Here is a 70,421-nt window from a genome sequence, read left to right as displayed (position 1 = left end):
TGAATACAAACAGTGTAGCTATTCCGGCGCAACGGCTAATCAAACAAGCTAAGCGTCAGTATAGAGACAAATAAGAGTTCTAATTCAACGGCTCAGACACGAGACGTATGTGGCAGGGTCTACAGACAATCACGGATTACAAAAAAGAAAACAGCCCCGTCGCAGACACCGATGTCTTTGTTCCCAGAGAAAACTATACAACTTTCTCACTTCCGTCATCATGAAGTGCTTTGAGAGACTTGTCAAGGATCATATCACTCCACCTACCTGACACCCTAGACCCACTCCAATTTGCTTACCACCCAATAGGTCCACAGACGACGCAATCAGTCATGTTTCCGGTCGCCTTGCCATGATTAAAAGCAGTGGTTCGCGCTTTCAGTTTTGCGCGAATGCTGCCATCAATCCACGGTTTCTGGTTGGGGAAGGTTTTAAATGTCACAGTGGGTACAACATCACCGATGCACTTGCTAATAAACTCGCTCACCGAATCAGCGTATACATCAATGTTGTTGTCCGATGCTATCCGGAACATATCCCAGTCCACGTGATCGAAACAATCTTGAAGCGTGGAATCAGATTGGTTGGACCAGCATTGAACYGACTTGAGCACGGGRGTTTCATGTTTTAGTTTCTGTCTYTAGACTGGGAGCAACAACATGGAGTCGTGGTCAGATTTGCCGAAAGGAGGGAGAGGGAGGGCTTTGTATGCGTCGCGGAAGTTAGAGTAGCAATGATCCAGAATTTTGCCAGCCTAGGTCGCGCATTCGATATGCTGATAACATTTTGTGAGCCTTGTTTTCAGATTAGCCTTCTTAAAATCCCCAGCTACAATAAAGGCAGCCTCAGGATATGTGGTTTCCAGTTTACATAAAGTCCAATTAAGTTKTTTCAGGGCCGTCGAGGTGTKTGCTTGGGGAGGGATATACACGGCTGTGCATACAGTTTCATACTGGTCTCCCGTGGGAAACAAGCTCATAACCCTAGCATTGGAAGCACCATGCTCTACCAACTGAGCCACATAGGACCATTGTTACGTAAGCATAGAAKGTGTGCATGTTCAAGACAGCATGCAGGTCGCAGGTCTGTGCTGCCCTACCAAGCAAAAGAGCAGTAACTGCACATTTGGTCAAAAATGTGTTATTCACATTTTTTATACATTAAATACATGCTTTATTATGTGGACACATATCCRGCCTCAATTGTGTTATATTATGGAGAAAATTGGGGATCATATTTGCAGTAACTGAAAAAAGTTAACGTGAATGCAAGGAAAAAGGCAGTAACTGCCATCACTTACGTCAGTTACTGCCTTTTACCTTGGTTTCACTGAGCTTTGGGCTGCAGTGTCTACGGTAAACCTTGGTATTATTTATTGTTKTTTGCTGATACAAGTATCAAACTATATGACACTGACAGCCACATGCCAATAAATATACTAACACAAGATTGTATTAAAATAAAATCATCATGGAAACATTCCAGMGGGTMTTCCAAGCAAGAAGGCAGAAACTGCCATCTAGGGTCAAAGGTCAGAGGTCAGGGTCAATATGAATAAAAAATAACCTCATAGGAATACAACAGATAACCACATTTCCAATGATCTGCCTACAATTCATTTGGCTGGYCAWTAAAAAAACTTTTTTCAGTTTCACTCTATGAGCAGTTACTGCTCTTTGGCTTGGTAGGGCAGTGTGGAGATCTTCACAATTGCTATTATAATCTGCACGGAATCTCGAACAGCATTGATCACTTGCACTATGTACTTTCAATGTAATCACAACTTCAATCCAGGTCTTTTGGTTGTGCTATTATACTGAACAAAAATATAAACGCAACATGCAACAATTTCAAAGATTTTGCTGAGTTAGAGTACATATAAGGAAATCAGTCAATTGAAATAAATTCATTAGGCCGTAATCTATGGGCGCAGCCATGGGTGGGCCGGGGATGGCATAGGCCCACCCACTGGGGAACCAGYCCCAGCCAATCAGAATGAGTTGTTCCCCACAAAAGGGCTTTATTACAGACAGAAATGCTCACTAACAGGGATGTTAACAAATTTGTACACAACATTTGAGAGAAATAAGCTTTTTGTGCATATAGAAAATGCGTGCGATCTTTTATTTCAGCTTATGWAACTTTACATGTTGCTTTTACATTTGAGTTCAGTGTAGATGAAGCACCGTGATAACACATTAAGTTGTTGTATAAATACTAAATATCTGACATTGCATTCCCATTTGACCTTTGTTGTGCTTTTAAATGATTGAAAGCGCCGTGTAGATGACAACTGAACCAATAATCAGACATTGTTTTTCCATTGTAATTTGGTTGTGCTTTTAGATGGTTGAATGCATAGTGATAACACATTAGGAATTCAACAAACTTCTGGCTGTCTTTTTGAGTGGGTGAATAAAGGTTGAAATGTCATTGATCATCGTCTCAACCAAATATTACCCAAATTTCCATGTATAAATTACGTGGTGTGCCTTCTCTCCGATCCGAGCGGCTATTCCTCATGCACGGCTATTCCTCGTGACTATTCCTTGTGACAATCGGTCACAATGTTTTAGTAGATTTTGTTGCTTCAAAKGTCTCATGTAGGCTACCTGAGCACGTTTGTCCAAATTATAATTCCAGCATCCAAACTGTGCAAAGGCCATTTAATTGCCAAGCCTTCGATACTGAGTAGGCCTACAAGGTAGGYAGGGATGTCCCACTGGMCAAAATCTGGTTGAATCAATGTTGTTTCACCGTCATTTCAACCCAAGAAATATGTTCTYATGTGGAATCAACATGGGAAACTGATTGAATTTGCAAAAAGTCATCAACATAAGGGCATTTTGTATTTTTTTCACCCAACTTTTAACCTAAATACAATAGCATGGTGAATTCTTTTATTGATTTCACATTAGCTGACAACTCCTCCAAATGCAAATTCAAACCAGACATTGAACTGACATCTGTGCCCAGTGGGATTGGCTATTTTCAGTTTGTTGAGATTGACATAGTCTATCTGATTGAGGTGTATCAAACGCAAACCATGATGTTGAAGCGCCCGAAGTCTGTATGCTTTGCTTATTGATTGTGTGTTGTATTGTCACAGAAACCTGTTGATCAAAAATGTGTTGCATATATTTMATAAATTCATAAATATAAATATGAAAATCTGATTTCTACCTAGCTGATCATTATCTGCAGCCGTAGTGTAATGAAACAGGCCGAGAGAGTTAGCTCGTCAATGGTGGTCAGCGAATCCTCAACCTTCTGGCCCGTAGCCCTGTGTGGAATCGACTGTGCCACAAGAGCATGCTGAAGTGACAAAGTCAATATCCACGTTTATAAACACAGGGTCACTACAGATCTTGTTATATGTGGTCGTAAACATTATTTTGAGTTGATTCTGAGTAGTACATTTCAAACTATCCCTAATAACTATTTGGCTTTCCCCGATCTAGAAATTCAGGCAAAACTCATTTAGATTCAGTCAAAAGTAAAGCCAAGGAAGTTTTCCAGTGTTAGTAATTGTAGAGAAGTGGTTTGTTACAACTGGCAAGTCAATGATGAAAAATATCTGTCAATGCTATTTATGCCATGTTCTCAGGAAGATAAGCATTCTATTTTGTGACCAATGGTTCACCATTTATTCAAACAGCTAAGGGCATTACATTATCATTAGAATGATTAGCATGCAAATCTTGTATAGCCCTTGGCATTGGCAAAGGAACCTCTCCCCTTAAATTGCTCATTCAGTAAATCAGTATTTTTTAGTTGCATTTGATTGCCAAACCAATAATCTACATGAATTATGTCTATACGGGTATATACGGGTATATACTGCCTATATTCCTATTTATTTCTGTATGGCAGGATGTGACCGACAACAGTAAATGTGTGCATGTTCTCTCCGGACTATACTGATTGGAAGACAGCAAACATMACTATTTACCGATGTCCAAAATATGCACAGGGTGAAAGTCACAACTAATGACCCAGATCTTCCTTAAAGGTGACCCTCAATCAAAACAAAGGTAAATGACCCAGTACTCTTCTTGACCCCCCCCCCCCTGCGCCCTTTGTGGGAAATGTTCTCTASTTTAATGAGAAATGTAATATGCATATTAAACCTGGGTGACAGGGCTTATGCTAGACTTGTATATGAATATGTCATTCCCCAAAATGTGAAATCTCTATCTTATCCCCTGAAATGTGCTACCATTAGCTGCTATCACTCAGAATGATTCCATTTTAATTACTTACGTGACAACTTGATGGAGAAAGAAACAGGGTGAACTTTGAAGGTAAATGAGTGACCCACAACGTCAGGGTGAATACGCATTTAACAATACGGTGGCATTAGAAGCTTGCATAATTTTTTTTATTGATTACCAGACTTTGTGTTCTATTTCACAGTTGAATTATTGTCTCTCTGAGCTCTCTCTCTCTCATTGGCATGTGCTCCAGWCCATTATTTCTGTCATTTCTTGGTAATTTGGAGTTGGCTGTTTAAAACTTGGAGCCTCTTATTAAGTTTTGGCCATGGTGGATAAGAGGCAGCAGTACTGTAAGTGCAGAGAGATAAACTAATCATCTTAAACCCCTAATTATTAGTATCTTAGTGTGACAGACTGTTTTTGCGAGCTCGCCAAATTGAGCCTCAAATGAGGAAAGGCATATCTGTGGAAGTGGTAATAATTTTAAGTCATCTCGATCTAGCTTGGGGTGGCAGAATTCATTAGTGCAGATTAGCACTGTGTGTACAAAGTAAATTAGATATCTAATAGCAAACGTGGAGGTCCAGGGATTCTTAATTTCCTGCCGAAGATGAGGGATGACGTTAACAGGCGATTATATATATTTTAACTATATGGATGTGTGTGCTGTTAGCCAGTCCGTTATACGTTATCACCGAACCATTGACCCTCCATCCATTGCAGTCAGCCACTTTGGGTTGTATCTAAAAAGACTGCAAGGAAGGGGAAAATATGAAGTCCAAATCAGATTATGCAGTGTTACCTGACAGGGTAGCAAGAATATTTGTTTTCCGCAAGGATACAGAGGAAGCTAATTATATGTGTAAGGAGAAGGTTGGGGGGAAATAATATGATTACAAAGAATAATTTGCTGATATAATTACACCAAAATTGGGTACACACAATCSTCAAATACATGTATTGCTTGACCTGGGTTAGCCAGTGAAATAAATCCTCCTTCTATAGCCTTTGTTAATTTGTTTTTATCATCTCCAAGTGGTGTTTGTGCAGGCAGTTCAATTTGCATGTGTAATTCCACTGTGCAAATTGACAACAAGTAGATAATTCTAGGAAATAGGCTGGTTGCAGGCCCCAGCTATCTTCCCAAGCCTATTCATTTTGAGGAACCGCTGAGGCATGAAACTCAACTATTTCCTGACAACGCTCAGGCTTATTGTCCCCTAAAATGTCATTACAGCCATTATTTATGAAGCTAATTCATTTATTAAACCATATTTACTCTGACGGAATTTGTCACATTCTATCCATATCCCAAGCATAGCTTTTGAACAATTTTGTTTTTATGAGTCAAGTAAAATCTCGCCAAGTGGTGAATTAATCTTATTAGGTTTCTGGCATTGGAATTGTTAAAATATATAAACATGTAAATGGATCACGTTTTTGAAAATCTGTTGATAAAAACTAWGCGCAATCTAATGTCATCCACAGAAAATATAATTGTTATGGTTTTCTGTTACTGTAGCCTGGTCTCAGATTAGCAAACTCCCCTGACTATCATTAACAAGGATATAGTCGAACATACACTACCGGTCAAAAGTTTAGACACTCCTACTCATTCAAGGGTTTTTCTTTATTTTCACTATTTTCTATATTGTAGAATAATAGTGAAGACATAATAACTATGAAATAACACATATGGAATCATGCAGTAACCAAAAAAGTTTTAAACAAATCAAAATGTATTTTATATTTGAGATTCTTCAAATAGCCACCCTTTGCCTTGATGACAGCTTTGCACACTCTTGGCATTCTCTCAACCAACTTCACCTGGAATGCTTTTCCAACAGTCTTGAAGGCGTTCCCATATATGCTGAGCATCCCATATTGTTTGCTGCTTTTCTCCTAGAGAACTCAATTTTTATGGAATGATCTGCCAATCCATGTGAGAGATGCAGACTCGGTCTCAACCTTTAATTAAGTCTTGACTGAAGACTTCAGTAGTTCCTAAAATTGAGTGTAGTCTYGCCTAGGGGTGCGAAGGTGAATGGCAGGGCACTGGAGTGATGAACCACCCTTGCTGTCTCTGCCTGGCCGGCTCCCCTCTCTCCACTGGGATTCTCTGCGTCCGACCCTATTATGGGGGCTGAGTCACTGGCTTGGTCGCACTCTCCCATCCTTCCTGTCCTCGGCACTCGTGCGGTGGGGGAATTCTTCATGGGCTATACTCAGGGTAGTAAGTTAGTGGTCTATTGATATCCCTTTAGTGGTGTGGGGGCTGAGCTTTGGCAAAGTAGTTGTGGTTATATCCTGCCCGGTTGGCCCGGTTTGGGGGCAAAGTTGGACGGGCCACAATGTCTCCCAAACCCCCTGTCTCAGTCTCCAGCATTTATGCCGCAATAGTCTATGTGCCGAGGAGCTAAGGTCAGTCTGTCAAATCTGGTGTAATTCTCCTGTGTGGTCTTAGGTATGCTGGCTATTTGACCCTGATTTACTAGAAGACCCTGCTATGAACGTTTGAACATCTTGAAGAACGATCTAGCCTTAATGGCAATGTACTCTTATAATCTCCACTCGCCACAGTCAGAAGAGGACTGGCCACCCCTCAGAGCCTGTTTCCTATCCWGGTTTCTTCCTAGGTTCCTGCTTTTCTAGGAAGTTTTTTCCTAGCCTCGTGCTTCTACATCTGCATTGCTTGCTCTCTTGGGTTTTAGGCTCGACTTCTGTATAACTGCTGATGTAAAAAGGGTTTTAWAAATATATTTGAATGATTGATTAAGGCTATCTCCATTTTAATGTAGTACATTTTCATCTTCTTTTGTATTTGACAAAAGTGTAAAGCTAATATTTGAGATTTACTGCCACCTGCAGTGCTGGAGTCCTGAACCAAATCTTGTGTGTCATTCATTTATTGTGGCCACTAGATGGCGGTGACATAGCTTAAAGCTATTTACAAACCATAGCACCCAATTTGAAGAAGACAATGCTCTGATCAGCGGCTGATTGCTCCCAATAGGAATCCCTACCCATTTGACAACTTTACCCAGTCGACATTGTCCATGCTAAAACGGGTTATATTAAAGTTGAATCCTCTAACTATCTCAATGACCTCCACCTGTTTCATACAAAATGGTGGTGCATTTCCTTGAGCCAGAGGCGGAAGGACAGGAGAAACACTGACATGGTGAGGGTTGACCTTGGCATATGGGAACTATTGGTGCCGTGTGTTTTTTAATTCTCATGGTTTAGAGGTAAAAATGTCTAATGTCATAAACCCAGGAGAAGGCGGCGTACTACTGTAGCCTTTGCACTGACACAAATAACACATGTATAAACACACATGACTAAATGGGTAAATCCAATTTTAAGGACTCTGATCTATTCCGCTCCGACAGCCACCTTTCCAAATAAGTGTCTAGTCAATGTTACACACAGACAGCAGTTAAATAAGTGAAGCTAAACGTTTCTTGCACCGAGCTCCCTGGCCTGTTACGGATATGTCAGTTGAGCACAGCAGAGTACATGGCAGTGTGAATAATTTGCAATTGTGAGAGATGAAGTAACACATAGGGGGTCATAAAACATGTACTCTCTGGATAATTCCATCATGCCATTCTCCTATACTTCTTTCTTTCAACTCGCCTGTCACCCAAAAGCACTTATCACAGGAGTTATGTTGAGTTGTGTTTGAACTGTTTTAGAATATTGATTTGGAGGCATGACATTTTAAGTAATACCGGGTGTTAGCTATCGTAGGCAATGCCTTTGGTTTGCATATGAGGGAGATGAGGGGAGCAAAGGAAATCAGAATAAAGCACTTAGTGTGAACAACTAGTAAAAGGGGATAATGCGGATGTGAAAGAACCAATGATGAACTGTATTTAAGGTGTAAAAAATAGCAAAATACAGTACCAATCAAAAGTTTGCCAAGAGTGTGCAAAGCTGTCATCAAGGCAAAAGGTGGCTACTTTGAAGAATCTAAAATAAAAAATACATTTGGATTTGTTTAAGACTTTTTTGGTTACTACATGATTCCATGTGTTATTTCACAGTTGTGATGTCTTCACTATTATTCTACAATGTAGAAAATAGTAAAAATAAAGAAAAGTAGGTGTGTCCAAACTTTTCACTGGTACTGTATATTTTTTTWAATAGCTTATTTACATAAGTATTCAGACCCTAAGTATTCAATCTCGAAATTGAGCTCAGGTGCATCCTGTTTCCATTGATCATCCTTAAGATGTTTCTACAACTTGATTGGAGTCCACCTGTGGTAAATTCAATTGATTAGGTGTGTCCAAACTTTTGACTGGTACTGTATGTCTGTCCGTATGTCTGTCAGTCAAAGTGTATTCTGTTATGTACAAAAGTCATTCAGACTTAACCAATCGATCTGTGTTTTCTCCCCACAGGTTGCAGTTAATGTCTGTTTAAGCAGGGAACTTGGCTTGCCAAGAGAGGGAGAGGAGTGAGAGTAACTTTGATGAGATGAGGTAACTTTGCAGCACTCCATTGAACAGCAATAAGCTTTGAGGGCTTAGCCAGCATAAARATATTAAACAGATGAGATTCATCAACACTCTAGTGTCAAATCCATAATGCCCACAGGCAAATCTCAGCCAACTGCAGATACAGGGCTCTCCTCAACACACAGGCAAGCCGCCYTCAATTCTGCAGAAGGCAAGGGGGAGAAACTGAAATCATAAGTAAAGATAGGCCTAAGATATTTGGTCTTCAATTGACAGCCTTTCTGAATAAAGACATCATAAGCTAGTCTAGACATTCCTTCAAATGCATGTGAAGTTACAATTGTCACAGGAATATTACCTGCTGAGACTAAAGTCTGGTTAAATTACAAAGCAATGAAAAGCAATCTTTTAGCAGATCTAAATACTTAGTCTGAGACAAGGGCTGGTTCCAATTCAAACGAAACTAGGAATAGTGATGTTTATGCAGTATCTTTACTTACAGTTKATTCGGAAAGTATTCAGACCCCTTGACTTTTTCCACATTTTGTTATGCTACAGCGTTTTCTAAAATGGTTTCAATAAAACATGTTCCTGAATTGCGCATTTCTTCAAAATAAAAAACAAATATCTTYTTTACATAAGTATTCAGACCCTTTTCTATGAGACTCTAAATTGAAGTGCATCCTGTTTCCATTGATCATCCTTGAGATGTTTCTACAACTTAATTGGAGTCCACCTGTGGTAAATTCAATTGATTGGACATGATTTGGAAAGACACACACCTGTCTATATACGGTCCCACAGTTGAGAGTGCATGTCAGAGCAAAAACCAAGCCATGAGGTCGAAGGAGTTGACCAAAGAGCTCCGAGACAGGATTGTGTCAAAGCACAGATCTAGGGAAGGGAACTAAAACAATTCTGCAGCATTGAAGGTCCCCAAGAACACAGTGACCTCCATCATTCTTAAATGGAAMAAGTTTGGAAACACCAAAACTCTTCCTAGAGCTGMCCGCCCTGCCAAACTGAGCAATCGGGGGAGAAGGGGCTTGGTCAGGGAGGTGACCAAGAACCCGATGGTCACTCTGACAGAGTTCCAGAGTTCCTCTGTGGAGATGGGAGAAACTTCCAGAAGGAAAGCATCTCTGCAGCACTCCACCAATCAGGCCTTTATGGTAGAGTGGGCAGACGGAAGCCACTCCTCAGTAAAAGGCACATGACAGCCCGCTTGGAGTTTGCCAAAAGACACCTAAAGGACTCTCGAACCATGAGAAACAAGATTCTCTGGTCTGATGAAACCAATATTGAACTCTTTGGCCTGAATGCCAAGCGTCACGTTGGAAGAAACCTGGCACCATCCCTACAGTGAAGCATGGTGGTGGCAGCTTCATGATGTGGGGATGTTTTTCAGTGGCAGCGACTGGGAAACTAGTCAGGATTGAGGGACAGATGAACGGAGAAAAGTACAGGGAGATCGTTGATGAAAACCTGTTCCAGAGTGCTCAGGTCCTCAGACTGGGTTGAAGGTTCACCTTCCAACAGGATAACGACCCTAAGCACACAGCCAAGACAACACGGTCGTGGCTTCGGGAGAAGTCTCTGAATGTCCTTGAGTGGCCCAGCCAGAGCCCGGACTTGAACCCGATTGAACATCTCTGGAGAGACCTGAAAATAGCTGTGCAGCGACGCTCCCCATCCAATCTGACAGAGCTTGAGAGGATCTTCAGAGAATAATGGGAGAAACTCCTCAAATACAAGTGTGCCAAACTTGTAGGGTCATACCCAAGACTGGAGGCTGTAATCACTGCCAAAGGTGCCTCAACATAGTACTGAATAATAAAGGGTCTGAATACTTATGTAAATGTGATAGTTCAGTTTTTAACTTGTTATAAATTTGCAAATGTTTCTAAAAAAACAATTTTTGCTTTGTTATTATGGGGTATTGTATGTAAGGGTCTGTATGTAGATTGATGAGGGGGGAAATGATTTAATACATTTTAGAATAAGGCTGTAGCGTAACACAGTGTGGAAAAGGTGAAGGMTCTGAATACTTTCTGAATGCGCTGTACCAAATACATTACCTACACTTATGACATTTAAGTGCGATAGGTTAGGCATGCGTACTAGCAAGTGGTTAGGGTTAAGGTTACGTTTAGGCATGCTAGAGAGGGGTAAGGGTTAGGTTTCGAGGTTAAACCACGTCAAAACGAAAACCCAATTGGATTCAAACTGCTGCCACTTGCAGATTGCAATACGTTACATCCTCCGCCACCCCCAACTGGCTTAAAAATGCAAGCCATTTACAGTAAAACACATGTCGATTTGCAAAAACTTTCACACAGTTCATCTTTAATTAGTTTAATCTCCAAGCTGCACAGCTGGACCAGTATATCATACCCTGATAAAATGATACATTTAAATTGAAATATTTATCCTCTGAGGTACCGTAAGGGSGGCCCTTTAACTTTATTTCACCATTTATCTGTTGTCTCATTTCTTTCCAAATCATTATAGCCTTTGCCTTTTGGATAGTTTCACTGGATGTTGCCAGATCAGCATGAAATTAAGCTCAGTTTGAATCTTTACATGTTCCAATCAGATGAGCTGAGATTTAATCATCAGCTGCCTACCCTACCGGAATGAGTCCCCTCTGATGAAATGGACTACATATTCATAGGTTCACTTACATGGTTGATTATAACAGCGGAGAAATGTATACATTTTTCTATTTCCTGTGAAAATGAAGATGGATATTGGCCCTCATTGATTGAGTCTGGAAGTATGGGAACAAATGGGAGGAGAACCCATCTCACATGGAGGAGAYATATGATGCTGGGCTGGATATGAACAAAGCATCTGATCTTCGGTTAGTTTACTCTTCTCAGATGTGTTAAATGCATAAAACAGTCCTATTCATTCATTTCCAGCTGCTTAATGTATCATTTACAGCAGAGAGAACGTTGCGTTTTGCTGCTAATTTGTGTGCATGGCCTTGTAATCATTCCATTACCTTGCCTGACATAAAATAATGCCTTTGAATAATGGGAAATAATACCTGATGAATTAATTTACGCGATAGCATCTAGGGTAAGTAGCTTAAATGCCATCTTAAATTACATGCAGGCATTGGGAAAACTTTCAACTTGTCTCATTTGCATAAGAGGAGCACTGAGTGTAGCCTTGCTTCTCAGAGAGGCCGGCACAATCCCAGAGAAGGCTAATTGATGAAATATTTTTAATAAATTATAAATCACATAATTAGTGAGCAGAAAACATTATCCACAATCTTTTTTTCTCCATGACAGACTGTATCCCTCTCTATTGTTTGGTCATACTTAAATGTACTGCCAACAATTAAGCGATTGCTCATTAGCACCCAGKTGTGGCACTGGTCCACATACTGTATCACAAGGAGTGCATCATTGTGTGCCAATCATCATAAATGGTTCTGTTTGTCACCTCTTTTGCTGTGTGACCTCTGGCAGGTGAAAATAKTCCTTTCAAAAGTGGTTTATACAGTATGCGCAACAAATCACWTTTWAAAAAAYWAATAGACTTCATAAAAGCATACCAGTGTAKAAAGAGTTGCGTTATTGTGTTTGGACAGTGTTTCAGACATATACGCAGGATAAATTGGTCCCTAAGGTAATAATAGCAAAATATAATATGGCTAGTATGGCTAKAATCTTTTCAAACAATCGAGTCAAACCATTTAACTATGGCACAGCTTGATTGTGTGAAAAGACTACAAGTTGATACCATTCTTGATAGGGATTGTCATACTAGGTCACCAAATCCCAATGTAAAGCACACTGCACAAAATTTGTATTCCTGAAATAGATTACTAATAACTTCCTTGTTTTCAGTTAACACATTTACAGTGTTCTACTAAATAGCATTAGTGTTGTAATGAAATAACCCATGCAAAGTTTACACAAAATAATACATCAAAGGCTTCACCTTTAAAACCTCATTTATTTTCCCAATAAAATTATTAGCGCAACAACTTGTTCCATTTTCATTCAATTTTTTATGTGAGAGATTACATTGTCAGAAAATTACTCCCTACAGTCATTTTAATTGGCTAAATTGAGGGAATGTCAATTTAAATTGGAAATAAAACATGTTCGGCTGACTGATATCATCTCTTTAATTTTGGTCATTGAAAATGTTGTCATTAAAATGCGTTATTGATAGAAAAAACACCTATGGCAACAATGTTTCTGAACATTCATTCAACTAGGAAATCACTGTAACGGGGTTAGCAACAGGAATGTCACTCAGGTGTCCATCTTGAAATGACAAAACCTGCTACAGTGTATTGATGCCCAAAAGTATTGTCCCACTCGCCGAAGACGTCAGTTCAACGTCTAGTTTGGATTTAGATGTTATTGAGTTGTCAACTTACATGAATTGAATGTGAAATTCACAAACAMTTCAGCAATGTCATTGGTTTAGGTTTTAAGTTGGGTGAAAAAAAGACAAATTCCCCAAATTTCTTTACATTGAGGACTTTTGCAAATCCAATCAGTTTCCATGTTGATTCAAAATCACGACATTGAATTTTTGATGATGTGGATACAATGTACTGCATATCTTTATCTTTCAGGGATCCCCAGCATTGTCAGCGACATCCTTTGTTCAGCATAACATTCATTCTTTCTCAACTGGGGATTCGTATAGTAGCTGTTAGTTAGATCCCTTGTTGTCGTTTGAATGGAGACAGAACCTCAGAACCAGCATCATCATTTTCTTATTAGGTGTTTAGTTTTCTTGAGCCTGAGGTTTGCTTTTGATTCTTTGACGGATTTTATTTTATTTTTGTTTAAAAGTTCCCTCTGTTAATTTTGCTCATCTGCAGCAAAGTGCTCAGGTAAACTCCACCATAGCTCAGGGAGAGAGAACCCCCCCNGCGATTGCTCATTAGCACCCAGCTGTGGCACTGGTCCACATACTGTATCACAAGGAGTGCATCATTGTGTGCCAATCATCATAAATGGTTCTGTTCGTCACCTCTTTTGCTGTGTGACCTCTGGCAGGTGAAAATACTCCTTTCAAAAGTGGATTATACAGTATGTGCAACAAGTCACTTTAAGACTTCATAGAGGCATACGAGTGTAAAAAGAGTTGGGTAGTTGTTTGGAAAGTGGTTCAGAAATATATCCAGAATCAATTGGGCCTTGTCGTAATACTAACAAAACAAAACAAAACATGTCTAGTATGGCTGGAATCTTTTCACACAATCAAGTTGAACCTTACCAAACGGGCTGATTTTACAGCTTGGCTAGGCTTCATAGTGTGAAAAGAGTAGAAGTTGGTACCAGTCTTGATAGTGATTATCATACATCGGTCACCAAATCACAATGTAAAGCACACAGCACTGAAATTGTATTCCTGCAATAGATAACTGGAAACAAGGTAATTATTAGTAAACACATTTACAATGTTCTACTAAATAGCATAAGTGTTATAATGAAATAACTCCTGCCCAGTTTACACCAAATATAACATCGAAGGCTTCACCCTATTCCTTTAAACCTAATTTATTTTCCCAATGAAAGTATTGGTACAATAACTTGTTCCATTTTCATGTCATTTTAATGTCTGAGGTGACATTCTGTTTGAAAATTACTCTCTACAGTCATTTTAATTGACTAAAATGAGGGAGGGAATGTCAATTTAGAGAGTGGAAATAAAAAATGCTCAGCTGACTGATATCCTCTTTTTAATTTTGGTCAGTGGAAATGTTCATGTCATTCAAATGCCTTACTGATGGAAGAAGCAGCTGTGACAACAATGCTTCTGAGTCTAGGCGTCCTCTTCGTTTTAAACTAGGAAATCACAAACAGTTTATGGGGTTGGGAGCCAGAATGTCACTCAGGTGTGTCCATCTTGAAAATGGCAAAACCTGCTGAAGTGTATTGATGTTCAAAAGTATTGTTCCACTGGGAAAATATTTCAGTGATACGTTTAGTTTTGATTTACATTTGATTGAGTTGTCAACTAACATTAATTCAATGTGAAATCAACAGAAATTTGAGCCACGTCATTGGATTTAGGTTTAAATTACTTTATGTTGACTTTTGCAAATCCAATCAGTTTCCACGTTAATTCAATGTCATGACATTATTTATGATTTCGAAATGGATTCAACCAGTTTGTGCCCAGTGGGGTACCAATTGTTACTGTATTATCCCTATGGTATGGTATAATAGCAGCATCCTCAAATGCCTTTCCCTGAGCATTTCCTATTTATAAATTCAAGTTTTCTATTTGCCATTTGCTATTCTCAAGTTTTTCTTTTGAAGTCCATCCACAAAAGGCAGCCATTCATTCTGTACTCAGAGATGGCCAGTTTGGTCAGAGTTTAGGGATCCTACATTTCCCCATTACAACTCGTATGTGTAACAAATGTTAAACATGTACTATATGTCTTTAGTGATCAACAACAGATCCACAATTGATCCCCGACATTGTTATAGCAACATCCTTTGTTCAGAAAAATGAATTATTTCTCTACTGGGGATTCATATTGTAGCTGTTAGATCCATTGTTGTCGTTTTGAATGGAAACAGAACCTCAGAAGTAGTATCATAGTTTTCAAATGTTTTGTCGTTGGGGACACTTTCAGGTGTTTTTTTGTTTTTTTGTTGCTTGTGATCCATTGAAGGATTATTTTGCTTGTGATCCCTCTGCAAATTTTTTTCACCTGTAGCAAAGTGCTCAGGTAAGCTCTCCATCATAGCACAGGGAGACAGAGGGGGAAAAAGCCCCCCAGATTGTGAAAATCTTCTGCCTTTAGAGGAAGAGAGGGAGAGGAATGCCTTGCCTTCCTCATTACACTGCTGTCATTTACTCTTCATCCCCCGTACTCTTTAGTGGCATTAAGACGGGATGTAAATTTGACAGTTAACGCTGTTAGAAAATGGCTGGTTCAAGAAGGGCAGGAATTAGAGATGGGCATTAGGCACTGATAAGCTCTTTTCCTCTGCCGCGGCGGCGGCTGCTTAACATTCATGGGAAAGTCATCATCAAACAACGTTATCGCAGCTCTGTTGACGGCTGAGGAACATCATCACTATGATAATTTTTTTTTATAGCTGTGAGCCAAAAAAAAGCACTCTTTTATTTCAGCGGTTTGTTAATGAGATAGGAGCTTGTTGGTATGGGCGATGCAAACTTGCCACTCTCCAGTGTTTGTTTGAGTCCCCCCACCCCTTGTCCCCCATCCCCACTCTCCCAAATTCCCCCTCTTCCCCCTCTGTGCTGTTTAATGTTGCAGGGGGACATTTTTTATGTACTCCAATAGAAGTGTTCTGTGTACGTTGCTGAAGGAGGGCCTTTATGTGTACCTTACAGATAAGTTGCTCAAAGAACGAAAACATAGTGATATCAACAAACACTCTCTCTAAGCAGCAAGGTGCCTTGGCGTGTGGCACCTGTCAATCACTTARTAGCATACGGTCACGGGTGCAAGGAGGGGTTGAACTATAAGATATCATTGGTTGACCTATAGATATTTTAGTTGTGGTATATTTCTGGTATGACCATCATAAAGCTTCATTCCCATGTCCTTCAGCAACAAAAGGTTATTATGATCTCTCTTTAAATGGTAAAATTGTATTTTTGATCGTTTAGTGCCTACTTAATTTGACTGATGGTGGAATTGAGGAGTATGGTTTAAGTTGTCTGAAATGCATCTAAGAGATATAGGAAAGCATCAAGGACAAAAATAAAGGTTAAATGTGTAACCCTAGTTCCAGAAAAGCCTATTAACTTTCATACATTTGTACCGCCCGGTACCAGGTTAASTTCTGAGGAGTTTTGTGAAGCTTGKTCAAACCATTCAGACTGTACAGAAATTTATTCCAAAAAAAAGGTCACACGACGAGGGAACCAATATCAGACTAGTCCAGTGAAAATTGTGGGCATCTTAGAGCAGGACGGACGACGCGTTCMTGAGAGTCTCAGCTTTTTAGAACGGGGTCCAAATAGTTTCTAGCAGTTTGGACATTACATACATTTTCATGAGAACAACTGTTTCCGGGATGTGTCCTGGTCTCCCAAACAGCATTGTCCCTCTGCCGCATTCCACCGCACAGCCGAACAGCCGACACCGGCGGATGCAGTGGATTGAGACGCAGCCAATGCAAACATTGGAAGTCTCTAGGTTTAACTGACGGATTTTGATGAATAAAACAGTGATTAATTATGCTAACTCCACGTGGGTGRGGACATCAACTCCAGGGGGTTGGACCCTGCATTGGGTTGGACCTTGCATTGGACCTTGTATTTTGCACTATAATGGCCCGGAGTAGAGATTTCTACAGCTTTGGAAACCATTACAAGTTGAGCAATGTATGAAGTGTGGTCGCTGCCAGCACAAAGCAGCTCTGTTTTGGATGGGGATGCATACACTGTGGACTGTAGATACCCAAAATCAGATATTGGATTTATTACTTAGCTTTTGTTTGTTGAWTGGCTTAGCAGATATTTTATKTTTTGAGATCCCTACCAAGGGAGCCTACCAAYGATATCTAACTTGCATTAATTTGTTTTAAAACTTGTGTGGACTGGACTGAAAATTGTGATATGCCATCCATTCATTGTCGTTTCAGACATAACAGCAAATCGCCCTAGTATATATTATATATTTCACTGTTTGGAACTTTGCAACATCTCTTGCTTTGAACTCAGACTAACAGAGCTGTTATAGCCTAACTGAATATCCTGCTGGGTAGAGTTGTTTGTTTTTATATCCATCCCCATGAGCTGTTAATTTCCCAGCATAAGGTCCTTCTTTGCTTTCAAAGTAAATGTAGTTCCTCATGGCCTCGAAGTCCTAGGGCACAAACAGGTGCGTTTGTGAATTCTCTGTTGTTTTTTTGCGCTTCTCCGCTTATACCTTTATTGAACAGAGAAAAGGCAACTTTGTAAATAAATTGGTGTTTATTTCTTACCAGTTTGTACCCTAGGCATATTTCATAAGGYTAACCTTGAATGCACCCATGACAAAAGTAGGCTYCAATACATATAAATATTGCCATTCATTTTCTGAGAATTAAATGTGATACATGGTGTTTATGTCTCATTGCGTGCCTGGCAGACATCATAATCACAACACACGGTGTCCCCCTCCAGAGTGTAAAGAACCTTGACGTGATCRTGGACAACACCCCTGTCTTTCTCTGCAAACATCAAAGCAGTGACMCGACCCTGCAGGTTCATGCTCTAAAACAGGCGTAGAGTACGACCTTTCCTCACACAGGAAGCGGCGCAGGTCCTAATCCAGGCACTTGTCAGCTCCCGTCTAGACTACTGCAACTCTCTGTTGGCTGGGCTCCCCGCTTGTGCCATCTAACCCCTGCAACTTATCCAGAATGCTGCAGACGTCCTGGAGTTCAACCTTCCTAAGTTTCCCATGTCARCCCGCTCCTCCGCACACTCCACTGGCTTCCAGTCGAAGCTCGCATCATCTTCAAGACCCTAGTGCTTGCCTACGGAGCAGAAAAGGGAACTGCCCTTCCTTAGCTTCAGGCTATGTTCGAACCCGACATCCCAACCCGAGCACTCCTTTCCGCCATCTCTGGTCTTTTGGCCCTCCTACCCTTACGGGAGGGCAGCTCCCACTCAACCCAGTCAAAGCTCTTCTCTGTCCTGGCACCCCAATGGRTGTACAAGCTTCCCCTAAAGCCTGGAGAGCGGAGTCACTCCCTGCCCATTTTTCAAAACGTCCAAAACTGTTCAAAGAGGTAGGTTACAGTATCTTAAATACTGTAACTCTGCCCCACCCCCCACCACCAAACATTTTAAATAAATAACTACAAGCACTGACTTTGCTGAAAAATACTTTGTGGAGGGAAAATGTACTTACYATACGATTGTTATGTGAAGTCTAAGCCTTATAAGTTGTTTGTTTAAAGTGGGTCTAGTTGACCTTTTCTGAGTACATTTATTACATTGAATTACTGTTATTCTACAGTACCAGTATGCTTCAGTAGAATTTTGAGCCCATTACTTAGTAATCACATTGTAAAATCCTCTGTGCCTTTCATCCATCCCACACCCTGCTGCTGTATTTGTGATCCCTCCTTCTCGCTCTCTCCCCTGTTCACTCTCTCGGTTTCCCTTGCGTTGGTGTTTCAATTCTGAGGGAATGAATGGATTACTCTTACTGAAATAGCTGTAACTATGATTTGAGGTCAACAGCAAATCCATTTAGAAAAAAACATACAAGTAACCCCACTTTTCTCTCCCATCCACGGTGACCTGTTTTTCAACAGTTCCTCATCATGTGGAGCTGAGCCAAGAGCTTAGTGCCCCCATTGTTGGGAGGTAATCTGTAACACTATTTCTTCCCTAATATATTTACATTATTGTATTAAACTAAAATAAGCACCCTATGCGAGTGAGAGCTGGAGTGTTGTTGAATGATTACCTAGAGGACTGACAACAAACAGATGTCAAATGGAAGGGGAAGCGATGGGTCATGGCGGAAACATACTGTGATGCGATTCCTCACATTCTGGATTCTAGTAAAAGGCTTAGTTTTGTGACTGCACAATAATGTGTCTCAACCTTTTCATCAAAAGCATGCTAGAATGCTTTAATTAACTTATAACAAAGCTACAACTTTTTCTTGGGAGGAGAGGCTATTATCTTATGCTAATTATGGGTACCTAATGAGTAAATGTAGAAAGCATGTGATATTATGACCTAATCGCATGTGTTCTTGAAAATGGTTGACCATAGATCAATAACAGATGAGGTCAATAGGACAGAATGGGGTATTTATGGATTTATTCCCATTTTACATTTTAAATAATAATTTGAAATAAGCAGATAAGGGATAGAAATGTTTGTGAAAATGTCCTTAGTTTAGGATTGGATTCTAGAAATTGTCTCCCTGCATACTGAATATGATGAGGGGTGCCTACATTAAGACTTCATAACTCATTCATAACACATTCCCAAGCAGTGGATCATTCTTATCTCAACAACTAATATATTGGTCATGTCACAGTAATGGCCCTTATCAACTAGCTACAATTATGAGCTGCTGCTTATGAATGTGTTATGGATGTATTATGAAGTCCTTATGTAGGCTACCATTCAAAGTGTTACCATTTTTTCTAGGTTATTTATTTGTCATGGCTGAATTATGATCATTTACAAGCACTACTTTCTAAATAAAAGGCTCTGAATTTGCGGCAGTTCTTGTGATGCACGGGTTCACAACTTATTAATTTGTAATTAGCAGGTAATACTACTTAATTGAAACTGATACTGTTTTAATAGTTTTTAAGAGTACAGTTTCAACAGAAACAAATCCACTCATTCAACACAATAAAACTGGTTGCATGAAAGAAATAAAGTGAAAAAGGAAAGAGCATTGAAGCTAACGAAGTGCATTACACACATATTAAAGTCATTTTCTCTCTGCCTCCCAGAATTGGCCAAAACACTTTTAAGTTTCCATTGTACTCCCAGGTATGTAGGTTTTTTTGCTAGTTAACTTTGAAGTAGCTCAAAAACGCATATAGGTAGAGAGGGGATGGCATCAAATAATCAGCAACTTCAAAAAGCATGCTGCCACTTAGCTCTCCCTAAGCTAATGTCCTCGAGACATTCCCGAATGGAAATGATTCAAACTCATTTAGTGGCAGCAAATTGGTCTAAGTTCAATCAGAAAACAGACTGGCGCTGAACAAGAAGTACAGCGTAATTACACTTGTTTGTCAAATGAAAATTTCATTTGGGCAGAAATGAAACCTTCCAGCAACTTATTTTAAGGTGAGCTTCTAGTTGTTTTATCAGCTAAATGCAGTAAAATCCATAATCATATGGTGATAATGAAAATGGAGCCAATGTTAACATTCAGGCTTCCATTACCCCGGGCACATGGCGATAAAAATTAAGTACCATAGTCCTCTGCCAGGCACGTTGACACCCAGGCTGGTCTTTAGCCTCTTAGATGCGTTTTTGCATTTTAAAAACGTTATCAAAGCACTGTTTCCATGTGGAAAATGTCAACGTAAAATGCACTGAAGGCAAATTGGGATTTCATTAATTGCAAAATTATTGCTTTCGACTGATGTATTACTATGCTTGTTAAGAGCTCGAGACTGGAACGCTCTTCGTCTGTCTGCTGTGCAGTCTCACCTCCTCTTGTTCATTGTCATTTTCTGAAAGTTACATCTACTTTCTGACCAAAATGGAAAGTAGTAGTTGTACTAAAGGGTAAGTGAAGGCAATATCTGAATATCTAAAACATTCATTTCCAACATAATAGCATTATCTGTGTCTTATGTGGATCTAAATGATGCCATACAGAGTACAGAGACAAATGATGGACGAAAGAGGAAAGACGATGGACACATGATCAGACACTATTCTCCGTTTGTTTTGAATGTCGTTAGCAACCTACTGTTGGAGTGTATTGGTCGAAACCAGTCACTTACAGCCTGAGCTACAACACACCATAATGGTTGGTCCTAGATTAACCAATGTTATCATACAAAGAGGTGACCTCCCATGGTCTAGTTGGTAATGATCCATATGTTTCACTAGAAACATAGACTGTATACAGAGAGCGCCTATCAGTCAGACCAAGAGTATTGAGCTGCAACTACAACACAGCTTTAGAGAGGCCCCTGTGTGCAGGTATCAGAGAGTCCAGAGTGTAGGTATCAGCTGACTGATACACCTTCCCTTACAGAGCTTGTGTTTATTGATTTACCTCTTAATCCTCCGTATCTCAATGTTGTCAGTGATATAGGAGTGAAGGAATCAATGGGTTGACTGATCAAATCCGACAGATTTATCAACAGAAAATAAAGACTAAAATTAAGTAAAWTTTTTTTCACTTACTTGGTTTGAATGACACACTGACTCTTGGGGGATTCAAACCACGACCCAGGCTTGGAAGCCGCATTTATATTTGATTTGTTCTTCTCTTCTCACCTCAGGTGTGCTATTTACCATACACGAAGCACAATTGCAAAAGTCATATGCTGCATAGAATATCAACTAAAGGGAACTACTGTCCCTGTACTTCGCCATGCAGGAAAGGGGCACATTACGTACAAACAGACGCACAAGTGTTACACCATACAGGCCAGAGTATTAGTCTTACTACTATATACCTTTCATAACAGTTTAATATGTAAAGACAAATAATGCCGTTTTTTTATTTAGTAATTATTTGATCATTTCCAAACCTAGGTAGTGGAATGCGTTCAAATAATTTGTGCAATGACGGTCTGCAATAAAGCTTTTGGAGGTGGTTATCAATTAAAATGTCTCCATTTAGACATCGCTTTAATATCAAGGCAGATTGTTGCCTGGTAACCTGTGTCAGTCATACTGACATTATTCAAATTAAACTAAACCTACAGTATTGTCACACGGCTCATCTCGATTAATCACATCATGACTTGGATTTGTAATGACGTTTTATGCTAACCTATTTCAATATACATTGGCCTTGAATCGCAGCAGAGCTGCATACGGGTATACACATATGTCTTGCATAGATGAGATTGAGAGCAACTGCAAATGTATTTGCAGTGGAGCTCTGACCTCTTGTGAACCATCCAGGTAGTGCACTAGTGACTAGTATGCTACTTAATCGAGAAATGCAGAACAAATTATGAATCATCTTTGCCACGGAAAATAATCCAAATGTAGGCACATTTTTCTGTATATAGAGTTTCTGTGAATGCAAAGTATGATAGACTACATTTCACTCTACTTGGCAAGATTATTTAATGCATGTTTAACCCACTACCCATGTAAAACATTGAAGTCACTGTTGGACTTAATATTATGTGCAATTGGACAGTATGAGTTTGCTGTTTGAGTTTGCTGTTTGGTCATATTTGATCAAATGTATGTAAAATGTAAAATGTTACATTTTCTATTTATAATCCAGCATTGAGAGCTGAGATTCTGTTTCATGAGAGCTCTACAGTAGGACTACACACAATACCATTATTCAAAAACCATTACATGTTGCAGACAACTACAGTATATTCTGTATGGGGATAATCAATGATTGAAAAGTATACTGCATGCCGTAGACGGTTTTAATATCTCACCTCTGTGGTGCCGTTGGCTAGTTATACATAGTCACTTGTCAATCTATTACTCCTTGACATCATTGAATTAGATACTGGATTAAGTAAAAAATAAGGCCAAGTATAGTTCAGCTTCATGGCCACGAGTACAAACTCCTTAAGAATGAGCAGAGTAATACATTGAACCATACTCCTGCCACAGGTGGCACCTTGCTAAACCTCTTCATTATTTACCCTATCAATAAAAATATACTGTACCTCCGATATACCACATTGTCAAGGATTGCACAAAATGTCAGTATCTATACGGAATATAGCACTAATTTGTGTTGCCGTGAACTTAGTACCTTTTGGGGATCTGTACATAGGATACTGACATCTTTCTATATTTAGATGTGCTCTAAGAACAATATAAACGCTCTTACATTGACGATGAGGCCACTCTGCAAACGTTCTATTCAAAATAAAACATCTAGACATCTCTAACTAGACATGCACGCGGCTCAATATAAGTAAATGAAGCAAGAAGGATCTGCTGGACAGCATGATTACTGTAGGCCAAAGCTGACATCCAAATGGAATGTCTTATCATGTCCAAGTGATTCCAGCAGAGCAGAAATGGTAGATGACAGCAAAATGATCTTTAAATAGTATTTTAAGATGGTGATCAATATCATCAATATTGCCTATTTAGATCATCCAGATTAGGCTAACTGGTCCTTTAAATGTTTCATAAATTATACACTGAACAGAAATATAAGTGTTGGTCCCATATTTCACGAGCTGAAATAAAAAGATCCCTGAAATGTTCCATACGCACAAAAAAACATCTTTCTCAACTTTAAAAAAATCCTTGTTAGTGAGCATTTCTCCTTTGGCAAGATAATCCATCCACCTGACAGGCATGACATATAAAGAAGGTGATTAAACAGCAAGATCATTGCACAGGTGCACCTTGTGCTGGGGAGCAATAAAAGGCCACTTGAAAATGTGCAGTTTTGTCACACAACACAACGCAACAAATATCTCAAGTTTTGAGGGAGCATGCAACTGGCATGCTAACTGCAGGAATTTGTTTCCAGAGAATTTCATGTTAATTTCTCTACCAATGTCGTTTTAGAAAATTTGGCAGTACGTCCAACCGGCCTCACAACGTGTATGGCGTCGGGTGGCAGAGTGGTTTGCTGATGTCGACATTGTGAACAGAGTGACCCATGGTGGCGGTGGGGTTATGGTATGGGCAGGCATAAGCTATGGACAATAAACACAATAGCATTTTATCGATGGCAATTTGAATGCATAGAGATACCATGATTAGATCCTGAGGCCCATCGTCATACCATTCTTCCACTGCCATCACCTCATGTTTCAGCATGATAATGCACAGCCCCATATTGCAAGGATCTGTACACAATTCCTGGAAGCTGAAAATGTCCCAGTTCTTCCATGTCCTGCTTACTCACCAGACATGTCACCTATTGAGCATGTTTTGGGATGCTCTGGATCGACGTGTATGATAGCGTGTTCCAGTTCCCGCCACTATCCAGCAACTTTGCACAGCCATTGAAGAGGAGTGGGACAACATTCCCTAGACCACAATCAACAGCCTAATCAACTCTATGCGAAAGAGATGTGTCGCGCTGCGTTACGAAAATGCTGTTCCCACCAGATACTGACTGGTTTTCTGATCCACGTCGCTACCTTTTTTTTCAGATATCTGTGAGTGTGACCAACAGATGCATATCTTTATTCCCAGTCATGTGAAATCCATAGACTAGGGCCTAACAAATGTATTTCAGTTGACTGATTTCCTTATATGAACTGTAACTCAGTCAAATATTTTAAATTATTACATGTTGCGTTTATATTTTTGTTCAGTATATTTCCTCAGCGATAATCTCTTTAAAACGTCATTGTATTATCAATGTTACTGACTTGCAGCTTGTAGCAGCTCTAACCTGTAGAAAGTGGAGGAAACTGCAAAAGAAAGCAATACAAAAAAAAAAAAAAAGAATGTAGACATTGGTTTTCATTATTTTTCTGCTGTTTATAAAACTAAAATATACAATATAAGAAGTAACAATCTGTCATAAGTTTGGCTACTGGCAATAACAGACCATCTCAGTGCCCTTGTTAGTGTCCGCCCTCAGATTTGAAGGTTGGGGGTTCAATCCCCAGTCAAGTCATACCAAAGACTAAAAAGGGACCCGATGCCTCTCTGCTTGGCACTCAGCATTAAGGAAATGGATTGGGAGTAAGGCTCTGCGATAAACTAGTATCCTGTTCAGTGGGTGTACTTGTATATCAAACTGTCTCACACTACAGAAACAGGAGACAGGCTCCTGGGCTGTTCTGGATTGGACAAGATTACTTACTGTCAATGGCACCACTCATTCTTTCTAGTAAAACAGGTCGTTTTTAGAAGGACGACTTAAAGGGATGGTTCACTTTTTCTTTAGGTTTTAGTTTATTTTCATAGGGGTGTTGTCATTTCCTACAAACTGGTTTTCAACAGGCTAGGTAATGCACGGATAAGCTAATGCGTGAACTATCCCTTTATGACATCAAATCTAGCTAATTATAACATTGCAAAGTGGCTTGTCTAAAACGTAAGATTACAACAACAGTCAAACGATAGCAGTTTAGGAACCACCCCCGTATAATTTGACAATGGCCAATTGAAATAGGACCCTTCAATGGCACACTTATCTTTGTATTGTTCTGCCAATGACGACCTCAACCTAATATCTAAAAACCCATGAATAGGATTTGTTGTTGTCTCTTCTGAGTAAGCCTGCATCGAACGTCCTTGTTGAGGGAAATGTCAATCCTATTTTCCTCCTTGCTAGTCAATGCAACGCTTGTTTAAATGATAATTGGAATCTTATCCTGCTGTTTGCTCATCATTTCCCTTGTGTGGGCTTTCTCGACCTGAACTCCATTTAAGTTGTTAATAACATTTTAGAATAGTTCCAATTCAGGTAAGCAGAATCTGATTACCTTGATGGATTGGAAAATGTATGTCTGACATAGGTTTATTTGATTTATTTCTGAGCTACAAATGGAGCAGTTTTATCAAGGGAAACAAACATTGCTCAGGTACTCAGGCACAACATACGATATATTCTACCTCAAAGTATGAAAACACTGGGGGAATATTGGAGTGACATACAGTACTTATACTTGTTTTGTCATTTGTGCCACTGTGTTGTATCTAATGATTTCTGGAAATCCAGACAATACAGTATATAAGTAATATGTCGCTGCATATGACATATTGCTAATGTGTCAGTTTTGGTGACATATACATGTAGGTTACAATGATAAAATGTCACAACTTTGAAATGTTCTAATGAGACCATATTGGGAAATCCTCAGTCCCAAGTGCAGTACTGATGCTCAAACTTGAAAAACTTGTTGAAGAGTGTATTATTAATGGGCACAAAAAACATGCAGTGTGATGATCCAAATGTAAGTACCAATTAAAATAATTGCAAATATGTTCTCATATTTTGTACAGTAACCTCTGAGGGCAAAACAGAGCTCAAGCACAGAAGTACATTTCCCGAAGATGTATTTGTGTGGCCTAATGTGAGTGTGGAAATAAAATCACCTGAATATATTTTCATTAGGTACAAGACTCCATGTGCAGGGTCTAAAACTATTCTCAAACTGTTTTAGATTTCCTTCCATAAGCATCTCATTCTGTCTGAGGGACATCTTGCCACAACTGCTGGCCAGCTGTTTACCAAATGAGGTTATAGTGTTTCCCCTACCAACTATACATTTCAATAATTTGTTGGAGGGGCCTCTCACTATCACTTGTTATCATATTATCAATGAGGACTCAATTTCGCTTCGGCCACTCCAACTGGAGAGCTGAACCCGGCCCTATTACAGTCCTGTAATGAAGTGCAATGGAGTGGTAATTGGTCCACATTATACCAGATCAGGTAACGTTAGACCTATTTCCTTATCACAATGAGCCCTGCTGCTGATTCATAGTCCCTTTTTTATGCAGGCTATCATCCAAATAACATTTCAGCTACCACCCCCTATTTCAGTTTTCCATTTCAAGATTTCGCTCCACATCCTTAGGTTGTAAGTGCAACTTATTTCTGGTTTCTCTCCACTTAAAACTCCCCAAAAACTCCCTTATTACTAATGCAGATATGTGGGTGGATCCAGATATGTCTCCTAGGATGAGGAAGTACAGTAAGTGAGCAGGTTACATGAGCGTCTTCCTGTAATGTGAGATGTACACAGTACAGTTCTGGTCTGGCCCATTGTGCTCTTGTGGCTCCGTTCATGCCGTGCATTGCAATATTGTTCTCTTTTGTCCTGGTGTGAGTCAAATGAATAGGTAAAATCATACTCCACCTTTTTGAAATGATACCTCACTCTACTCTAAGAAGTGTTTTTCTGACTGAAATCCCCAACACATTATGTCCCATTTCTGATAAAGTTAATTCATTTAAGAACATTTCAAGATATCACTTCAAATCCCAATCATATCTTTGAGATGAGAGGTTAAACATATCCCAGGGAAATGATGGTAAGATTTTCAGACAGAGAAGCTGCCCTATATTCATGGCGGTTGAATATTTCCACTGTTTATGAACATGCACAAGTGTAACTTTTGTTGAGAATGACAGTGGCCAGGGTTATAATTATATGGGTCACACTTTTTCTATAATTTTGTCAAATTATAAATTATGTCATATCCAAGCATTCAACTGAGCTGAACAACAGATTTCCCTATAGTAGACTAGGCATGATTCCCAACTCTCAAATATTCCACCTTTAAATTATTTCTTCTCTCAATAGAAATGTGACACTGCAAGGTCAACTTACTAGATATCATGTACTACAGGGTTGAGGTCAATACAGTGGAAGCTAACAGTGTGGAAGGGAAAAGACAAATGGGAAGTATTGACAATGGCTGGTATTGTTTCATTGACTGTTACACAGTACATGCAGAGGTGTACATAGTCAAGGATACTATTTACTGACACTTCACAAAGATTCATCATGCACTTGACAATTGGGTTCAAATCAGAGAATGCACGAATTCTCAGCTAGAGATTTAGAATTTTGGTAGTTTTTTTTGTTTTCTTGACAGAACAATGGTCCAGAAGTATACTTTAAAAAAAAGTCTAGATTTAAAAAACAATGAACTTTTGTTTTGACATACTGCAGTGTAGGCCCAGCCTCCTGCTCTGAACGGAGTCTGGCTCTCTGGTCAGGTCAAACCCATGTGCTGAACACTCACTGAGGAATAAAAGACAGGATATTGGATAACAAGGTTAAAATATAGGAGCAAAATATACTCTTATTAAACTTAGGCTGCTGGGATTTGACTTGAGCCACTTAATAGACAGTAGTTTTGAGGGAATCCAAACAAAAGGTAAAGGTACGGTCATGCTTATGGTAGCTAATGGCCGAGTTAAAAGAAATTAGGGGACGTTTTCCACAGGAAATTGTACTTAGAGACAGGTCATGGATCACCAGACTCTTCAGAGGCAGTTTCAGAAGTGAGCGTTTATTAGAACTATTAAAAAGACAACATACTTTCAGGGAAGGAGATAAAAAAATATTATATATACAGTCCCAGTCAAAAGCTTGGACACACCTACTCATTCAAGTGTTTTTCTTTATTTTTACTATTTTCTACATTGTAGAATAATAGAGACGACATCACAACTATGATGGAGTGATGGAGTGCTGCATCAGATGACCTGTCCTCCACAATCACCAGACCTCAACCCAATTGAGATGGTTTGGGATGAGTTGGACCGCAGAATGAAGGAAAAGCAGCCAACAAGTGCTCAGCATATGTGGGAACTCCTTCAGCATTCAGCAAAAGCATTCCTCATGAAGCTAGTTGAGAATGCCAAGAATGTGCAAAAGGTGGCTACTTTGAAGAATCTCAAATGTAAAATATATTTTGATTTGTTTAACCATTGTTTTATTACTACATGATTCCATATGTGTTATTTCATAGTTTTGATGTCTTCACTATTATTCTACAATGTTGAAAATAGTCAAAATAAAGAAAAACCCTTGAATGAGTAGCTGTGTCCAAACTTTTAACTGGTACTGTATACACACACACACACACACACACACACACACACACACACGCACACGCACACGCACACGCACACGCACACGCACACGCACACGCACACGCACACACACACACACGCACACAATCTGTTATTAAACAGAAAAGAGAAGTGCAGTATGATTTCATGGCTGGAGCACCAACTGATTTCATTTTTAGATAAGTGCAAAAACTAGTGGAAGTATCAGTCTCATATAACTCTCGAATTGGATTTTGATCAATGATAGGTATGAGTGTGTGTGGAGTTGGAGCTGGAGTTAGTGTTTGTATTCAGTAATGACGTGCTGCCCTCTGGTGGCCTCACTAGCCCTATTCGGGGCATGTGTCAATGTATGCACTATAAAGTTCTGGAAATCAAATCAAAATCAATTCAAATTTTATTTGTCACATGCGCCGATTACAACAGGTGTAGACCTTACAGTGAAATGCTTACTTACAAGCCCTTAACCAACAATGCAATTTTAAGGAAAATACCTTAAATAAGAAATAAAAGTAAAAAATAATTAAAGAGCAGCAGTAAAATAACAATAGCGAGGCTATAAACAGGGGGTACCGGTACAGAGTCATTGTGCGGGGGCACTGGTTAGTCGAGGTAATATGTACTTGTAGGTGGAGTTATTAAAGTGACTATGCATAGATAATAACAGAGAGTAGCAGCAGTGTAGTCTGTATAGTCTGGGTAGCCATTTGATTAGATGTTCAGGTGTCTTATGGCTTGGGGGTTGAAGCTGTTTAGAAGCCTCTTGGACCTAGACTTGGCGCTCCGGTACCGCTTGCTGTGGGGTAGCAGAGAGAACAGTCTATGACTAGGGTGGCTGGAGTCTGACAATTTGTAGGGGCTTTCTCTGACACCGCCTGGTACAGAGGTCCTGGATGGCAGGAAGCTTGGACCCAGTGATGTACTGGGCAGTACACACTACCCTCTGTAGTGCCTTGCGGTCAGAGGCCGAGCAGTTGCCATACCAGGCAGTGATGCAACCCGTCAATATGCTCTTCGATGCTGCAACTGTAGAACCTTTTGAGGATCTGAAGACCCATGCCAAATCTTTTCAGTCTCCTGAGGGGGGATAGGTTTTGTAGTGCCCTCTTCACGACTGTCTTGGTGTGCTTGGACCATGTTAGTTTGTTGGTGATGTGGACGCCAAGGATCTTGAAGCTCTCAACCTGCTCCACTACAACCCCATCGATAAGAATGGGGGCGTGCTCGGTCTTCCTTTTCCTGTAGTCCACAATCTCCTTTGTCTTGATTACATTGAGGGAGAGGTTCCTCTTAGAGGTGCTTATGAGTGTTGTGATGTGGTTTTGCCGTGAATACTTTATGCATGACGATATAGTCACATAACTATAGAAATACAAACTTTTTTCATTTTTTATAAATGCTTACTGAATAGGCTGTTTGATGAGGCCATCTTTTGGTCTAATATGTAAATGATGTGGAACCACAAGACATGCCTATACCGTCAACTTGCATGAGCCCTCAGTCTCTGACATGCTTTTTGTTGTATTTTCAGGTTGACATTGAAAAGCACTCATTTTAATCTGTGAGGAAGTGAAAAAAGGAACATGAGACAACTATCAGGTGTGTGTGTGTGTGTGTGTGTGTGTGTGTGTGTGTGTGTGTGTGTGTGGGTGTGTGTGTGTGTGGTGTGTGTGTGGTGTGTGTGTTATTGGTGGTGTCAAATACAATGACTGTTTTGTGGTCTTCGTATGTTTGCTCTATCGTTATTGTTTTGACCTGAGGTTTGTTTTAGTTTTTGTTGGTACAAACCAAACTTTGTGAGAAGAGACGACTCATGTCGCAAGCACTAGTTCATATCTACACAAATTACTAAAGGATACCGTCTGCATTTCTTTCACACTCCTCTCAGGGGAATGTCTCACTGCTGTAACTGTTTTAGGAAGTGACGCCGTGCCACTCAACATCAGGAAACTGTTTCTATTAATATGACAGCGCAGGGGTGTTAGTTTGTGAAAGTTGTTCACGCGAAGAGCCTAAATTCAGCAGGGAAGAAAGAAGGGCTTAACTCCAAAAAGTAAGGACAGCCATTGACAAGGACAGATGTTTTGTGCTGCGGGGTGAGTTGATGCAACTGTTCTCAAACTTCACAATGGATAGAGTTGTCTCGTCTTCAGAAACGGGTAAGAAGTGAACTTGTCTTAAATGTCTTTTTTTTTTGTCCGATGTTAGCCTGACAACAATATACAAATGTTTCTAATTGTACAAATCAATACTATAAGCACTCACTGCACACTGTAGAACCTATTGTTGGTCTATCAACAATTCGGCGGGGAAGAAAGACAGGGTTTGGTTTTAATGAATGTTTTCATTGAGAAACTTAAATATGACATATACCTAAAAATGTTTCAAGAATCTGTTAAAATGGCTTTTTTTGTAGTTTGACTGAATGTAAAAACCATTTACAGATTTGCTTTCAAAATAAGGAAGTTAGTGTTTTACTCTTCCTGTAGGTAGTTAGCATTGGTGACATGTTTTTGCATGTCATCTCAGCAAATGTTTTGCAAAATAATTTCTGTACATTATGATTGAAGCACATTTATGATTGTAGATAATAATGTTGGTTCAGACAAATGACGCGTGTTTCTCAATTCTACGAATGTAGTGGTTTCTGACAATAAAGAAGCTATACTATATGCTGTTTCTTTAACTTTTAGGTTTACAGGGATGAACTTGGCTTGATACTCGGATCAATGTTTGTTCAGCTCCCTATTGACTGTACTCATCTCAAACAGCACGCCTATTGATTCTTCTAACCACATTAACCTTGAAATCTCATAGCTCAGGCTGTTTTGGAAACTTGGCATTGTCTACAGTTTTAGTGCAACGTTTAGCATAACCCCAGCTTTAATACCCTGACTTTTCTTTTTCTCAAGAGAAAAAAAGAACTATAAAGATAATTTGATATAAATGTAGGCATATTAAGTACAGTTATGTTTATAAAAGTTATAGATCTTTTAATAATTAATTGATCAAATAGATCCCATGATTTGTCTTCCAGCAATGTCTGGATTCCACTCCACGTGCGAGCTGTTGATTGTCCATTCTAGCGAGGCTCAGGAATGGGCAACGTATCTGCAAAAAATCTTGAAGTCTTCACGGAAGTTCCCTAAGAGGTCTATCGTATTGTATGCAGTTGACTGTGCTGATCAGCTACATGGATGTGACTTCAACATTTTCCATAATAGTAAATGCATTGTGCTGCTACTGACAACCGCATTCCTAGACATTCTAGATGACCCTGAAGTCCTGGGTACTTTTCAGAGACTCCTACACCCTCCACACAGAGTGGTGGCGCTGTTGTGTGGAATGTCAGAGGATGACATATCGACTGAATGGTTTGAGGACTGGCAGAGCTGGAGAAAACTTTATCCTGAAGATGAGCCTGCTCTCTACATCTCCACCATTCTACAATCCATTGCTGACAGTATGTTCACTATAATACCCTTATAAAGTTTGGGGAAAGTATATTACATTTTATATATTTTTTTTACCTATATTTAACAAGGCAAGTCAGTTGAGAACAAATTATTATTTACAATGACGCCAGACAACGCTGGGACAATTATGCACTGCCCTATGGGACTCCCAATCACAGCCGGTTGTGAAACAGCCTGTATTCGAACTAGGGTGTCCGTAGTGACACCTCTAGCGCTGAGCTGCAGTGCCTTAGACCGCTGCTGCACTCGGGAGCCAGATATAACCAGATTCTCATAACATTCAGACATAAGTTTCTGCTTGGGTTTTTGTTTCTCTGTTTAAAGTGCATGTAACCATTATTGAATTATACTCAGAGAATTACATACCATCTAGTTGTGAACTTACAGGCTAAACTTTCAGTTCACTAAACTCACCCATTCCCCAATTTTCAACCTATACCTACCGATAGGTTTTTATTTTGACTTTGTATTCAAAAGGTAATACAGAAGAGGCTGAACATGATGTGGAAGCTATGGCAACAACAGAAGCAAAAATCCCTGTGGTCAAGAACCGCAAAGCTGAGGGGACAGAGGACGAGTCAGTGACAGAACCAGAGTGTGTCCAGGATGACAGTGACAACGTGAGAACAGAGGTCCACCCAAACCAGGCAACGAGCCCCACACATCCCGCCTGCCTCACTGTACAACCAAACAGAGTTCTATGTGGGGTAAGAATTGCTTAACATACTTTATAGACAACGCTGTAATGGCACTGAACAACGTTCAAAGATTGATTCTGGACAGCACAGCTTAAGGAAAGATTAATGGTACATTGTACAGTGCCTTCAGAAAGTGTTCAGACCTCTTGATTTTTCCCACATTTGTTGTTTTGATTGACTTGTAGAAGAAAAAGAGGAGGAAGGGAAGCGCTGCTGAGGTACACAATAGTAGATTTTGGTAGACAGAAGGTGCTCTTTGGTAAAAGGGGTTAATTGGTCATCAAAAAGAACAGAGGACCAAGGCACTCTTCATATAATTAACTAAAATGACATTATTTGTATGGCATGTTCAATAGAAACAAAGTTTAAAAAATCTGCATGGCCTTCATCAGGGAGTACAAAGAAATGATAATGCAATGTCCTCTTTTAAACAGCTTTTTCCAATCAGCCCTAATTAGAAGAGTGAGTGGTTACAACATGGATTGGACAACACCTAGTAAGCAATACTATACACATTAAAAAGTGTAATACTGTAGATATCTTATCAACATTGTTTACTCCAAGCTAGAAGCATCAGAATGCCTAGAAAGGTAGTTCTAACCTTAAATATGACTGGGCAAAGTGCCAAGAAAAGGAAAGTAATCTATTCCATAGTACACAGCAAACATGGACAACAACAGTCTAATTTTTATGAACATAACAAGATCCAACAAATGAGACACAAACTGAACAAGTTTCACAGACATGTGACTAACAGAAATTGAATAATGTGTCCCTGAACAAAGGGGGGGTCAAAATCAAAAGTAACAGTCAGTGTCTGGTGTGGCCACCAGCTGCATTAAGTACTGCAGTGCATCTCCTCATGGACTGCACCAGATTTGCCAGTTCTTGCTGTAAGATGTTACCCTACTCTTCCACCAAGGCACCTGCAAGTTCCGGGACATTTCTGGGGGGAATGGCCCTAGCCCTCGCCCTCCGATCCCAGAAGTGCTCAATGGGATTGAGATCCGGACGCTTCGCTGGCCATGGCAGAACACTGACATTCCTGTCTTGCAAGAAATCATGCACAGAACGAGCAGTATGGCTGGTGGCATTGTCATGCTGGAGGGTCATGTCAGGATGAGCCTGCAGGAAGGGTACCACATGAGGCAGGAGGCTGTTTTCCCTGTAACGCACAGCGTTGAGATTGCCTGCAATGACAACAAGCTTAGTCCGATGATGCTGTGACACACCACCCCAGACCATGACGGACCCTCCACCTCCAAATCAATCCCGCTCCAGGGTACAGGCCGCGGTGTAACGCTCATTCCTTCGACGATAAACGCGAATCCGACCATCACCTCTGGTGAGACAAAACCGCGACTCGTCAGTGAAGAGCACTTTTTGCCAGTCCTGTCTGGTCCAGCAACGGTGGGTTTGTGCCCGTAGGCGACGTTGTTGTCTGATGTCTGGTGAGGACCTGCCTTACAACAGGCCTACAAGCCCTCAGTCCAGCCACTCTCAGCTTATTGCGGACAGTCTGAGCACTAATGGAGGGATTATGCATTCCCGGTGTAACTCGGGCAGTTGTTGTTGCCATCCTGTACCTGTCCCGCAGGTGTGATGTTCAGATGTACTGATCCTGTACAAGTGTTGTTACACGTGGTCTGCCACTGCGAGGACGATCAGCTGTCCGTCCTGTCTCCCTGTAGCGCTGTCTTAGGCGTCTCACAGTACGGACATTGCAATTTATTGCCCTGGCCACATCTGCAGTCCTCATGCCTCCTTGTAGCTTGCCTTGTAGTTCACGCAAATGAGCAGGGACCCTGGGCATCTTTCTTTTGGTGTTTTTCAGAGTCAGTAGAAAGGCCTCTTTAGTGTCCTAAGTTTTCATAACTGTGGCCTTAATTGCCTACTGTCTGTAAGCTCTTAGTGTCTTAATGACCGTTTCACAGGTGCATGTTCATGAATTGTTTACGATTCATTGAACAAGCATGGGGAACAGTGTTTAAACCCTTTACAATGAAGATCTGTGAAGTTATTTGGATTTTTATTAATTATCTTTGAAAGACAGGGTCCTGAAAAAGGGACGTTTCTTTTTTTGCTGAGTTTAGCTGAGGGCAATAGAGCAAAATGTCCACCAGATGACAGCAAACCCTACTATCACGACCCTACAGAAAAGGTGAAAAATCCATATCTTAATTTAACCAGGGTACTTAGTGGCCTGTAATTTGTAAATCCAAAAACTTTCCCTTTGGGTTAGCCGTTTAAGACAGTCCCCTTTTCTAATTGAGGCCGGAACATGATCAATACCCATAGCTTGTAGGGAGGCAGGGTTGCCATGGTGTAAGGACTTGTAGTGCCTTGCCATGGGGTAGTCTTCGTTGCCTACCTGTATGGCATACTTGTGTTCCGCTAAGCGGTCTTGAGGTCTTCTCATTGTCCGTCCTATGTAGAACATCTTGCACTGTGGACATTCCAATCTGTAGATGACATGAGTGGTTTTGCAGTTAATGAAATGCTTGACGTGATACTCCATTTTAGAAGCTGTGTCAACAAAATACTTTTCCTGTGCAATATTTCTGCGATGGTTGCACTGGCTGCATTTAAAAGAGCCCTTGGGTTTGTGGTCTAACCAAGTTTTTTGAGCATCACCAGGAAGATAGCTGTGGACTAATTTGTCATTTAGGGTAGGACATCTCTTAAAGCTTATTATTGGTGGCTCTGGGAAGACTTGGCGTAGTAGCGTATAATTTTGGACGATTCCCCAATTATTTTTAATTATACTTTTAATGTTCTCTGCTTCAGTGCTGTATTTTGTAACACAATACACTCTCTCTGATGTATCACGAGGCACTCCCCTTCGCAACAAGTTCTCTCTGTCAAGTCATCCGGCCCTTATACCTGCATCTTTCAGGACCTGAGCGCTGTAGCCCCGATTCAAGAAGCGGTTCTCCAATTCAGCAGATTTGACACTGTAGTCTGTTTCCTGATCACAACTTCTGCGGACTCTTTGGAGTTGGCCATATGGAATGTTCTCTTTTAGCCTTTTGGGGTGAAAGCTGTCTGCCCTCAGAATGGTATTCCCGTCTTTAGGCTTCCTATAACAACCTTTGTCATTTTTACTGATGTCAAGGTCCAAAAAATGAATGTTTTCCTTGCTGTACTCCATAGTTAGTTTGATGTTAGGGTTAATGCTGTTAAGGTATTGGTGGAATGAAATAAGTTCATCTTCTGAGCCGGACCAAAACAGGCAAACATCATCAATATAGCGTCCCCACCATATGATCCGGTCAAATGAAATCATTTCCCCATTTCCCCAAGTACAAACCGCGTAGGAAGGGCTGTAGCAAGCTCCCATGGCACATCCTTTGACCTGTTTAGTAATACGGTCCTGAAAGACAAAGATGTTATTATTAAGAGTCCATTGAGTCAGTGAGACAATGAATTCTGTAGGAGGCATCTCAGTCGCAGGCCGGGTACTCAAGAAATGGTGCATAGCTGCCAATCCTTGTTCATGTTCAATGGTGGTGTATAGAGACTCCACATCCATGGTGACTAAAAAGGAAGCTGTACCTATATTGTTCAATTCCTTAATTTTGTTCAACACATCTGTGGTATCTTGAAGATAGGCTGGGAGTGACGGCAGAAAAGGCTTAATAAAGTAATCAATGTACTTAGAGATGGGTTCTAATGGATTACATTGAGATTTTTTGGTCACTGGCCTACACACACACACACACACACACACACACACACACACACACACACACACACACACACACACACACACACACACACACACACACACACACACACACACACACACACACACACACACACACACACACACACACTGTAACGTCCTGACCAGAGTTATTATGTGTTTTGCTTGTTTAGTGTTGGTCAGGACGTGAGCTGGGTGGGAATTCTATGTTGTGTGTCTAGTTGTCTGTTTCTATGTCCAGCCTAATATGGTTCTCAATCAGAGGCAGATGGTAATCGTTGTCCCTGATTGAGAATCATATATAGGAGGCTTGTTTTGTGTTGGATTTTGTGGGGTGTTTGTTTCCTGTCTCTGTGATTGTCTGCACCAGATAGGTCTGTCTCGGTTTTTGCACATTTGTATTTTTATATTGTTTGTAGTGTTTCACTGTTCTTTATTAAACATGTTAACACTAGCCGCGCTGCACTTTGGTCCTCTCCTTCACCCCTGGAAGAAAACCGTTACAGAAACACCCACCAAACCCGGACCAAGCAGCGTGGCAACGGGCAGCGACAGCAGCAGAGACAGACAGAGGAATGGACATGGGAAGATGTCTTAAACGGCAAGGGTTGCTACACATGGAGGAGATCCTGGCTGAAAGGATCGCCTCCCATGGGAACAGCTGGAGGCAGCGAGGAGAGCAGAGGCAACCGGAGAGAGGAACCGGAGGTATGAGGGTACGCGACTAGCACGGAAGCCCGAGAGGCTCACCCAAAAATTTCTTGGGGGGGGGGGGGATAAAGGGGAGTGTGGCGAAGCCGGGTTGGATACCTGAGCCAACTCCCCGGGCTTACCGTGGAGTGAGAGGGCGTTGTACTGGTCAGACACCGTGTTATGCGGTGGAGCGCACGGTGTCCCCAGTACGCGTGCTTAGCCCAGTGCGGGCTATTCCACCTTGCCGCACTGGTAGGGCTAGGTTGGGCATCGAGCGGGTGCCATGAAGCCGGCCTAACATATCTGGCCTCCAGTACGTCTCCTCGGGCCGGCGTACATGGCACCAGCCTTACAGGTGGTGTCCCCGGTTCGCCTGCATAGCCCAGTGCGGGCTATTCCACCTCGCCGCACTGGCAGGGCTACGGGGACCATTCAACCTGGTAAGGTTGGAGAGGCTCGGTGCTCAAGAGCGCGTGCCCTCCTTCACGGTCCGGTATATCCGGCGCCACCTTCCCGCCCCAGCCCAGTACCACCAGTGCCTACACCATGCACCAGGCTTCCAGTGCATCTCCAGAGCCCTGTTCCTCCTCCCCGCACTCACCCTGAGGTGCGTGCCCTCAGGCCCGGTACCTCCAGTTCCGGCACCACGCATCAGGCCTATAGTGCGTCTCAGCCGGCCAGAGTCTTCCGTCTGCCCAGCGGTGCCTGAACTGCCCGTCTGCCCAGCGGCGCCTGAACTGTCCGTCTGCCCAGCGCCATCGGAGCCGTCCGTCTGCCCAGCGCCATCGGAGCCATCCGTCTGCCCAGCGCCATCGGAGCCATCCGTCTGCCAAGCGCCATCTGAGCCATCCGTCTCCCAGCGCCATCTGAGCCATCCGTCTCCCAGCGCCGTTAGAGCCATCCGTCTCCCAGGCGCGTTAGAGCCATCCGTCTGTCCCGAGCCGTTAGAGCGCCCGTCTGTCCGAGCCGTCAGAGCGTTCGTCAGTCAGGAGCCGCTAGAGCCATTCGTCAGTCAGGATCTGCCAGGGCCGCCAACCAGACAGGATCTGCCAGACAGGATCTGCCAGAGCCGCCAACCAGACAGGATCTGCCGGAGCCGTCAGTCAGCCATGAGCGTCCAGAGCCGTCAGCCAGTCATAGCTGCCCTACGTCATGAGCTGCCCTACGGTCATGAGCTGCCCTACGGTCATGAGCTGCCCTACGGTCATGAGCTGCCCTACGTCATGAGCTGCCCTACAGTCATGAGCTGCCCTACAGTCATGAGCTGCCTACAGTCATGAGCTGCCCTACAGTCATGAGCTGCCCTACAGTCATGGAGCTGCCCCTCTGTCCGGAGCTGCCCTCTGCGATGCCCTCTGTCCGGAGCTGCCCCTCTGTCCGGAGCTGCCCCTCTGTCCGAGCTGCCCCTCTGTCCGGAGCTGCCCCTCTGTCCGGAGCTGCCCCTCTGTCCTGAGCTACCTCTCTGTCCTGAGCTACCTCTCTGTCCTGAGCTACCTCCAAAATCATGTGGGGGCCTTGGGGAGGATTCTTAGGCCAAGGTCGTGGGCGAGGGTCGCCACTCAAAGGACGCTAAGGAGGGGGACAAAGACAGTGGTGTCCTCGTCCACCGCCGGAGCCGCCACCGCGACAGATGCCCACCCAGACCCTCCTCTTGAGTTGTAGGGGTGCGTTCGGAGTCCGCACCTCAGGAGGGGGTACTGTAACGTCCTGACCAAGTTATTATGTGTGTTTTGCTTGTTTAGTGTTGGTCAGGACGTGAGGCGGGTGGGAATTCTATGTTGTGTGTCTAGTTTGTCTGTTTCTATGTCCAGCCTAATATGGTTCTCAGAGGCAGATGGTAATCGTTGTCCCTGATTGAGAATCATATATAGGAGGCTTGTTTTGTGTTGGGATTTTGTGGGTGTTTGTTTCCTGTCTCTGTGATTGTCTGCACCAGATAGGTCTGTCTCGGTTTTTGCACATTTGTTATTTTGTATTGTTTGTAGTGTTTCACTTGTTCTTTATTAAACATGTTTAACACTAGCCGCGCTGCACTTTGGTCCTCTCCTTCACCCCTGGAAGAAAACCGTTACACACACACATATACACACACACACACACCTCATAATGTCAAAGTGGAATTATGTTTTTAGAAATGTTTACAAATTAATAACAAATGAATATCTGAAATGTCTTCAGTCAATAAGTATTCAACCCCTTTGTTATGGCAAGCCTAAATAAGTTCCGGAGCAACAATTTTCTTAACAAGTCATATAAAAAGTTTTTTAATGACTACCTCATGTCTGTACCCCACACATACAATTATCGTTAAATGTCCCTTAGCCGAGCAGTGAATTTCAAACACAGATTCAACCACAAAGAAAAGGGAGGTTTTCCAATGCCTCGCAAAGGGCACCTATTGGTAGATGGGTAAAAATAAAACAAAAACAGACATTGAATATCCCTTTGAGCATGGTGAAGTTAATTACACTTTGGATGGTGTATCAATACACCCAGTCACTACAAAAATACAGACATCCTTCCTAACTCAGTTGCCGGAGAGGAAAGGGAACCGCTCAGCGATTTCACTAGAGGCCAATGGTGACTTTACAATCAGTTAAAGAGTTTAATGGCTGTGATAGCAGAAAACTGAGGATGGATCAACAACATTGTAGTTACTCCACAATCAGTGGTGAATATAGCATGTAAATCTTGGTGAGGCCAACTCAACCAGTTTTTTGAAAAGCGTTGGGCCAGTAACCGAAAGGTTGCTGGATCGAATCCCCGTGCTGACAAGGTAAAAATCTGTTCTGAACAAAGCAGTTAACCCGCTGTTCCCCAGTAGGCCGTCATTGTAAATCCGAATTTGTTCTTAACTGGCTTGCCTAGTTAAATAAAGTTTTTTTTTATTTTTTATAAAAATGCCAGCAAAGCAACTACATAACATTTTATTATGCCTATGTGGTCTAAAAAGGAAGGAAAATACAATCACGAGGATCCACTTTTATAGACAATATACCGATGCACTGACAGTGTATTGTGCAAACAAAACAACCCTAGCAATATCAACTGGAATTACATGGGTCTATTACTGAACGTTTTGAATGGGAAAAGACTGTCACTGGCAAACATGGTTACAGACCCAACAACATTATATAATATCCCCTTCTCGTGAAGAAATGAACATGAGCTAATTATAATACACACAGTAAGCAAAGCAATGAAATCATTCCAACATTATCTAAAATGATGAATAAGATACTAATGAGATAGGCCTACAGTATATACTGTAAGGAATATAACAATTGAGATGTACAAACCATGGCATAAGGGAAACGATGAGCGGATAAGAGGCAAGCCCTAATTTCGATTAAGACATTAATGAGCTAGTAGTTAATAAAACTATTTGTTCAGCAATTTTTGAAATGTACAGTGACAGAATTCAGAACATGGGCCATTCTTAGAAATGTCTCCCTGTGCACCAAGTCAGAACTGTAGGATAAATCACAGGGGCATATAAGCAGACAATGAAAGAGCTTACAATATTTGATTATGACATTTCTCTAAAACAGGCTATAGACTACATGTGCACCACCAAGTCAGAACATTAGGCTAACTTCTGTGGGGGAGAGAGACCAAATTCTTAGGGTGATGGGCTACTAACAGCTTACTACATTCTCTGGATTTGTGGTGCTTTCAAGACAATAGGGAACTATGAAAAAAACAAGGTTGAATCATGACATCACTGATCTTCAGGTTGTAGCTCTAGAAAGAGGCCTGCGTTCCCTACTTGGAATTCCGAGTTGGATGACCGTTCAAAATGTAGTTTCCCAGTCCAAGCTAGTTTTGTCCCCTGAGTTCCCAGTAGTCTTGAACGCATTGAAGTCTGAGATTTCCCAGTTCCGAGTTTCCAGTTGATTTGAATGCGGCAGAAGTTATGATGGATTGACAGCATGGTCAATGTATTTAACCTTTTCTGGCCCATGGTGTTGCGTGTGAATGTTTATCCTTTTAAGCTTGGAAATAAGACCCTTTCAGACGGATGTTATAAATCCTTAAACCCAGACCCAGACTGCTTGTCTAGCTTGCTAGCTAATATTGTGAAAGTATGATGTTGACATCAGTCTAATCAAAGCTACGGTTAATATAATGTGATTTAACGTCATTTTATCTGTAGCTAATGACCTTGAGACTTCTTGGACGGGCACTTCTAATGTAAATCTATGACAGCACCCAATGGGGCTTGAACTGCTTAGCTCTTCCTGTGGATTCGGCGGTGACGTAGTGTCCCCATGAGTGACAGAACACTGAGCCAATCACTGCGCAACTAGAGAAGATTACCAACGCCTATGCTCTGTACTTTCGCTGGCAGCCCCCTCCACCACAGGAAGTACTGAGCTAGGCTGAAACACCTGCATTTTGGAGCGGCCTTACGCAAGAAAGAGACCATGTTTGTATGCAGCTTTATTAACTCAAGGAAAACATTTCTTTTTACATTGTTTGCAAACTGATATGTGACACAAATAGATGCCAAAATAACATGCAACAACAATATATATACATACAGTACCAAAAGTTTGGACACACCTACTCATTCAAGCGTGTGCAAAGATGTCATCAAGGCCATGGGTGGCTACTGAAGAATCTCAAATATAACATATATTTTGATTTGTTGAACACTTTTTTGGTTATTACATGATTCCATATGTGTTGTTTCATAGTTGTGATGTCTTCACTATTATTCTACAATGTAGAAAATAGTACAAAATAAAGAAAAACCCTGGAATGACTAGGTGTGTTCAAACTTTTGACTGGGACTGTATTTAATAAAACATTTGTTTATTTATTTATTTGCTAAACAGGTGGGGCAGAGCCTTACAGCCCCACCTGCCCTGAATGACGGGTTGCCACTGGCCACAATACTAACCTAAATGACAGAGTGGAAAGAAGGAAGCCTGTACAGAAACATTTTTTTCTTCTAAAACATGCATCCTGTTTGCAATTATGCACTAAAGTAAAACTGCAAAAAATGTGGCAAAGAAATTGGCTATGTCCTAAATACAAAGCGTTATGTTTGGGGCAAAACCAACACATCACTGAGTACCACTCGCCATATTTTCAAGCATTGTGGTGGCTGCATCATGTTATGGATATGTTTGTCATCGGCAAAGACTAGGGAGTTTTTAGGATAAAAAGAAACTGAATAGAACTAAGCACAGGCAAAATCCTAGAGGAAAACCTGGTTCAGTCTGCTTTCCAACAGACACTGGGAGTTTAAATTCACCTTTCAGCAGGACAATAACCTAAAACACAAGGCTAAATATAAGAATCTATGGCAAGACTCGAAAATGTCTGTCTAGCAATGATCAACGAGCAACTTGACAGAGCTTGAAGATTTTTTTTAGAATATAGTACAATCCAGGTGTGCAATGCTCTTAGAGGCTTACCTAGAAAGACTCACAGCTGTAATCGTCTCGAGGTTGTGAATACTTATGTAAATTAGATGTTTCTATATTTCATTTTCAATAAATTTGAAAACATTTCTAAAAACATGTTTTCAATTTGTCATGATTGGGTATTGTGTGTAGATGGGCGAGAAAAATATATATTTAATACATTTTTAATTCCGGATGCAACACAACAAAGTAAGTCAAGGGGGAAGAATACTTTCTGAAGGCAATGTACATGATACTGTCATAATTGTAACAGTTGTTGGAGTGTATGGTATTGGACAACCATGCCTCTTTGTTACTATCATTTTTGGTGTGTGAATTTGTCTGATTATTTCTTGATTCATATCGAGGCACACCCTTAAATTACACTCAAATTATAATCAGCTCAGGACAACTTTATTTGCAATTACAGTTTTTTTTGTTGCCAACTCCTAAGCCTAGAATACAATTTCTTCCAGTATCTGATGTCTCCATGATGACTGTACATGTTTTACAGGACCATGCAACTATTTTCATAATCTTTTCAAATAAACTGGACAACCAATTGAAAATGGAGGTGGAGTTTTCCTCTAAAGATTTAGCTGCAAAACGGGTTGTAGGGATTTTGGAGAATGAATACACCATCAGTGTTAATGCGCCTGGTAAGTAGGCTACCTTTAGAGACTTTATAGCAAAGCTATAGAGGAACATTTAGACCACTTACCCATTCTTCTGTTTCACTTTCACTTATTATTCTATTTCACTATTACATTCTTATTGTGGACATTTCTTTGACCAATGTGAATAACTTGAAGTGATTTGCCAGACACTATTCTGTACAGTAGATAAAGAATGCTAACCCAGGTAAATGCTATCTTTACCAGATATGCCAGCAGGAGAGATGTCACTCACTCTGCATGGCAACGACTCACCAGTCTGTTTGAGGCCTGTAACATACTACACAGCCATGGGAGAAGTCAGTCGTTACCTTGAACTTGCAGCTGCTCCCATGGATTTTATGTGTCAGGTGAGAGTGCTCAGTATGGGGTAAAAACAGAATACTGAAGACTGACAACTCTGTTTTCAACACCTCTAAATAATTGATTTTGAAAGGGATAATTCACCCAAAATACAAAATTACATATTGGTTTCTTAACCCTGTAAGCAGTCTATGGACAAGGTTTGACAGCAATCCATGCTTTGTTTAAGTTTCCATAGCACTGTTTCCAAATGCAAACATTTTATAATTTGTGCCAAATCCAAGTCCTGGTACCGATATTAGAATTTTGTCCAAATCATCCGAAAGTATCTCAAATTCATTGTGAAGCTCAACAAAATCACTTTTAGATGATTTGAACATGATGTATGAAAAAGGCTAATATCGGTACCATGACTTGAATGGGATTTGTGCCACAAATGCGAGTCCCTGTTACCATTTACTAGGCTTGCAACAAGCTAAGGTGCTGGGGATGGGCTTAAAATGCAAGCTACGGCTCCAAGCATCGGGGGTTCCATCCCAGTGATAAGCACTCGTTTTGCTATTTTAGTTTTTTCTGTTTTAACCCTATCCCAAACCTTAACCCTAACCAGTTGGAATTACTGCCTAAACTTAAGTTTCGGTTTCATTTTTTTGCAGTTTGACTGAAAGCTAACATATGGCGAATACACTGTCATTAAAAGGGCTTAAGAGGCCATCTCCTGTTGCCTGCAGTTATGTCAAATGTTTACATTTTCATTGGAGGCTACATTGCATTTCACACAGACTAAAGCTTCAAGGAAACCTAAAAAACATGTATATTTAAATTCTTTAGAACATATTTCCTTCAATAGTGTGTTGTTCATTTCTATGTTTCTAGGCATTCAATATCACATCCAATGCCACAGAGTCACTTGACAATATGCTGACAGACTCGTTAAAAGGCAGGATTCCTGCAAGTGGACTTCATGTGTTTGGAATCAGACAGATCGAGAAAGACAATATGGCTGCATGTAAGTGCTTTACATTTTGACCAGAAAATATAATGGAATGATACATTTGCTTGTCTACACACTAACAGTTCTATTGAAACTGCTATGCGTGTTTTTGTTGTAAGGAAAAACAATGTGCTAGCTAGTTTCTAGTGAATACTTACACTACATTGTTGTAGATTTTTCACAAGAGAGTAAAGGGAGTTCCTCAAACAATTCAACTAATCTCAGTTAGGCATTTTTTAAATCATATTATTTCAAATCAAGTGATACAGTTGCGGCCAAATATATTGGCACCATTGCACTTTCCCCTATTTCTTATAAAATAATTTGACATTTAAACATTTGGCCATCAGACCTTGTAATTGGATTTTCAACATTACATTTTTTTTTAAACTTAAGTTTACTATTTTAATTGAGAAAATAAAGATACATGGCATTGCCAAAATTATTGCCACCCAGGAGCTAGCACAGCCTTTGGCCAAGATAAATACAGACAAATGCTTCTTGTTTACTGCAGCTTTCCACTGGCAATTTGGCCCACTTTTTAGCAACAAACTGCTCTAATTCTTCAATGTTTAAAGGGTGCCCTCCACCAACTGCTGTTTTCAGATCTCGCCATAAGTTTTGGATGTGATTCCGATCTGGACTCTTCGCTGGACACTCCAAAACAGTCCAGCATCTCTTACTGAATCATTCCTGGGTGCTTTCTGATGTGTGTTTGGGGTCGTTTTCCTGCTGGAAGACCCATAACCTTCAATGAGGACCCAGTTTTTGGACACCGGGTTGAACATTGGACTCCAAAACACCTGATAATCTGATGATTTCATGATGTCTTGCACGCATTCAAGGCTCCCAGTACCAGAGGCAGCAAAGCAACCCAGCAAAGCATTATCAAACCTCCCCATATTTGACTGCAGGGAGGTTGTTATTTTCTTTGAATGCTTCATTTGTTTGTCAGTAAACACAGCACTGATCTGTATTGCCAAAGAGCTCTAATTTCATTGGTCCACAGAACATGTTCCCCAGGATTTAGGCTTGTTTAGGTGGGTTTTTGAGAAGTTCAATCAGGCTTTCTTGTGTCTCCTTCAGCAGTGGAGTCTCTATGATTTGTATATCAACAGCAAAATGAAGCATTCAAAGAAAAGAAGACCTACCCTACAATCAAACATGGGGGAAGTTCGATAATGCTGTGGCGTTGCTTTGCTGCCTCTGGTACTGGAAGTCTTGAATGTGTGCAAGACATCATGAAATCATCAGATTATCAAATCAAATCAAAGTTTATTTGTCACGTGCGCCGAATACAACAGGTGTAGTAGACCTTACAGGGAAATGCTTACTTACAGGCTTTAACCAATAGTGCAAAAAAGGTATTAGGTGAACAATAGGCAAGTAAAGAAATAAAACAACAGTTAAAAGATAGGCTATATACAGTAGCGAGGCTATAAAAGTAGCGAGGCTACATACAGACACCGGTTAGTCAGGCTGATTGAGGTAGTATGTACATGTAGATATGGTTAAAGTGACTATGCATATATGATAAACAGAGAGTAGCAGTAGGGTAAAAGTAAAAAGAGGGGTTGGCGGGTGGTGGGTGGCGGGACACAATGCAGATAGCCCGGTTTGCCAATGTGCGGGAGCACTGGTTGGTCGGCCCAATTGAAGTAGTATGTACATGAATGTATAGTTAAAATGACTATGCATATATGATAAACAGAGAGTAGCAGCAGCGTAAAAAATTGTTTTGGAGTGCAATGTTCAATCCATGTCAGCAAACTGTCTCTGTTGAAGGTTGTGGGTCTTCCAGCAGGATAACAAACCCAAAAACACATCAAACGCATGCTGGAATTGTTAAAAAAAGAAACGCTGGACTGTTCTGGAGTGGTCAGCAAAGAGTCTAGATCTGAATCACATACATAACCTATGGCGAGAGCTGAAAACAACAGTTGGTGGAGGGCACCCCTCAAACATTGAATAATTAGATATGTTTGCTGCTGGAGAGTGGCCCAAATTTCCAGTAGAAAGATGCATCAAGCTCACAAGAAGCATTTGTTGGCAGTTATCTTGGCTAGTCCTTTTGTTCATGCTAGTTGTTTTAATAACTTAAGTTAACAACAATGTAATTTGCTCTGCAATGTTGAAATCCAATTACAATGAGTGGAGACATTTTATTATTTTAATTTCAACTTATTTTAGAAGAAATAGGTAATTATTTCAGAAAGGTGCAACTGTTTTTGCTTTTTTTTATGGGGAAAAAATACAGACAGTGGCTCTAAGCAGAGTTGGGGTCAATTCCATTTAAAAATAGGGGGTTGATTGAAATTCCCTTTATATTGAGAATCAAAAGACACTAAAACATAAAGAATGAAGAAAAACAATCTTGCAATTTGGGTTATGACAGTGTAGTACAGTTGTAGTAAGCAAGCCCAAAAGCCATGTTTAAGTTATTTTCTTATTTAATTCTTTAGCATTGTCATTTAATTACAGGAATTTTTACAGATTATGCCTTAAATTAATTACAGATTGTGACGTTAAATTTACTCTGACAGTCATCTTAGTTCATAGTCAAACGTATATAAATCCATCCTAAAGCAGACAGTTATGGTTACGAAATTGGATAAATGGGACACTTCAAGTAATAAGTTTCCAAAATGTGATTTTTTTCATATGACCGATGAACTACCATTCACCTGCTGTAATCATACACATTTTTTATCTGGCACATCCAAAAATGTGATGTGGGACATGGCCACTGGTCACCCAAAAATGTTATCTGGATATTCAAAAATGCCATCAAATGATGTCCACATTTTTTTATCTAAGAGTCCAAGAATCTTATCCCCATTGAGTTTTGTTGACATCCAGAGATATGAGCCAAGGTCCAAAAGGTCAATACATTCTGTGTTCTAGGTGAATTGGGAACATTTCTTTTTTGGGAACATTTCTTTTTTTATCAAGTTCAACTTATATCCTGAAGGTTTTGAGTCTTCAAGAACGTTCATAACAAGTGGAATAGATCACAGTTGTCTGCTTTTGTCACTCAGATCAGCGAAAGCAGGAGCTTCCCACTCTGCTTCATTTTGCTGCAAAGTATGGCCTGAAGAAGCTTACCACAGTCCTGCTACAGTGTCCAGGTGCCTTGCAGGCCTACAGCGTGATGAATAAGAATGGAGACTACCCAAATACACTGGCAGAGAGGAGCGGCTTCTCTGACCTGAGACAGTTCATGGACGACTTTGTGGTAAGTCCATTGTTAGTATATTCATTCAGTGATGTGTTTATCTTGTATCTCTCTAGTGTGATCTCAATTTGGGAAAATGCTCTGGATCGCACAACAATGATTTCAAATAACAGCCACCGGCTCTTATTGTAGTAACTTTGTGAAATCATATCTTTAGTGAAGACTAAGACTATGTGCACGATATCTCGTATGTAGGAGACGGCTGACATGCTGAAGTCTCATATCAAAGAGTCCATCGCGGCTGAAGAAGATGAGGATGTGTACGAGTCCACGTCCAACTCCTCTCGAGATATCATCATGAAGTATTCCCTAAACCCCGGGTGCCAAGAAGACATCTATGAGTCCATGATGGGGTTAAGCCCAGACTACATGGAAGACCTATGTATGATTAATTACATGAAGTACCATTTCCCTTTGATGATGATGACGATGATGATGGATTACTACTATCTTTGAATATTTATTCCCCTCAGATGAGGACATGGAGAAGGCATTAGGAGAGTCGCATAACCCAGAAGAAATCATACTTAGAAAATTTTTTCAAGGTAAATTGACAAAACACTAATGGTGGGAACCAATATCGATTATTCAATATGATATTGATATCGTTTGATATCAATAAACAGTATTCCGAATCCTTGACTTTTTCCACATTATGTTACGTTACAGCCTTATTCTAAAATTGATTCAATGTTTTTTTCTCTCATCAATCTATACACAATGCCCTATAATGACAAAGTAAAAATAGGTTTTTATACCTTTTTGCATATAAAAAACTGAAATATCACATTTACGTAGGTATTCAGACTTTACGTAGGTATTCAGATTTACTCTGTACTTTGTTGAAGCACTTTTGACAGAGATTACAACCGTGAGTCTTCTTGGGTATGACAAGCTTTGCACACCTGTATCAATCAGGTTCAAGTCCGGGCTCTGGTTAGGCCACTCAAGGACATTCAAAGACTTGTCCCGAAGCCAGTTCTGCGTTGTCTTGGCTGTGTGCTTAGAGTTGTTGTCCTGTTGGAAGGTGAACCTTCGCCCCAGTCTGAGGTCCTGAGCAGGTTTTCATCAAGGATCTCTCTGTACTTCGCTCCGTTCATCTTTCCCTCGATCCTGACTAGTCTCCCAATACCTACCGCTGAAAAACATCCCCACAGAATGATGCTGCCACCACCATGCTTCACTGTAGGGATGGTGCCAGGTTTCCTCCAGACGTGACGCTTGGAATTCAGGCCAAAGAGTTCAATCTTGGTTTCATCAGATCAGAGAATCTTGTTTCTCATGGTCTGAGAGTCCTTTAGGTGCCTTTCGGCAAACTTCAAGCGGGCTGTCATGTGCCTCTTACTGAGGAGTGGCTTCCGTCTGGCCCCTCTACCATAAAGGCCTGATGGGTGGAGAGCTGCAGAGATGGTTGTCCTTCTGAAAGGTTATCTCATCTAAGAAATTTGGAACCACTAAGATTCTTCCTAGAGCTGGCCGCCTGGCCAAACTGAGCAATCGGGGAGAAGGGCCTTGGTCAGGGATGTGACCAAGAACCCGATGGTCACTCTGTCAGAGCTCCAGAGTTGTCCTAACCTTTCAGAAGGACAACCATCTCTGCAGCACTCCACCAATCAGGCCTTTATGGTAAAGTGGCCAGACGGAAGCCACTCCTCAGTAAAAGGCACGTGACAGCCTGCTTGGAGTTTGCCAAAAGGCACATAAAGACTCATACCATGGAGCAACAAGATTCTCTGGTCTGTTGAAACCAAGATTGAACTCTTTGGCCTGAATGGGAAGCACCACATCTGGAGGAAACCTGGCACCATCGCTACGGTCAAGCATGGTGTTGGCAGCATCATGCTGTGGGGATGTTTTTTAGCAGCAGGGACTGGGAGACTAGTCAGGATCGAGGGAGAGATGAACGGAGTAAAGTTCAGACAGATCCTTGATGAAAACCTGCTCTAGAGCACTCAGGACCCCAGACTGGGGCGAAGGTTCACCTTCCAACAGGACAACGACCCTAAGCACACAGCCAAGACAATGCAGGAGTGGCTTCAGGACAAGTCTCTTTATGTCCTTGAGGGGCCCAGCCAAAGCTCAGAATGGAACCCAATAGAACATCTCTGGAGAGACCTGAAAATAGCTGTCCAGCGATGCTCCCCATCCAACCTCCTAGAGCTTGAGAGGATCTGCAGAGAAGAATGAGAGAAACTCACCAAATACAGGTGTGCCAAGCTTGTAGCATCATACCCAAGAAGACTCCACGCTGTAATCGCTGCCAAAGGTGCTTCAGCAAAGTACTGAGTTAAGGGTCTGAATACTTAAATGTAAATGTGATATATCCGTTTTTGATTTTTATTAACTTTGCAAAAATCTCTAAAACCTGTTTGTGTTTGTCATTACGGGGTATTGAGTGTAGATTGATGATGGTGTCTGAATATTATCTGAATGCACTATAATTGTCTGCTTATGGGCCCTCAATGGTTGATGGGGTTCTCATTGTATTTAAACTGGTTGGGTAAGTTTATGTCCCCAGAGCATTCACATCTGGCTCAAGGGGCAATCAACAGTTGTCTAAACTTCACTACAAAATACTGTACTGCATTGTACTGTAATTGGACTTGTGGATGTACTCTTTTTTTTACAAATGATGTGGCTTTTTAAGGGAAACCTGATGCAGGTGTGGCCCAAGTTGGTGAGCATACAGCGAATGAAGAGGTGGGAGACCAGGTGGAAGAACCAGAGGGGTTTGAGGAGGAAGACCCTTACAACATGTGTGTTCAAGATGAAATCTATGACACGGTGGACGAGAATGCGACCTATATCCCAGACATTTTAAACCGTCCACCAGCTCCAATTCCGAGACCTGTGACGTTTTCAGAGCCTGAGGAGTCCAAGACCTACATCTCAAGAGGTACATGACTGAACAGCACAAGTGTTCTCCAAAGCTATTAGCTAGTGCATAAGTCGCCAAACCAGTGGTGTATTTAAGGTCCAGGTGAATGACTATGCTTTTCACAGTGTTTTCGGGAAATGAAGAATCAAATCCACAGAGGAACCTCAGAGAAATCCCGTCAAACACAGGTACATATCAAATTGAACATCACTTGAGATGTTATTTTCTATGTATTGCACATTGCCCTGAATCACAGCTTCTCCACTAATTCGTAAACAATGTATGTGACTCCAAACCTCCAGTGAGGCCTGTGAGTGACAGAGCCGCCACCTCCTCTTCCAACGACCCCTATGCTGGAATGAAGACCCCAGGCCAGAGGCAGCTCATAGCCTTGCAGGAGAAAGTGAAGGTGGGGGTCCTGAGTGTGGATGATGCTGTGCAGGAATTCAAGACCTGGCAGTTTGACCAGGAAAGGAGATCTCAGTCTCTGCGCTATCAACAGGTACAGTAGTAGATTATAGTTAATACTCATATCTCTTGGCAGAACACAAGAAACAGATATTTTCTGTGGCCCGGGCCTAGCTTTTGGGGGTACAATGATTATCTGAAATACTACCTCCATGAATTCAGAAAATATTTTTTTGTCACAGGAAAATCTGAAAAGACTACGAGACAGCATTTCCAGACGCCATAAAGAGAGGGAGAAGCTTGGGAAGGAGATTGGTAGGCATATTTGGAGACTCTTCTATACTTTGCCTCTACATGTGACAAGAGCATACTGTATTTTATAGGTCACTTCAACTGCAATTACAGTATCAGTCAAAAGTTTGGACACACCTACTCGTTCCAGGGTTTTTCTTAATTTTTTACTATTTTCTACATTGTAGAATAATAGTGAAGACATCAAAACTATGAAATAACACATGGAATAATGTGGTAACCAAAAAAGTGTTAAACAAATCCAAATATATTTTATATTTGAAATTCTTCAAAGTAGCCACCCTTTGCCTTGATGACAACTTTGCACATTTCATTTATCAGGCTACTGAAGTGTAAATTTTGTATTTTATTGGCCTTTCCTCTTTGACTATGCCTACAATTATGTCAGTCCATAAGACAGCATTAGTGGTCACATTTGATCAGTTGTGTAAAGTACTTAATTAAGTAAAAATATTTCAAAGTACTACTGAAGTCATTTTTTCTGTACTTTACTTTTACTTCACTACATTCCTGAAGAAAATTAGGTACTTTTTACTCCATATATTTTCCCTAAGACCCAAAAGTACTCTTTAGATTTTGAATGCTTAGCAGGACAGAAAATTTGTCCAATTCACACATTTATCAAGAGAACTTCCCTGGTCATACCTACTGCCTCTGATATGGCACACTTACTAAACACAAATGCTTTGTTTGTAAATGATGTCTGAGTGTTGGAGTGTGCACCTGGTTATTCGTATATACAAAAAACAAAAAAACGGTGCCGTCTAGTTTGCTTAATATAAGGACTATGAAATTATTTATACTTTTACTTTTGATACTTAAGTACATTTTAGCGATTACATTTACTTTTGATACTTAAGTATATTTCAAACCAAATACTTTTTAACTTTTACTCAAGTAGTATTTTACTGGGTGACTTTCACTTTACTTGAGTCATTTACAATTAAGGTATCTTTACTTTTACTCAAGTATGGTGAACATTCCTACAGTCAGAATGCCAATTGCACGCTCCCTCAAAACTTGAGACATCTGCGGCATTGTGTTGTGTGACAAAACTGCACATTTTAAACTTCTTCGGGATCGGTGTCCCTTCCATGGGACGGTTGAGCTAACGTAGGCTAATGCAATTAGCATGAGGTTGTAAGTAACAAGAACATTTCCCAGGACATAGATATATCTGATATTGGCAGAAAGCTTAAATTCTTGTTAATCTAACTGCACTGTCCAATTTCCAGTAGCTATTACAGTGAAAGAATACCATGCTATTGTTTGAGMAGAGTGCACAATTTTGAACATGAAAAGCTATAATAAACAAATTAGGCACATTTGGGCAGTCTTGATTGAACAGAAATGCAATGGTTCATTGGATCAGTCTAAAATTGTGCATATACACTGATGCCATCTAGTGGCCAAAATCTAAATTGAACCTGGGCTGGAGTAATACATTATAGCCTTTCTCTTGCATTTCAAATATGATGGTACAAAAAAATACAAAGAAGAAGTTAAAGTAGCCTTTTATTGTCCCCAGCACAATGTGCTCCTGTGTAATGATCATGCTGTTTAATCAGCTTATTGATGTACCACACCTGTCAGGTGGATGGATTACCTTGGCAAATGAAAAATGCTCACTAACAGGGATGTAAACTAATTTGTGCAATTTTTTTTTGAGAAATAAGCTTTTCGTGCATATGGGATCTTTTATTTCAGCTCATGAAACATGGGACTGAAATAAAACTTTACATGTTGCGTATATACTTTTGTCCAGTATAAAATCATGATAATGTTACAGTAAAACACTTAAATGGAAATACTTTGGAACATATATGTACTGTATATATGACATTTAGCTTATTGTTGATGATTGATGCTTATTGTTGATCTGGCCTCTTCCCTGTGAGGTCTGGAGATAAGCGCCCCTTTGCAGAGGAACCTTCACTGGGGCTCCAACATGGCTTTGGATTGTTCTGTGTACGAACCTGCCCCACAGGTCATGGCCGAAACCCCTCCTGTGGCCCGGCCAATCCAGAGAAGCACTTGGAAGACTGGCAGTACCTCCAGCACATCCAGTGAGTCTTATCTGTCATTTTCATGTCACTATGATCCTTATGTCAGGATGGCAGTCAAAAATGACAGCTGGTGTAATTCTGATGTTGGATATATTACAAGATGATGTTAGTGTGGATTGTCTTGATCAAAAATCTGTTTTAGTTCTTATAGAATATACTTTTCTTCGCAGAGGTGATGAAATCTGCAACACGTGGTCATTTGTTGTGCTGATCAACTCTGATTATTTCCATATCATCTATGTCATTATGTCTAAAAGATTAGACCGGTAGCTACATTTCTCTCCCCATTATTGTTGCTTTACTCAGCTGCTCTCTCTGAGTCGCAATCGTCTATAGCTATAATGTGTACTCAAGCCTACTGTCTGAAGAGGGGAGTTCATCACATCTTACTACAGGCTCTTAACTCTTCAAGAAATTGTTTCACATTTACTTGTCGTGTTTCTTTCCTGAGCGTATAGTTTTTACTTTTACTTTCTCAGGTAGTGGCAGTAACAGACTCAGCACACATAGTAACATTAGCTACAGCAGTGGAACTGAGCCTGAGTTTGAGGTAAGGCCAAATTGTTCTTCAAAGCCCAGATCACCCAACACGCTTTTGGTATATTTCTGTCTTTGTGAATACATGGCTTAGTCAACAAAGCTAAATAGCTTATCCTTATTCCTACATGTAGTTGCTGAGAGACATTAAATCCAATTGAGTCAAATCAAAAGCATTACATTATAAACACCTTTGTAATTGATCTAAAGCATCTTGATTTGTATAAATCATACTTAGGAAAGCACCATGTACAGTCATGGACAAAAGTTTTGAGAATGACACAAATATACATTTTCACAAAGTCTACTGCCTCAGTTTGTATGATGGCAATTTGCATATACTCCAGAATGTTATGAAGAGTGATCAGATGAATTGCAATTAATTGCAAAGTCCCTCTTTGCCATGCAAATGAACTGAATCCCCAAAAAACATTTCCACTGCATTTCAGCCCTGCCATAAAAGGACCAGCTGACATCATATCAGTGAGAGAGATCACTCTGTCATGCTGATTGAGTTCAAATAACAGACTGGAAGCTTCAAAAGGAGGGTGGTGCTTGAAATCATTGTTCTTCCTCTGTCAACCATGGTTACCTGCAAGGACACACGTGCCATCATCATTGATTTGCACAAAAAGGGCTTCACAGGCAAGGATATTGCTGCCAGTATCTAAATCAACCATTTATCGGATCATCAAGAACTTCAAGGAGAGTGGTTCAATTGTTGTGAAGAAGGTTTCAGGGCGCCCAAGAAAGTCCAGCAAGCACCAGGACCGTCTCCTAAAGTTGATTCAGCTGCGGGATTGGGGCACCACCAGTACAGAGCTTGCTCAGGAATGGCAGCAGGCAGGTGTGATTGCATCTGCACACACAGTGAGGCGAAGACTTTTTGAGGATGGCCTGGTGTCAAGAAGGCCAGTAAAGAAGCCACTTCTCTCCAGAAAAAACATCAGGGACAGACTGATATTCTGCAAAAGGTACAGGGATTGGACTGCTGAGGACTGGGGTAAAGTCATTTTCTCTGATGAATCCCTTTCCGATTGTTTGGGGCATCCAGAAAAAAGCTTGTCCGGAGAAGACAAGGTGAGTGCTAACATCAGTCCTGTGTCATGCCAACAGTAAAGCATCCTGAGACCATCCATATGTGGTGTTGCTTCTCAGTCAAGGGAGTGGGCTCACTCACAATTTTGCCTAAGAACACAGCCATGAATATAGAATGGTACCTACACATCCTCCGAGAGCAACTTCTCCCAACCATCCAGGAACAGTTTGGTTACGTACAATGCCTTTTCCAGCATGATGGAGCACCTTGCCATAAGACAAAAGTGATAACTAAGTGGCTCAGGGAAGAAAACATCGTTATTTTGGGTCCGTGGCCAGGAAACTCCCCAGACCTTAATCCCATTGAGAATTTGTGGTCAATCCTCAAGAGGCGGGTGAACAAACAAAAACACACAAATTCTGACAAACTCCAAGCATTGATTATGCACGAATGGGCTGCCATCAGTCAGGATGTGGCCCAGAAGTTAATTGACAGCATGCCAGGGCAGATTGCAGAGATCTTGAAAAAGAAGGGTCAACACTGCAAATATTGACTCTTTGCATCAACTTCATGTAATTGTCAATAAAAGCCTTTGACACTTATGAAATGCTTGTAATTATACTTCAGTATTCCATAGTAACATCTGACAAAAATATCTAAAGACACTGAAGCAGCAAACTTTGTGAAAATTTATATTTGTGTCATTCTCAAAACTTTTGGCCACGACTGTAGTTATTTACAAAGTACTCTTGTCAATGTATTTACAATGTTCTCTGTCAATGGCGCTTATGGCGCTTTTGTCGATAACCTGATTATTAATTATGCTGTATATTGATTTGATCCATGGAAAGGACACAGTTGACCTCCTCCCTCTTCCTCCACGACCCCCAAGGATCGCTGAGTCCACACCTCTACTTCCTCCCCCCAGAATCCCTCCACGACTCCCAGACCGGTAAGCCCAGTCTCTGGATAAGAGAGGCCCTTTCATACGTTCCTGTGTCAGGATCACAGAAACTTGATGTAACTTTATTACAGAATGTAATTGCATGTAATGCAACATGGAATTACAGAAAGGCAACATTGCAGGAGTTAAAAATAGAATCTGTAATATTTTACCTTTATTTAACTAGACAAGTCAATTAAGAACAAATTCTTATTTACAATGACAGCCTAGGAAAAAGTGGGTTAACTGCCTTGTTCAGGAGCAGAACGACAGATTTGTATCTTGTCAGCTCAGGGATTTGATCTAGTAACCTTTCGGTTACTGGCCCAACACTCTAACCACTAGGCTACCTGCCACACCGTCATCACAAACAGCAGACTTGCCTTCCGGCTCACAGAAATCAACAACAAAATGTAACTTAAATGTATGTCAACTTATGATGCTTTTCCGATTAGACTTTCCCCCACACCAGTGGGCTGACAGTGTTTTATGTTCATGTAAGCTTTAGTGTTATTGTGTTTCCATCTAGAGTGTGACATTCAAGACTGTTGTGAGAAGGTGTTAAAGTTCACAGCTAGCCATTGTTATGTAAATACCAGCTGAAAAGTACCCAAGGCCTTGCCTTGGCTCCAAGTTAGAGCAGCCTGAGCCGGAGTAAAACACTGGGTTAGACGGAAATTCACCATCATAGTACCACAGCAATGTGAGTATTATGACAGTATAGAATCACAAATGGTCTAATATTGCAGTATAACAACCAATGTTACAATATTACAAGGTGATTTATTAATGCTGTAGTCTAGATAGCAGCTCAATAAAGAGTCATATGAAAACCAGTAGTTTATTTGAGGATATTACACATTGAAAAGACAAGCCAACTTGAGAAACACATCAGTGCGCATTATACACAGTGGTAAAAGTGAGATGACGATATGATAAAGAGGATATACTCGCTGACTGATGACTGCACTGTCAGAGAGGAAACCTGAAGTTTGAAGATAGGCTATATTCATGTCAACTTTTTCTTTATTATCTAAAATGAGAACTTGTCACAAGGTAGAGAGGTGGATATACACTGAGTATACCAAACACGAGGAATACCTTCCTGATATTAGGTCCACATCCTTTGGGTGGTGGACCATTCTTGGTACACACAGGAAACGGTTGAGCATGAAAAATCCAGCAGCATTGCAGTTGTTGACGTAAACCGGTGGGCCTGGCACCTACTACCATACCCTGTTCAAAGGCACTTCTATGTTTTGTCTTGCCCATTCACCCTCTGAATGGCACACATACATAATCCATGTCTCAACTGTCTCAAGGCTTAAAAATCATTGTTTAACCTGTCTCCTTCCCTTCATCTACATTGATTTGAAGTGGATTTAATATCTACATTGATTTGAAGTGGATTTAATAAGAGACAACAATAAGGGATCATAACTTTCACCTGGTCAGTCTATATAATGGAAAGAGCAGATGTTTCGTACACTCAGTGTATATTGAGTTAGAGTTTAACATCAAAAGGCTTTTACCACAACTTGCTGTATATTAGGCTACTCATAGAAAGCTTTTATTGCCTAGTTTTATGTTCCCTGTATTCATATGAACATTTGCTTCATAAGGCCTTGGTCCATGGTCTCACATCAGATTCCGTCACTCCTCCGTAAAGCTCGTCCCTCAGCCGATCTGTCTTGTAGGACATGGAACTCAAATTCAAACCGCCATTCAAAAAATGAAAACAGTACAAAATGTAACAATATCACTGCGCCCTCATATGACTCTCCATGAAATAGGCAGAATAACTAATAATAATCCTAGAGTATTTAAATTGAAGTAAATGTGACTAAATGACTCACTGAAAATGTTCCAAGTATAATATGCTATACTTATAAATATTATTTACATATAAATAAAACAATTATCCAAAATGTGACCAGAGGACAATATTCAGAAAATAGTTCAAAACCCACACAAATAGGCTATTTGATTGACAACGATTCTTACTTCTGTAACAATGTAAAAATGTAAACAACTATTCAGAGACTATTTCAAAATGTAGGTAAACTCTCAATAAGATTAGGTACAGAACAGGCCTGACACAAAATGTAGAAAGAGTAGCCTACTTTTACAACAATGCAGTGGATGCAACAAGTAATAGATAGAGACAGATAAAGAGAGAAGATACAAAACATAACTGTTCAAAGGCAATAAAAGATGCGTAGGACAAATTCATATTTCACACTGTCACTTTAGTGTTTGCATTTAGCCTACAACATGTCATGGAACTTCTGGAAGCATGGCCCCATCCTGAAAAGTGGCACAGAACACGTAGAGCACCCAAAGAAGGTTTCTAAACATCTCCCACTCCTTGCCCTGCATCCATTTGGGATGCACAACACACAACCTCTCTTGCAACCTTCAAACTTCACCTGCTTTCAAATGAGTGACAACTCGGTCCACATGCCCTGGTGCCACACTCTTAGCTCCCCTCTTCCTGCCACTGTAGCCATATCCCAAAGTGAATGCCCAAGTTGCATTTTTAACGCATTCATGGACCAGCGCCTGCGGTTTCTGGGAAGGGGCCTTTGCAGGGTCCACCACACAATGCACGCATTTATGATGGAAATGTTGAGCATCCCCCAAACACATACTTCCACCATTGTGCACCCAACATTGTAATAGCTCAATAGCTCCTCAAGCTCTGGAACAGACATACAGTTGAAGTCGGAGGTTTACATACACCTTAGCCAAATATATTTAAACTCAGTTTTTCACAATTCCTGACATTTAATCCTAGTAAAAATTCCCTGTCTTAGGTCAGTTAGGATCACCACTTTATTTTAAGAATGTGAAATGTCAGAATAATAGTAGAGAGAATGATTTATTTCAGCTTTTCTTTCATCACATTCCCCGTGAGTCAGAAGTTTACATTCACTCAATTAGTATTTGGTAGCATTGCCTTTAAATTGTTTAACTTGGGTCAAACGTTTCGGGTAACCTTCCACAAGCTTCCCACAATAAGTTGGATGAATTTTGGCCCATTCCTCCTGACAGAGCTGGTGTAACTGAGACAGGTTTGTAGGTCTCCTTCCTCGCACACACTTTTTCAGTTCTGCCCACAAATTTTCTATGGGATTGAGGTCAGGGCTTTGTGATGGCCACTCCAATACCTTGACTTTGTTGTCCTTAAGCCATTTTGCCACAACTTTGGAAGTATGCTTGGGGTCATTGTTCATTTGGAAGACCCATTTGCGACCAAGCTTTAACTTCCTGGCTGATGTCTTGAGATGTTGCTTCAATATATCCACATAATTTTCCTTCCTCATGACGCCATCTATTTAGTGAAGTGCACCAGTCCCTCCTGCAGCAAAGCACCCCCACAATAGGATGCTGCCACCCCCGTGCTTCACGGTTGGGATGGTATTCTTCGGCTTGCAGGCCTCCCCCTTTTTCCTCCAAACATAACGATGATCATTATGGTCAAACAGTTCTGTTTTTGTTTCATCAGACCAGTGGACATTTCTCCAAATAGTACGATCTTTGTCCCCATGTGCAGATGCAAACCGTAGTCTGGCTTTTTTATGGCGGTTTTGGAGCAGTGGCTTCTTCCTTGCTGAGCGGCCTTTCAGGTTATGTCGATATAGGACGTGTTTTACTGTGGATATAGATACTTTTGTGCCTGTTTCCTGCAGCATCTTCACAAGGTCCTTTGCTGTTGTTCTGGGATTGATTTGCACTTTTCACACCAAAGTACGTTCATCTCTAGGAGACAGAACTTGTCTCCTTCTTGAGCAGTATGACTGCTGCATGGTCCCATGGTGTTTATACTTGTGTACTATTGTTTGTACAGATGAATGTAGTACCTTCAGGCGTTTGGAAATTGCTCCCAAGGATGAACCAGACTTGTAGAGGTCTACATTTTTTTCTGATGTCTTGGCTGATTTCTTTTGATTTTCCCATGATGTCAAGCAAAGAGGCACTGAGTTTGAAGGTAGGCCTTGAAATACATCCACAGGTACACCTCCAATTGACTCAAATTATGTCAGAAGCTTCTTAAGCCATGACATAATTTCTTTGAATTTTCCAAGCTGTTTAAATGCAGTCAACTTAGTGTATGTAAACTTCTGGCCCACTGGAATTGTGATACAGTGAATTATAAGTGAAATGATCTGTCTGTAAACCATTTTTGGAAAAATGACTTGTGTAGATGTCCTAACCGACTTGCCAAAACTATAGTTTTTAACAACACATTTGTGGAGTAGTTGAAAAACAAGTTTTAATGACTCCAACCTAAGTGTATATAAACTTCCGACTTCAACTGTAAGTTCCTACCACTTTTAAAAACAACTCCAAAACCCCTGCCACTGTCACTTTAGGCCCAGGCTGTGTGGTACAAGGATGAATGGTGGGACGTAGGCGCCCCTCTCGGGTGTGCTCTCCCTCTTCCCCTCCGCTCTCTCTGCTTCCTAATCTCCCTCTGCTTCTTCCTCTCCGTCCTCCTCTCCCTCTTCACTCTCCTCTTTCTCTCTACCTCCAGTCCCCTCTCCCTCCACTCTCCTCTCTGTCCTCTTCACTCTCCTTTTCCTCTCTCCCACTCCACATCTCTATCCCTCCAATCATCTCTAACTCCTCTTCCTCCCTGCCTTACGTACGGTCACTGTGGGGGGGACGTCATCGATGTACTTATTGATGAAGCCAATGACACATGTGGTGTACTCCTCAACGCCATTGGAGGAATCCCGGAACATATTCCAGTCTGTGCTAGCGAAACAGTCCTGTAGCTTAGCATCTGCTTCATCTGACCACTTTTTTATTGATCTAGTCACTGGTTCTTCCTGCTTTAGTTTTTGCTTGTAAGCAGGAATCAGGAGGATGGAATTATGGTCAGATTTGCCAAATGGAGGGCGAGGGAGAGCTTTGTATGCATCTCTGTGTGTGGAGTATAGGTGGTCCAGAGTTATTTTCCATCTGGTTGCAATTTAACATGCTGATAGAAATTTGGTAAAACTGATTTAAGTTTCCCTGCATTAAAGTCCCCGCCTACTAGGAGCGCCGCCTCTGGGTGAGTGTTTTCTAGTTTGCTTATGGCGGTATACAGCTCATTCAATGCTATCTTAGTGCCAGCCTCTGACTATGGTGGTCTAGTGGAATGCCTTATTATCACCTGAATATTGACTCGGAGTAGCAGAACTACTTTCGAGCTATCCCATTACCCTTTGCGATATACGAGACATAATCAGTGCAGGCAGAATTGAAGCGCTATCTGACGTAAGACAATGGCCTTAGTCATAATGCAGTTTGAATGTCTATGAGCAGTTATTAGCGCCCAATTTCTCCATTGTAATGCATTTCTCATAAGGAGTTAAATATGCATCATGAAGAGGGTATTCATATGCAGTGTTACCATTTATTCTTCTTACTTGTAATGAAACTGGTCCGGGTATATTTCTGTTGATAGTTCTGTGAATTTTGCATCTCAAACTAAATAATTTGGGTAATCCGAGTTGATGTGCATTTTAAACTGCCAACCACAAAACCAACCCGACCCTAATGATTGCCAAAAAACTGCTCTCGTGGGTCTTTATCCTAGATGTAAGTCTAACTGGGTTATAGGCTATATGTTGAAATGTAAAAAAAAAAAAAAAAATATCCAGTTACTGCAGCTGACATTATGACTGTTTTCGTTCTACAGAATGACACCTCTACAACACCTTGACTCTTTTAATAATTCCCCTGAGAGACACACTCATTTGAGATGACTGAAAATACTGTGTGACTCACACGAATACACTCTGCAGTGCTTAATCTCTGTTTAATTTGTCATGCCAAGTGTAACAACCATGTTGTTATCTGTTATACATTTTAGGGCTTCAGAGAGTTTGTTGCAGGAGCGTTACACATCATGCCCCACTCGAGCACTTCCTAAAAGACCAACTCAGAGGACCACCTTTCCCCCTCCCATACCCCGGAGAACACGGTGACGCACATCTCTGCTGTATCATTTTGAATGTCTGCCCTCCAAAATGTATATCAATGTCTAATCAGGCAGTATTATTTATTAGTTTTGTTTTTAGGGGGGGGGGCATAAAAGACTGTAAAAACGCCAGCAAATCATTTGCAATCAGTTGATTTTTATTTTGAAACACTGTTCCAAAGTATTCCCATGCATAATAGAGAGATATACAGTATGTGATCGTATACACATGTAAGCAGGGTTTGAAATGATTATGTTTTAGTCAATTATTATATCTGTTTGGGCTTCTTGTGGTCAATTTGCAGTCTATAAATTATGTGTAACTATGTTCCGGCACCCTGCTCAATAAATCTAGTTGATGATCGCTGATTTATATGAACATCAGAATACATGGTAATACAAGGTTTGAGTGTGTAGAACAGAAGCACATAGAACATGATCATCAAGTCAGTCAATTCAGGAAGTAAACTGAAATTCCAATTTAAATGGCCAATCTTGGATTCAAACAACAAAGCACACCCCGTCACTTTTTAGGTGAACCGCTGAGAGATGGGCCTGTAGAAATGTAATAAAAAAAGGGAAACCATTTTTTAATGACTTCTTAATAAAATTAAAATAAGCTATTCATTTCAAAAGTTTTTATTTGTTTCGAATTTTAGATTTCAATCATTTTCAGAATTGACTGACTTGAATTCTAACTGACCCCAACCCTACCATAGACCCATTGATACTGTACATGGATCTTGTAATAACTGCATGCGTTAGAATTGTAAAGGGTTTTCAACAAAGTGATCAAATAAAGATTGTGTTTGTTTATCAAGCTTGTGCATGCGTACTACTGTATTATACAACCGATCACACAATGAAGTTTGATTTTACAAATGCAAAGTTTAAACATTCATGTAATCTGTTTAAAAATAAATATGTTGAGTTCAGTGGCAATTTTAGCATGTAAATCTTGGTGTGTCTTTTTTTTAGATGCATGCCAGCAAACCCACAACCCAACACTAAAAACTACATTAATTGCACTATAACGGTGACAAACGGTGCCCACATACTGTTAGGGCCTACATAAAGCTGTCCCAACAGCAGAGTCTCAACAGCAGTCCCAACACCTTACCACTGCTACACCTGGCTATCAGCGGAGCCTTGTCTGGCAGCGAAACAGTTCCTTCAGCCTCATTTACTGCCTTTTAAAAAAACATAGCCGGTATGGCTGACTTGCTTAAACAAATGTGGTTTCTACTGACAATTGAGATGTACAAACTATGGCATAAGGGAACGACGAGTGGATAAGAGGCAATCCGTAATTTCGATTAAGACCTTAATGAGCGAGGTAGGATGGACGTAGTCAATATAACTATTTGTTCAATAAAATGGGCATATAAGCAGACAATGAAAGTTCTAACAATATTCAATGATTACATTTCTTTTAAACAGGCTATAGGCTACATGTGCACCATCAAGTCAGAACAGTAGGCGAAATTAGGAGGGGAAACAGGACCTAATTGTTAGGGTGAGGCACATGGGCTACTAACAGCTTATTACACAACATACACATAGTATTACTTTCTTAGCTACAGTATACATATCTCCCTGGCATATTACATCATTTATGCAGCAGCATACAATACATTTTTGGACTCACCTTGTTGTGTTGTGCTCACTTGAACAGGAAGCTGGTGCTGCGGTCCTTCGTGGGCAAATTTTGTCATCAAACTTGGTCATCAAAGTCTGGCATTCTCTGGATTTATGGTGCTTTCAAGACAACTGGGAACTCGGGAAAAAACAAGGTTGAATCATGATGACCTCAGGGATCTTCAAGTCGGAGCTCTAGAAAGAGGCCTGAGTTCCAAACTTGCAATTCCGATTTGGATGACCGTTCAAAACATGTTTTCCCAATCGGAGCTAGTTTTTTTTCAGAGTTCCCAGTTGTCTTGAACTCACTGAAATCAGATTTCCAATTCTGAGTTTCCAGTTGTTTTGAGCGCGGCAGAAGTCATGCTGGATTGACACCATGGCCAATGTTGAATGTTTATCCTTTTAAGCTTGGAAAAGAGACCATTAAACCCAAACTTTGGACCACACACCCACTCCACTGAATAGCAGGCTAGTGATTGCCCTGCAATGCTTGCAGTTAGCCACTGATTCCTTCCAAACCACTCATTGTTGAATTTGCAATTTCCAAGTTGTTGCGTAATGTTTACGTCCAATGGCCGATGAGCACCGGTACGTTTTATCTATAATTTCTCTTCTTTATTTATCTTCATATGACAAAGATTAAAAAGGATTTTCCAGTAGATTGTCAACGTGATTCATGATGATGACTGCTAGCTTGCTAGCAAAGATTTTGAAAATATGACGTTAACATGATGAGTCCAATCAAAGCTGCTGTAGATATAACTTAATTTGACTTCCTTTTATCTGTGGCCAATGACCTTGAGCCTTCTTGGATAGGCACTTCTAATGTAACTCTATGGCAGCATCCAAGGGGCTTGAATGTTCGAGCTCTACCCTTAGATTTGGCGGTGACGTAGTGTCCTCATGAGTGACAGAACACTAAGCCAATCACGACGCAACTAGAGAACATTACCAACCCCTACGCTTAGTATTTTCCGATGGCTGCCCCACCACCACAGAAAGCACTGAGCTAGGCTGTAACAGCTGCATTTTGGAGCTGCCTTACGCAAGAAAGCAAAAAAAGAGACCATGTTTGTTTGCGGCTTTATTATTATTATTATTTTTATCTAGAAAGGCCCAGCATGACGGGTCGCTACTGGTTGCGTTAATGTTTGGTGTGCACTGCAAGACATGGACATGAACATTCATTTCCTAGACAAGCGTTTTACACTGCACACTGTACATACTGTATGGTACAATATCAGCCACTTGGTGGCGCTCTGTACATGAGATACAATGTTTTGTTCGGTGATGTTTGGCATGCTAGGCATTATTTCAAAACAGTTATTTACTTCTATATTTTATAATATATACACAATGAAATATCATGTGTTTATTGTCTGTTGCTTTGATGTTTGGTGTCATTGTCAACCTGCACAGCACAACACATTATTGTTCGCTTACATTTGAGTGTATTTCATACTGCAAGTACCATATGTAGCTTAACTGACAAGCCCAAGACAGATCCAATAGGCTACTCTTATGGTGTATTAATTTCTAACATTTGCACCTGTTGCTGAGTCACTATGCACAGTGGTCAGAAATACAATCACCTCATACGCTGCAATTAATCAAATGCATTAATTTAATCTTACATGAATTTCATATTTGACAATAATGTATTTAATTAAATGATCCATCAACATTCTAAGGATCATAAATGTGTAAGAAGCCTGTAATGTAAGAGTTTTGAAGATATCCCATTATATGACAATGAGTCCTGAAACCACCTCCCTCCCTTGCCTGTCCTCAAGGAGGGAAATACGCATGTAGCCTATGAGCAAGGAGTGAGGTACAATGCGTTGTCGGGGTGATTGGTGGGTGCTGTGTAGCTCACTGTCCTGACTGTACATTGTAGCACAGACCTCTTTGCCGTGTGTGGGAGCGATATTGATAAACAACACTGGATTGCAACAAAGGTAAACGTTTGCCATTTTATTGTCTCTATCTCAAATGCTTTATTTGCGCGTCAGATACTGTAAATAGCCTACAAAAGCCAATTTGCATCATGCTCATGTTGTATAATTTCGCCCCCTTGGTAACAAATGCCCTGACAAATTTGTGTTTGATTCTGTGCGCCGAGGTACTTGCGGTAATGTCTCGAGTGTTTGATTGTAATTCTAAAATTAGCCTATTACCTACATTGGTGGGCTTTTATTGTATTCCAAGTGGGACCAACATGGCCTGGGACTTAGTCTTCAGACGGCAGTACAGTCGTTGTGTTGAAGCTATACTGCAGTAAAGACACATCCATTTGATATCTGCAACCATACACACGACCGCTGCTCATCCTTGTGTCGCACTAGACTAGACACTAGTGTATAGCTTTGTAAAATGAAGTATCCCAAATCATGGAACGAAATAATTTAACGTTTATTATTGTCATGGAACGCTCTTTGCATGTTTTATCTGGTTACAAAAGACAATAGTCTACTATTGGCCTGCTGCACATTGAACAACATCACTTGAACTCTTTCTTAGTTTACTCTTAATTGGTTCAGAATATTGTACCTGTTTTCATTAGAGCAGAAACAACATATGGCAACATAGTATGTAGGTAAATACATGAATAACATCAGTGGTATGTATGGGCATAATGCAATGCATATTATGCGGCACTGATAGGTAACCCCATTTAACTTGATTTGTGGCTACTGTACAAAAGGTACCGTACAGTATAATGACATGTGGGTGGATGGATGGTTGTCTATTTACAAACTAGCATTCATCTCAAAATGTGAGTGTGAATAGGCTGTGTGAGCGAAGGGAAAAATGAGTCCGAGCTCTGAAATTACCATTCTTATTATAATATCTTGCGTGCCCAATGTCCATTCCAGTACATTGCATTCCACTGTAAACTATATGCCTACCTGGTTCTCTCTGTAATTAGTCTGTATCTGTAAAAATGACACAATGAATTAGATACTGCTGTCTCAACCTTCTGTACTGTGCTCTGCAGTTGGAAGCAAATATGATTACTGCATAACCAACCCACTGTATGAGCTAAATAATAAACAACCTCTGGACAAATGCTATGGATTATGCTGTTATTGATTGTCTGCACAAACCCTCATGTCACGTATAGACATGAAAGCAACTGAATGATCCATAGGGACTGAATGTACAATAGTAATGACACACTGAATGGTTACCTCCGTGTTCAGACAGTTGTTTGACAAATCGGCCTCGGGGCTGGTTTCCTGATTAAGTGCATGTGACCTGAATGTAATTTATAGATTGGCAGGTAAGGGTGCTCTCGAGAGGCTAGATGTTCTTTACCATTCGGCCATCAGATTTGCCACCAATCCACGATAATTGAGAATTTCAATAAGCATTTCTCTACGGCTGGCCATGCTTTCCATCTGGCTACCCCAACCCTGGCCAACAGCTCTGCACCCCCCGCAGCAACTGGCCCAAGCCCCCCCCCCCCCCCCCCCCCCCCCCCCCCCCCCCCCCCCCCCCCCCCCCAACCCCCCCCCCCCCCCCCCCCCCCCCCCCCCCCGCTTCTCCTTCACCCAAACCCAGACAGCTGATGTTCTGAAAGAGCTGCAAAATCTGGATCCCTACAATCAGCTGGGCTAAACAATCTGGACCCTCTCTTCCTAAAATTATCCGCCACCAAGTCTTCGAAAGCCTAATGAACAAACAGATCAACGACCATTTAGAATCCCACTGTACCTTCTCCGCTATGCAATCTGGTTTCCAAGCTGGTCACGGGTGCACTTAAGCCACGCTCACGGTCCTAAACGATATCATACGGTCATCTATAAGTCTTTGCTAGGTAAAGCTCCGCCTTATCTCAGCTCACTGGTCACTATAGCAACACCCACCCATAGCACGCGCTCCAGCAGGTATACTTCACTGGTCATCCCCAAAGCCAACATCTCCTTTGGCTGCCTTTCCTTCCAGTTCTCTGCTGCCAATGACTGGAACGAATTGCAAAAATCACTGAAGTTGGACAAATTATAATCTCCCTCACTAACTTTAAGCATCAGCTGTCATAGCAGCTTACCGATCGCTGCAGCTGTACGTAGCCTATCTGTAAATAGCCCATTCAACCAACTACCTACCTCATCCCCATATTTGTTTTTGTTTTTCTGCTCTTTTGCACACCTGTATTTCTACTTGCACATCCTCATCTGCACATATATCACACCAGTGTAAATTGCTCAATTGTAATTACTTTGCTACTATTGGCCTATTTATTGCCTTACCTCCTTACTTAATTTGCACACACTGTATACAGATTTTTGTATTGTGTTATTGATTGTACGTTTGTTTATCCCGTGTGTAGCTCTGTGTTGTTGTTTTTGTCGCACTGCTTTGCTTTATCTTGGTCAGGTCGCAGTTGTAAATGAGAACTTGTTCTCAACTGGCCTACCTGGTTAAATAAAGGTGAAATAAAAAATAAAAAAATGGCCCTATAGGACCACTGCACTCTATACTCCTCTGTAAACTGGTCATCTCTGTATGTATACCTGTCGCAAGACCCACTGGTTGATGCTTATTTATAAAACCCTCTTAGGCCTCACACCCCTCTATCTGAGATATCTACTGCTGCCCTCATCCTCCACATACAACACCCGTTCTGCCTGTCACATTCTGTTAAAGGTCCCCAAAGCAAACACATCCCTGGGTCGCTCGTCTTTTCAGTTCGCTGCAGCTAGCACCTGGAACGAGCTGCAACAAACACTCAAAATGGACAGTTTTATCTCTCCATTCAAAGACTCAATCATGGACACTTACTGACAGTTGTGGCTGCTTTGCGTGGTGTATTGTTGTCTCTACCTTCTTGCCCTTTGTGCTGTTGTCTGTGCCTAATAATGTTTGTACCATGTTTTGTGCTGCTACCATGTTGTACTGCTGCCATGTTGTGTTGCTACCATGTTGTTGTCATGTTGTGTTGCTACCATGCTGTGGTGTCATGTGTTGTTGTCTTAGGTCTCTCTTTATGTAGTGTTGTCTCTCTTGTTGTCATGTATGTTTTGTCCTATATTTTAATTTTATTTTCAATCCAAGCCCCCGTCCCCGCATGAGGCCTTTTGCCTTTTGGTAGGCCGTCACTGTAAATAAGAATTTGTTCTTAACTGACTTGCCTTCTAAAATAAAGGTTTTAAAAAAAACTTCCACATAAACAGGGTTGCCAGGTCTAGCTAAAATTTCTATAATAATGACCACTCAAAACCTGACCTGAAAATATGCACAAATTTTTTTCCACAGCAAGAGAAGAGTTGCCAAATGTATACAATAAGCTAACGACGTTAGAAGCAAAGTTCGGTTTTCATCAAAATGATTATTATTGTGAACTATGACATGATGTAATAAACACATTTGAATATGTTGCAAGAGAAAATATAATTTGCCCTTATTAAACTCGCCAGATCATTTTCTTTCAATGGATGTTGATTTAACTCGTCTGACTACTATGATTAAGCAATAAGGCATGAGGGGATATGGTATATAGCCTAAGGGCTGTTTTTAAGCATTACACAACGCAGAGTGCCAACCCTGGGGTGCCTTATTGCTATTATAAACTGGTTACCAACATAATTAGAACAGTAAAAAGTATTTTTTTGTCATACCCATGGTATACGGTCTGATATACCACTGCTTTCAGCCAATCAGCGTTCAGGGCTCAAACCCGGTTTATAATTGTAAATAAATCCCTTTTGCGCATGTGCATAGCTATAGATAAATCCACCAGGAGATTTTGAGTGATGAAAGTTGGACAGAGGATCTTGAAATCTCTGCGCAAGAAACACTTGGACAAAAAAACGAATGCTAGGCTATTTTCTGGCAATTGTGCTGTTATGTGCCAGATGTTAAGACCATTTGCAAGATTTACTTGTCATTTCAGTAGGCATAGGCTACAGAATACAATCTGGGTTTATGGTTGTAATTCAACTTTGCCATGTCTTGCTTAGATACAGTGCATTCAGAAAGTATTCAGAACCCTTGGCATATTCCACATTTTGTTACATTACAGCCTTATTCTAAAATGTATTAAATAAATAAAAATCCTCATCAATCTACACACAATACCCCATAAAGACAAAGGGAAAACAGTTTTACTGTAGATGCAGGTAGCCTATAGCCCCTGATAGGCCTAAATCTTATTTCAGATAGGCTACAGTAGCCTAGCCAAGATGTAGGCAAGATGTAAACAGAACGATTTAGCAGCTTGCTTAGTTCAAATATACTTACAAGTTTATTCAACATGAATAGCTTAGCAATTTTGAGGTAAGAAGTGCCTGTGTTTTCAAATATCCTGCTGGAATAGGCTACTGAGGATGGGGTCGCAATTTCAATCAGTGAATTAAACATTAGTAATGTGTATATGAACTGAATATTCTTGTCAACAACAGCCAGTGTTTATAAAAAATAAAAATACCTGTAGCCTAATCTGACTGACTGTTACCGTCAATCTAATGCGTGCAACTGATCGGCAATTTAAATAACTTGTCACGTTCGTCGTAATGTGGAAGAGAGGAGGACCAAGGCGCAGCGTGAAGTGAAATACATTCTT

At 40.8% G+C, this 70,421-nt stretch overlaps 1 protein-coding gene across 2 annotated transcripts; it reads left to right on the top strand.

The window, feature by feature from the left end:
• Positions 1-30,881: 30,881 nt before the first annotated feature.
• On the top strand, positions 30,882-62,801 carry LOC111978690 (phosphoinositide 3-kinase adapter protein 1). 2 transcript variants are annotated; one of them, XR_002879202.2, is made up of 17 exons: positions 30,882-31,024; positions 31,903-32,328; positions 32,819-33,048; positions 43,367-43,511; positions 43,734-43,876; positions 44,706-44,838; positions 47,862-48,058; positions 48,254-48,440; positions 48,532-48,603; positions 50,706-50,954; positions 51,062-51,124; positions 51,239-51,438; positions 51,587-51,659; positions 53,555-53,722; positions 54,202-54,272; positions 56,191-56,250; positions 62,108-62,123. XR_002879202.2 is itself a non-coding variant. In XM_024008901.2 (17 exons), exons 1-17 carry the CDS (start codon positions 30,970-30,972, stop codon positions 62,220-62,222), a joined length of 2,628 nt encoding a protein of 875 aa, XP_023864669.1. In that variant the 5' UTR covers positions 30,882-30,969; the 3' UTR covers positions 62,223-62,801. The 2 variants fall into 2 exon arrangements, 1 of the variants encoding a protein (XP_023864669.1); XM_024008901.2 differs by having other exon boundaries at positions 56,150-56,250; positions 62,108-62,801.
• The last annotated feature ends 7,620 nt before the right edge of the window (positions 62,802-70,421 follow it).

This window comes from Salvelinus sp. IW2-2015, linkage group LG18, assembly GCF_002910315.2.
Source record: "Salvelinus sp. IW2-2015 linkage group LG18, ASM291031v2, whole genome shotgun sequence".
Lineage (NCBI taxonomy): Eukaryota > Metazoa > Chordata > Actinopteri > Salmoniformes > Salmonidae > Salvelinus > Salvelinus sp. IW2-2015.
Note: the sequence above shows the minus strand (reverse complement) of the source record. Positions and strands in the feature narration are given on the sequence as shown.

Coding starts and splice junctions, on each gene's coding strand:
- LOC111978690 (XM_024008901.2), top strand. CDS start 30,970: ATGCAACTGTTCTCAAACTTCACAATGGATAGAGTTGTCTCGTCTTCA. Junction 32,329..32,818: donor TCTACAATCCATTGCTGACA/GTATGTTCACTA, acceptor TGTATTCAAAAG/GTAATACAGAAGAGGCTGAA. Junction 33,049..43,366: donor CAAACAGAGTTCTATGTGGG/GTAAGAATTGCT, acceptor CATGTTTTACAG/GACCATGCAACTATTTTCAT.